Consider the following 60,948-nt stretch of genomic DNA (forward strand, 5'->3'; position numbering starts at 1 on the left):
TATCGACATTTTGAACCTTACTTGCTTCCATTATAAAATATAAATAAAAAAGAATGGAGGTACAAGAGGTGGAGTGGGAAGGATGCAAGAAGATTTGATTTCAAAGATGGTGTAAAAGTAAACCAGAGCATTTATTTTAAATGTTGACCATTGGCACGCCACAACATTTATTTCATATACCAAATTGATATATTTAAAATGGATACATACTTTGATATGCATTAGGGAAACTTTCACAAATTTCATAAATACGTTTAATGAAATTAAATTTAGGGTTGAAATAACTACGACCAACATACTGGGACAAGTGGATATTATATAGATTTTATTTATTAAAAAATTATTCTATATTTTTTATTTTTTATATGACAAAAGTTAATCAATTTAATCTTCAATTCTTAAGTTAATTATGTAAATAGTAAATATATATATAATAGATAGATAGATAGATTAAAACAAGGAAGTACAAATTTTCTCCTTTTTTTGAATTTTTTTAATCCATATCATTTTTGAAACTAGTAATTAGAAATTCTGTTTTTCTAGAAAAATCTTCCTAATCTCTCTCTCTCTCTCACGTTCCAATTACCTAAATAAGAGAGATTGTCCCCCACAACGTCCCAAAGCACATTCCCATCGTGTATTGGGAACATCTCTCAATGATGACATCATCATTTCTAGTATTATCACCGAGAGGTGTTCCCAATACATGGAGAGTTTCTCTCTTAAATTATCTCTAATTCTTATTTATTTTCTCCCCCACTTTTTATCTACATCTATCTAAATAAAGTTTGAATTAACAAATTTAAGAATTATTTAAATATTCTAACAAAATTATATAATAAATTTAAAATATTTATTAAAAAGACAAAAATAATTATAACCGATTTAATAATATTCATATTATTAATAATTGTATATTTTTACAAAAGATTTGGTCGGTCGATTTAAACTTAAAAAATTAAATTTAAACATTACGTTTAGATTATAAAAAATTACAATGGCATTATTAAAAAATATATTTAAAAATTAAATTTATGATATAAAATATTTTAACCTAAGAAATATTGGAATTTCCCCAATTTCCCGCATTAAAAAATATATTTAAAATATAAAATATTAATATATATATCTATGGTTGGGTCGTCCGATTTTAGTCAATTTACAAATAGCCAAAGCGAAACTGATCTAACCTAGTCGGGTTGGGAAATTGTTGAACCAAAGCCGACTGGAAATACTATAAATCGGATTGGTTAGTTTCATTAGTTTGATTAGTAATGGCAATGGGGCAGGGGCGGGGACGAGGAGCCTCTCCCCTTCCCCGTCCCCATGAAAATCCCCATCCCCGCTAACGGGGACAAAGTTATCCCCATCCCCGTCTCCACAGAGATCCCCACTCCTTGTGATTTTTTATAATGTCAACCATTATGTTTTTGTTTTTTTTTATTTTATTTAAAAAATAAAAATAAAATAATTAAAAATTACAATCCTATTAGAAAAGATTCAAACATATTCAATCATATTTTAAAAAATGTTAACATATAGACATATGTATACATATATACATATATAAATGTATTAGTGAGGATCCCATGGAGTGGGGATCGGAGTCCCCATGGGGTAGGGAGTGTTCTCTCCGTTTCTGCACCGTCTCCACCAATAGGGATAAAAATTTCCCCATCTTTGTCCTACAGGAAGAAAGTCATCCTCATCCCTGTCCCATTCGGGGTAGATCCCACGGGGATCAAAGAAATGAGGAAAATTGTCATCCCTAAGTTTGACAAACAACCCTATGTAAAATTAATTATTGTTATTTTTGTATTGTAAAAATTATTAAAAGTAGTATATAAAATATAAATGATTATTAACTATTATATAAAACAATTGTATACTCTTACATGTTTCTATTATTTATCTTTAACTTAATAACTCCCGTGCATCGCACGGGTCCCCGCTAATCTTAATTTAAAGAATGAATTTCTTAAACGCCTCTTGTGTTTTCTGACAAATACTTAAGCTTTAGCCTCCCCATGTTTTGACCCTTCAAAAAACCTCATTTCACCTTTCATAGAAAAATGCGAAGTACACCCCTTTCCATATGTCTCCTAATGGAAAATCCTGATCTAATGTTTTAAAATTTTGAAATTCCACTTTTTGCCCATGAGAAACTTTATTGGCATGAAATTTGATAAACTACCCTAAAAGATTATTAATGAGATGCCATCTCTCTTCGCCAAACTCACACTGAAGCAGATCTTTATGATAGACACAGAAGGCTCTTTAATTGATGCCTTATTTTGAAGACCAAGGTTTAAAATATCTGTATTGCATATTGTATTGGAAATCTTGGATACAAGTTTGTTTTTTAGCTAACAGAAGGGGCTACATAAGACAGGTGCTTTGCTTTGGATATATATGAGTGTGGTGGAAAAATATAGATATGTTTGAATATATTAGGAAAACTCTTACAAATCCCACAAATACATCATCGACAACACTAAATTTAAGGTGGAAATAATTAGGAATGAAAATCATTTAGAATATGTAATATATATATCCAAAGCAGTAGATATAGATGCTGAGGCAAGATTTTGCCCAACTTGGGCAGGAGAAAATTTTGGATGCATGGTTGTTTTTCCATGGCTGTAAGTGGAGTAGAAGGACTAGCAACAGTAATTGCAGGAACCTACACATTTTCCCTATCCTTTGGGCTAGAGAAGAAGAAATAACACTAGTAGGTGCACTGGGATGAGTAGAGAACACCAAGAAATGTGTAGTGGTAGTACTGTGTTTTCCTTCCCTTCAAGCAGTACAGTGATGATACTCTCCCCATAGTAGCAGTAGAAGCCAATGTGTCGTGTTTTACATTTTTCAAGCTCAACACCATTTCAACCTACTGGTAAATGCTATGATTCAAAACCTCTGGGAGTGGGGTGATGAAATGTTGTGGCATTTCATGATTGATTAAACCTAAAGTTCCTCTCCCATTCCACTACCTTAAGTAGTTCTTGACTGGTTGGATCCTTCAGACTGGTGGATTGCCAACACATGGGGGACACTGCGAGCATCTTTGACACCACTTGAGAGAATGCATTGAAGATAAAACTCATGTCTGCAGGTAGTGACAATTGAAGGGTCACTGTCATAGAATGCCTCAAGGCAAATACTGTAAGTTATGTCACAGGATTCCTGTATTCCCCCTACCATGAAAGCAGCAGCCAATATCTGACTCTTTGTCTTCTTAATCTCATCCATCACTGAAACATCAATTGGTATGCATAAATTGCCCTTAAATTTCAAGACAGAACTCAAACTCTAGAGAGAGTGAGGGATTGATGAGGGTATTGATGAGGGATTTGATGGCAGTTTGTCAGAACAAGCATTAGTGCTCAATTTAGTTTCACAGTGAGAATGAGTAGAAGGATGACTCCTCTTCTGATATCGATTCCACCACTCTTCCTAAAGGATGACTCCTCTTCAATCAACCATTCTTCAATGAACAAAGTCATTCTTGGAGGAGGAATTCCACTTACTTATTTGAGATGTGTTGATTCATATCTAAGTATGACAAAGGAATGGATGTGACACACGACGTAAACCATAGTTGAGCTTGATATTGTGCAAGCTACACGTTTATAAGAAAAGACCTAGAATCCACTAGGTTGATACTTTGGTAATGCACCAGAAAATAAGAGAAACTCTTTGAAGAAATTGTATTTGAAATTCATAGCTTGTAAACAAAGGCTTAAGGTCCCTTTTATAGGCCTTGAATTACAAACTTGCTCAAATTAGGAAACCAATTCCTAAAGAAACAAATAGGAAAGGTGACAATTCCACCTTTCCTAACTACTTTAAAAGAAAACAAACAAATAAGAACTCTACTAAGACTAGGAAACTCAAAAAAAGAAACAAATAAGAAAGTTGAGTGTTTGTGTAGGACTGTGTGTTTTCATCCTTTCATTCCTTTTTGGGAAGTTTCTTCTTATCCAATTGCTCCATGCAGTTATTTGCAAGCTGCTCCACATCATTCCCCTCCACTTGAAAGAAACTCGTCTCTGAGTTAATATTTGGATAAGATGGACCATTAGATGGAAAGTACTCGTACAAATGAGCAACATTGAAGGTTCCAAAGATATTCATGTCCTCAGGGAGACTAACAATATAAGCATTACTGTTGATTTTCCTTAAGATCCAATAAGGACCATACTTCTTCAGCTTCAATTTGTTGTAGCTACCAATAGGAAATCGCTCCTTATGCAAGAACACATCACCTGGTCTCCTACATCAAATACCTTCACTCGTCGTCGCTTTTCAGATGCTGCCTAGTACTTGGTGTTGGACTCTTCTAGCTTCTGCTTCACCTCTGCTATAGTAGCTTGGTGATGTTCAACCATGGCTTTAACATTAGGCAACTTTAATTACCAGATCTAGAACATGCTTGGGCTCCTTTGTGTAGACGATGGAGAATGGAGATCTCCCTATTAAACGATGAACAGTGTTGTTAAATGCAAATTCTGCTTAAGCCAAAGTGTTGTCCCACTGCTTAGGCTTGTCACCACATATGTTCCTAATGAAATTGCCTAGAGTTCTATTTACTATCTCAGCTTGTCCATTTGTGTGAGGATGTGTCGTACTACTGAAATTAAGTTTAGTATTGAATTACTTCCATTAAGTCAAATAGAAGTGAGCTGGAAGCTTATTGTCTCGATCTGAGGTGATGGACTTAGGCACTTCATGCAGGCGCACAATCTCTTGGAAGAATAATTTTGTCACATGCACTACATCATTAGTCTTGCAGCAAGGAATGAAATGCACCATCTTTGAAAACTAATCGACTACCATGAACACAAAATCTACTCCTCTATGAGTTCTGGGGAGTCCCAACACAAAGTCCATAGATAAATCCTCCCAAGGTTCTAACGGCATTGTCAAGGGCATGTAAAGACCTATGCTTTGAGATTGCCCCTTTGCGAATTGATAGACAGAATACTTTCTCACATAATTTCTAACATCCTTCTTCAGTTGAGGCCAACAATACCTTTCTTCCACACTACTAATTGTCTTGTCCCTACCAAGATGGCCACCCAAAACCTCCAGCATGTAATTCACGAATCACCTTATCCCATAAAGATGTTCTAGGGTGACACAACTTGTTTCCCTTGAACAAAACCATCTTGTACAAGAAAATCACCCATAGGCTGTCTAGTAGTATGTCTCTCCTATATGTTGCCAAAATCCTCATCAGTTTCATAAAGCTCCTTTAAGCACTTGAACCCAACAACTTCATTACTTACAATGATGAGCAGAGTGGAGTGTCTGCTCAACGCACTAGCTACACGGTTCGAAGTGCTAGATTTATGCTTAATAACATAATGAAACTGCTCTAAAAAGTTGCCCACTTGGCATGCATCTTGTTGAGGTGCCACTGATTTCTAAAATAATTCAGTGATTAGTGGTATGAATAGATCACAAACTCCCGTTGAATTAAATAATGCTCCCAATTCTTAAGAGCTCGAATAACTGTGTACAATTCTTGTTCATATATTGACCACTTCTTTCATGCCTTGTTTAATTTCTTACTGAAGTAGGCTATTGGTTTACCTTCTTGAGATAGAACACCACCATTCCAACCCCATTGGCATCATACTCTAGCTCGAAGACTTTGTCAAAGTCTAGTAAAGCTAGTATCGGTGTAGAAGATAACCTCTCCTTGATTTCAGTAAAGCTTCTTTCAGCCTCTTCTGTCCACTCGAGCTTCCCTTTCTTCAAACAGTTGGTGATGGGGGCCACAATGTTGTTGAAATTTCAGATGAATCTCTTGTAAAAAGTGGCCAAACCATGAAAGTTGCATACCTCAGTTATAGTCTTTAGAGATGGCCAATCTTGAATAGCCTAGATCTTTTGATCATCCACATGTATCCCATCAGCACCAACTATATAACCAAGGAACATCAATCTGCCGGTCATGAAGTGACACTTTTTCAAATTGACATAGAGCATGTTCTTCTGTAGTACCGTCAGTACTTCTCGTAGATGTTGTATATGCTCTCCTTCAGATTTGCTATGGATCAGAATATCATCAAAGTGGACCACTACAAACTTGCCGATAAAGGGTTGAGTACCTAATTCATCAACCGCATGAACGTGCTAGGAACATTAGATAGTTCGAAGGGCATCACCAACCACTCGTATAAACTTTCCTTAGTTTTGAACACCATTTTCCATTCATTGATAGGTTTGATACGAATCTGATGGTATCCACTCTTCAGGTCAATTTTGGAGAACATCTTGGATCCTCCCAACTGGTCCAACATATCATCCAATTGAGGGATGGGAGATCTGTATCGGATGGTGATCTTGTTGATGGCATGGCTTTCAACACACATCCTCTAGCTTCCATCATTCTTTGGTGTCAACAACGCAGGTATTGTACATGGATTGATGCTCTCTCAAATATGCCCTTTTTGTAGTAGTTCCTCCACTTTCTCTCTTAGGATCTTGCTTTCCTTTGGGCTCATCTGGTAATGTAGTAGATTTGGCAAGGCGGTACCAGGAATCAAATCAATCTAATGTTGGATGTCACGCATAGGATGTAGATGGTCTGGTTCCATAGTTAGGGCCTTGAACTCGTCCAATAGGGGTTGCACCAGCTCTGGAACTTCACGATTGGGCTCTGCCTCACCCTTAATCACCAAAGCAAACGTCTCCTTGGCCTCCTTGGTATCTACAAAAAGCTCAAGTTCCGACGGAAATATTGAAAGGAAAGACTCCACTTTAGAAACTTTGGGTGAGCCTCCCTTTGGTATAAGAGCAATCCTCTTGTTCTCCCATCTAAACAATACATATTCTATCTATTCATATGTGTAGAATCAACATCATATTGCCATGAACACCCCAACAACACATGACATGCATCCATATCTACTACATCGCACGAGATAGTGTCTATATAAAATTTACCCAAGGAGAGAGGAACCTTATAGATTTCTATCACCTTAATGGCAGGGCCCTTCTTGATTCACCTGATTTGATAAGGGGCCGGATGTGGTTCTGTTGTCAGCTACAAGTGATCAACTAGCACCTTGGATACATAATTCTCATAGCTATAGCTATCTATAATCAGGTCAAAGACCTTTTGATTGACCGAGCACTTGGACTAGAAGATCTTCTATCGCTATGAGATCTCCTCCTTTGATGTGCAGAGGATTCACTGCACCACACAAGTAACTAGTTCACCATCCTCTCTATTGACTATATCATTGAATTCACCTTCGTTCGGGTCTATGTCAAGATCATGGTTGTCTTCCTCCCGATCCTGCTCATTTATCATATGAAAAACACCCTTTTGTAGAGGACTATCACTAGATTTGTGGCCATACTCACCACACTTGTAGCAATGACCATTAGGCACTAGCTTGGCATAAGGGCTATTGTTGGTCCTACTAGTAGAAGCTCTAGCCTAGGGTTTCAAGCCATCTCCTGCTTGAGTCTTTCTAGGTTATGCTCCAAATGGCTAGGTCTGATTAGCAACCCGGGGTTGCTTATCCTTGGTGGTAGAAGACTTCTAGAGCTTTGCTTGCGTGCACTTATAATTCTCTATTTTGCTTGCTGATTGACGTGCTAACAACCTCTCCACTTTGAGTGCTAAATTGTGGGCTTCATCAATGGACCATATAGTTAGTATCCCCAATTTATCTTGTATGGCATACCTCAGGCCATTGGTGTATCTGACAGTCTATTGATCTTCTGTCTCTCTGAGATTGCAGCGGGTCTACATTCTCAGAAACTCCTTTGTGTATTCTGCCACCATTTGCTTGCCCTATACATAGTTTTGAAATTGTTGGAACAGAATTTGTTCATGATCTACAAGCAAAAATCTTCCTCATAACACTTTCTTCATCACGCGCCACTCTTGTATGGGACGCTTTCCTTGCAACGCCCTGTTCTCTTGATGGCACTGCCACCAAGGTCCTACCCCTCCTCTTAATCTATAAGCAGCAAGAAGAACTTTCTGATCATCTGCTATGGCCATGATGTTGAAGAATTTCTCTACCTCATACAACCAATCAAGGAAACCTTTAATGTCTAGACTCCCATTGAAAGTAGGAATCTCGGCTTTGATATTGTATTCCTCAACTCTTTGTGGCCTAACTTCTTCGTAAGGCTCTTCAAACTCTCCATCATCAGAATCATCCCCCTGGACTCGTTGTTGCCTACGAACATGAGCACATCTTTCTATAGGTTGATTTCTCTCACGAGCATTACCTCTATCATCACGTCTTCTATTGTCGAGGCCAAGACCTGTAAGTGTAATATGTATCTTCTCTAATAATTCGGCTGTGCAATTCAACTTTTCGTTTGTTCAACATTCTTGAGCCTCCAATACATCCCATAGAGCTTCTACTCCACATTCGTTAGAGTGAGCGTCTTCTCTGCGACCAGCCATCGAGATACTAAAGAGCTCTGATGAAACAAGTAGAATAACTTGCTTTAATACCAACTAACACAAGATAGAAACTGTGATTGAGCTTGATATCGTGCAAGCTATGCGTTGATAAGAAAAGACTTAGAATCCACTAGGTTGATACTCTAGTAATGCACCAGAAAATAAGAGAAACTCTGAAGAAATTGTATTTGAAATTCACTACCTATAAACAAAGGCTTAGGGTCTCTTTTATAGGCCTTGAATTACAAACTTACTCAAACTAGGAAACCAATTCTAAGGAAACAAATATGAAAGGAGACAATTCCTACACCTTTCCTAACTAATCTAAAAGAAAACAAACAAATAAGAACTCTACTAAGACTAGGAAACTAAAAAAAAAAAACAAATAAGAAAGTTGAGTGTTTCCGTATGACTACGTTTTCATCCTTTCATTCTTTTTTGGTCAATTTCTTCCTATCCAATTGCTCCATGTATTTATTTGTAAGCTGCTTCACATCACGATGACTCACAAACTATCACTACTTCATTATTACTTGATTGTCTCTTATTAGCAATACAATTTCTATGTCATCTTCAAAGTTTGATACATCAATGGAGTGACCATTACTAAGCAATGCAAGGTCCTCTCTTGAATGGACAGAAACTTTCAAACATCTCTAGCCTTTTTTCCACAAACGTGAATCAATAAACATGATAAAGATTCATTGGCCTGGCTGGGATCCGACAACATCATCCTCAACGGTGATTAGAAGGAAATGCTTGCAAGCTGCAAGAGCGACAAAGGAACTAGTCTCAGCAACTCTAGCTAGAGATGAACCAAGATAGCATATATAATATAATAATAGAAGGAGACTTCCTTTTCATGGTGGAAAGCATAAACAAGAAGCTCAACCCTCCTTGGAGAACATGTGAGGTTCTTTGTTCTCTAATTGTTAATGGTGTCACATAGGGTAGTATTCATGGATCATTTGGTTGGGAGCCTTTCGTTTTCAAATGGTGCAGAAAATGTATTCAGAGATCCTTCGCCATTATCGTCTAGTAAAGGACCTTCATTGATATGGGCTGTTATTTTGACTGTGCTCTTGAGTCTTGACTTGCAACACATTTCGTCATTGACCCTGATTGTAAAGGCCTTGCTTGACTACAGTGCTCATATACGTAGGTTGTTATTGATTCTTTATTGATGATGGTGTCTAGTTGGTTTTTAGTCTTGGGTTCTTTAAGCTTTGTGTTTATTTCTTGTATTAGAGCATGTTTAATGAAGAGTTGTCTTATTATGCGTTAAAAAAAAAGAAAAACATAAAAAAAAAGTCAATTATGTCTTATGCAAAGCAAAACAACTTACAAAGTAGATGGCTAGTTTGGAGCATGAAATAGATAGACGTTAGAGGTGCGATGTAGGTTGTGTCATGCTGGCACAACATGATCTTGTGGGTTGCCCGTATTATAGCGGGTTGTGCCTATCTGGCTTGAAATCCCTTCAAGGTCAAGCTCGGCACAATAACTTTAAAATGTTGTACAATTATTGAGTATATAAAAAAATATTGACTTTAGTATTTTCTTCAACTTCTCTTGTCATTCAATACTTTAATACCTACACTAAAACTAGACTTTAATGGAATTTAGACACCAAACAGATAATAGATCATGTGCCATGGTGGTAAGCATTGGATAATTTTTTTTTCATGTTCTTTCCACTAGGCTAAAATATCAAAATTATTTAATTCCTCAAAACAAAGGGAATATACTAAATTACTAAAAATAGCTTGTAAATAAAAATGAAGTTCAAGAAACAAACGTAATGATGAAGTGATAACTGATTGTTGCCTTTTATTTATTAATGACTAAACGTCATCTCTTCCCACTACTAGAACTATAATTGTGATTCATATAGTGGATCGAGGTTGTACAAGTTCTCCTATGTCTTAATAATTGTAATTAATATATACTATACATTTAAAATAATAAATTATTAATTTTATCTTTTTTAATATCATTTCTCATATTTTCATAATGACATTCAAGTAAAACATCTAAACTATTTTTTCTAATCCTAGGATTTAATATTACAATTAAGCAATATAAAGGTTCTTATTTTTTATATATTTTATATTTAATTTCTATTATATCAATAATTTTTAAAATTGTAAGTTATTTCTATTTTTTAAAAAACATTTACTAATTACAAATTACTCAATTTAAAAGAAATGGAATATTTTATCTTGTTGGGTTCTAAGAATATTTTGTTTACTTTGGATGGAAATGAAGATGGAGTCCACTAGTATTTTGTTGTCTATATTGACAAAATTGGAAGACTATCATTGTTTTTTTTTTTTTTTTTTTTTTTTTTTTTTTTTTTTTTTTTTTTGTAACCGACCCCCACCTAGGTTTTGGGGTCTAAGGGTTTACCTTACCTGAATTGACATGATGAATTGGCCTTGGTTCCCCTTGGTGGAACTGGTTTAAGAACCGAATTTGCCTTGAAATAAACCCCAAAATATGTATAAGGATGTGAATATTTAAAGCCAAGCACTTGTGGTTACAAAAGCTATGGTCTCATTTGAACATTGAGTTACTTATTTGTCATTTGTTTTTATTTTAATATTTGAATTTGTATAATAAATAATGTAAAAGGTAATGTTTATAAAAATTAAATTATAATAACAAATTTTGAACTATATATTATAATATATTATGATAATATGCATATTAAATTACTCAATTTAATCAATAAAGATAATATAAGTTTTAAACTATATATTATCATTATTGAAAAATCAAGTTTTTAAAGGACATGTTTCATTTTTTTGAAGGGGGAGAATAAAGAAAAAATAAGTTCCATGGGTAGAGCTAGAACTGACTAGACCATAATTGACCTTCATAGGTAGGTTCCAGTTCCAAAAATCTAAAAGCGACACCTACAAGGTAGGTTCCAGGTTCCAGGTTCTAGGTTTTTGGGGGGGTGGGGGGGAGGGGATTGTCCAATTTTCCTATGTTCTTTTACTAGTGAAGTATAGATCTTATAGAAACAATTTTTTATTTCCTGGGTAAATTTTTGACAACTTACTTGCGAAAGTTTTACCTAAGTTACTTATCTATGGAGGGGAAAAATTGACCAAACTGTATAAGATTAAGATGTCTTTAGCACAAAAAAAAAGGGGGATCCTTTAGGAAATTTACTCGTTAGCTTATTCGTTTAGCAAAAGATTATGAATAAATGTACTTAACTGGGTAACATTAGGGCTGCAACAAAAGTTGGGTTGGGTTGGGTCAGGTTGATACTCGGGTTAGAGTTAGGGTTGAAATTCATGAACCCAACTTTACTTTGGGTTGGGTTAGGGTTGACCCCTTAGGCAACCCAACCCAACCTGAACCTGACTTTATAGTACATGTCATATATAATAATATATGTTATATGTGATAATATAACATACGTTGATTTATTTAGATGCATGATATTTGCATAGGATTAATAACATTATTTTATGTTTTTTGAAAATTTTATTCTTCATCTCTTCTTTGTTGTTTGCTGTCCATAAAAGATCAATCATAAATCATAACTCATAATAAACTATAGTCATTTCTAACACTTATTTTTCTATATTTTGTACCAAAAGAACAAAAAAAAAAACCTCAACAAACAAATACTAATGAAACATAGGATTAATATATGTAGTGAAAGTTGAGTTAAGATTTAAAATCGAGAAACTCTATGAAGTTTTAAGGGATGGGAAGAAGGTTGGGTTGGGTCCAACCCAACCCGAAATTGACTCCGGATTGGGTTGGGTTAGGTTAGGGTTGAAGGAATTTAGTTAGGGTTAGGATTTGGTTGGATTAGGGTTGGGGGTTTAGAATTAGGATTGGGCTAGGGTTGGCCTCAACCCGACCTAACCTGGCCTGGCTTGCAGCCCTAGGTAACATTTTACTAAGTAGCACTTACTGAATTTATGTAGATAGAAAAACTTGTGGCCAAACAAACAGGGCCGTAGTTCATCTATAAGAAAAAAAAAAAGGAATGGAAATGGACTTTGTAATGAAGTAATGAATAACCAATCCAGCTTCAACTAGGAGCAACGGGCAAGGGCTTTTGTTTCAATCAGTGTTGTCAGATCGGATCCGACAAAAGCCTGGAATTCTCATTGGGTCACAATTTTGCAGGTTTAAGTGGCCGTTAATTTGTCAACACTGTGAGAACGGTCAATTGACGGAGACCTTGCTAGAAAGGTCATTGGGTCACCGGTTCCATTTGAGTCCAAATATGATAATATTGCTTTTAACAGAGAAGATAGGGATGTTCGTGGGTCGGGTTAAGTGACAAATCTGCCTTGACCCAACCCCTATTATAGCTGTTTGAAGCTAATGTTAATCAGGCTTCGGTTCGGTTAAACAGCCCCACACCAAACACAACCCGTAAGTAGAGTATTCTAGGGGCGGGTGGGTCAGGTTTGGTAATCTGGTCCAATCAATGGATCGGGTCTGATTCGGGATAGAGTGGACCAGTCCCGAACCAACAATCCAATCTTGCCCAGTTGTATAATATAACCTTAATAAACATAATTAATATAAATGTTTTACATTCTGATAAGACAAGTATTTTTAACCATAATCATCTTATATTACTGTCCATGAGATTTCCTTTTAGACAAAATAATACAAAATTTATAAGAAAACAAAAAATCCATTATATATTATCGGCCATAATCCTTTTGGAATAGCAAAACCTAATGGAAAATTAATTATTAATTGGGACACAAACCACAAAACTAAAACCAATATAATTGATTTAGTCGGTTTGGTTTTATTGAGCAAACCGGAACCATAACAGTCCATTTGGTTCATGGGATTAGAGTCTGGAATTATAATCGAAATGGCCAATCATTTGATTGAATGGTATTTCCTATTTGAGAGAATGGCCATTCCTTCTCCTTCCTTTTATGAATTTTAATTCTTCTTTTAATTTTAGGGAAAATTCCCAATTAGTATCCTGTACTTTGGGTCCAGTGCTAATTTGGTTCCTAAACTTTAAAATGTGATAATTTAGTATCCGAACTTAAAAAATGTCTCAATACAATACTTATCGTTAACCAACTATTAACCATCTGTTAAATATATTTGAAAAAGACACAAATGCCCCTTGAGTATCATCTAAATTTCATTATTAACTATCCAAACATTGAAAAAAAAATTAATAATCTTAAATCCTTGCCTCTTTTATTCAAGATGACCCAAATTTTGTTGAACAAAGAAGCAAGGATTTGGGGTTGTTAATTTTTTTATCAATGTTTGGATGGTTGATAAAGAAAATTAGTTGACACTCGAAAAGCATTTTGTGTATTTTTCAAATGCCACTTAACAACTAATTAACACCTAGTTAACGGTAGGTAATGTCGTATTGGATTGACATGTTTTGAAATTTTAAATACTAAATTGTCGTATTTTAAATTTCAATGACTATTCCAATTCTGATTAATTCTGATTATGAAAGATTCCAATTTCAATTCTGATGTACCTACTCTGAAAAGGGTCTCTCTTACGAAAAAAATATATTCCAACACCCTACAACATCATCGGACATTCTATATCATGCATGGGAAGTCTAACTTTAATGATGGATGTATGGTGTTGATCATGCTGATGGGTATCGAGACCAGATGTACTCCTCACACCTAGCGCCCCGCAAGCGCCTCACACGCACATCCTATCAGTATTTATTAGTTATTATTAGTTATTATTACAGGAGATGTTCTCGTGATGCACGGTGGATGTGCACGTGAGGCGCCCGCAGATTCCGCTTATCCAACTCCGAAAAAGAGGCACCAACAGGATAAACCGGTTACTCATGCCCATTATTAGGGAAAGGGGCCCACCACCTTGATGACGTGGATCAATTATCCCCTACAGTTGCGCTTGTCCCAAAATTAGAAAATTATCCGATTGCCCAAAGGCCTCTCTGACAGCAGACTACGATGCCACGTGGGATGGAGTAAACGGATAACGCAGAGACAAAAGCCTCGAGGCACCGAGTCCCTGACGGCAATTATTGCAGATTTGCAGCAAAAAAATCCATACTAACAGAAACAACCTACAAATAATCCTAATCTCTCTCTGTCTTTCTTTTTCGTTCCCACACGTTTCTACAACAGAGCTTCTCGACCTCACCTTCCGAGAAACGACTCAATTATTGTTTCTTTACGATTGATTTCTATTAGGGCTTTTATCCTCCCCCATCTCCTCTGCGGATTCGTGTGGGTTTTTAGTCGTTTGCCGCCTTCTTCTCGTTCTTATTTCATGAATTTCAGATCAGACTACCTCTTGGTTTCGTTCCTATTTGAGGTCTCTGTCTTCCGTTTTCCTCCGTTGTGGGCTGGTTAGTTGATTGCTTTTTCTAGTTGATTTCTCGGTGTTCCTCGGATTTTTGTTGTTATGTGGTATGTAAGGAATTTGGTGGGTATGTAAGGAATTGTAAGGATAGAAGAGGTTATGAGATTTAGACGTGAAACTGGTTTAAAGAAGATATGGAGCTTAAGGGGACCTTTGTCCCTCAATTTCGAGTCCCACTCCCTCGATTAACGCGGGTGCTTGTCAGAAGGACCAAACGGAGTCCGCTTATCTGCTTCGATAGAGCTTCGTCTTCATTCGGGTATGATTTTCTTTTTCCTTTTCTCTTTTCTTTTTAGTTAATTTCTTTTCCTTCTAATTCTGAACTATTTTTGCATAGCAGCTTAGACTAAGTATATTTGGCTGTTGATGTTGATTTATACTTATAATTTCGTGTTCTCAAGGATCAGCATAAACTGGTTGAAACACTACCATAATGCAGAGTACATAGACACAATGATGATTCACAAATAGAAATAGGTTTTTGTGTTACATTAAATTCAGGTAACCTTTTCCCGTTTGGATAGCTTAGAAATATCTCAACGCAAAATGGTTGACCACAGAAGACAGATGACCCTACCTTGGGGATATTCTAAGACAAAGTGTAGTTATCATGAAATAACATGTCTACCGCTCAACTAAATCTTATGTTCCTATCCATGCCTTTGTCCCTCTTTTTCCTCATCCTGGTTCACTATAGTAATCACTTTTTTTCTTTTTTTTTCCCTATAAAGATCTAAGTAGATTTTTTTTTTTTTTCGTCACAAGCCCCATTTCTCTGCACACTTTGTTTGTGTCATTGTTATATCTAAAAAAGCAGTTTTTCCTGTGTAATGTTTCTTAATTTTGTCAAAGATGCATTGCTACCATTGAGACTTTTATCTGTTAATGACATACGTGAAGCAGCTCTCCCTACTTCGATGATGAGGCTTGACTTACAATTACTCCTACCAATACCATTAGTTGTCCTTGCTCAAAAAGGACTCAAGGCTAGATGGGCAGGGATATTCTCATAATTATAAAAGATACTTATAACAAAGAATAGCTTTAGACAACTCTCAAAAGTTACTTAGATACCAATTTCCTCCTCCCTTTTCTCTCTTTCTCATGCATTAATACAATGCTGATACTTTTATCCGTCCAAAAATGGGCCGTACCTTATTCATGAGCTACACTTTGGCATTGTAAATTGAAAGATGCCAACCTTGTCTGAGAGGATACAATGACAATCTTTGACTGGAGAAATCATTAACAACTTTATTTCCTCTGATGAGCATCGTACAGAATTCTATAAAATGAATTAGCAGGTTACCTAATCAAGAGTTGTCCAGGGAGGTAACTATATATCATCTGTTTGCTCTCTCAGAGAAGGTTAGTTCAATTAGCATTGTATGTTCCAACCTAAGCCTGGCCAAACCTGATGTTAAAGCTAGGGTTAAGATTGGGGATTCAACAACTCGTGTTGGTCTAGGATTGACCTAAGCCCAACCTAATTCAGCCCAACTTGCCCCCCTAATCAACAATGATTTTACACGCATCAAGGTCACTCCTTGTCATTAATGATAGACCATGTTTACATTTACATTGATGCTCTATTTGGCATGGTTTTATATTGAAGCTCTTACTAACTCCCAAGACCCCAGATAGCTGGGATGAACATTGGGTAATCACCTTCATAAGGTTTCTTAATGCATCTAATGTGGTCATCATGGGATTTGGTATCCTGGAGACGTTCATATCTTGTTGGGCATCTAATTACTCTTTTCTTGAATTTGCACATGTAACATGTTAATCATTTCTTTTCATTTAGGAGGTGTTTGTCAGTGTCTTTGGTTATGTTTTAGACATTGGCAAACACCCTTTTAGTTAATACTGCAAGCCTTGCATATGCGGATATTTCGCCACATTTTTTAATGCTTTTTGGAACCCAAAGCTTTATATGGTAAGTTGGTAACTAAAGGGGTGTAAGGTATTACGAATTACACATTATACTGAAATGGTTTGTCTAGCAAGGATGTGCCATGTGTGCATGTTTTTTTTTTTTTTTTTTTTTTTCATTTCTAAGACAACATAGAGATCACTTTTACATGGAAATGTTTGTCAGTTTCAATGCAGTAACCCTAGAATTTTAATCAATCAGCACCCTAAAATGGCCAATTTTCATATTGATAGATATTCTACTTATTGTCCTATTTGGTTCTCTTTTGTGTGCTCCTTGCAGGGAGACATTTCCTTTGTCATACCGTAGATGGAAGCCTCTTGAAGTCCATTGCAATAACAGCTCCCAAAGTATCCAGCAGTCATCAGTTTCTAACAATGAAAGCTCAAGGCTGCCTGAACTCTCATTTGACCGTTTACAGCTGAGTGACCGGGAAATTTCTGGACTGCAAAAACGAGCCTTCAGTCGATTTATTTGTCGTGGAGCTGTATTGGATGAGGAATACTGGGTAGGTTCCTCTAGTTCTTATTTTTTATCTGTCAAATTATGTTTTCCATTCTTATCTATTTACCTAAGAGTGTTTTAGTCTGTTTCATGTTGTCTTGTATCATTTTGCATGACAGACAGCAGCTTGGCTGCGGGCTGAAGCGCATTGGGAATCTTTATCTTATATGAGGTCTGTTTCCTACATATAATTGGGATTTTCTAAGAAGCCACTATTTTTTGTGGGAAGGATGCTTTGTTGTAGTATTGTTTTTGGAACTTTCTTTTATTTTAGTTTCTGCAATTTCAAAGTAAATTATTAATGAAAGAAAATTAACTGCAGGCACGTGGACAACCACAAAAGGAAGTATGCTGAACAGGTGAGAATTACTGCATCAGTTACACAAGCTAGCTAAAATGATTGAAAATGTTTATGCGGATATGAGTTTGAATTTTTGTTTGGCTTCCAAACATTGGTATGCCAAGTAAATTCAAACATTTCCCTAAATTAATTGTCTAAAAAGTTTGTTAATCATTTTATACTATGAAGATTTTATAACTGGTATATAAAAAAAAAAATTTGAAACTTGCTTCCTATCTGAAATATTCTAGATCTTTGGATTTCGGTATGATTTAAGGGATTTTAACATTGGGAGGTGTATCGTGGTATTGTATACCTTTCTTTATATTGTTGCCTTTTCCTTTAATTTTGTCTTGAATATTTGAATAATTTTGCAGTATTTGCTTTAACCCGAAACAATTGGTCCTTTAAATCCACCACATGACAGCGAAAATTTGATGTCCATGCTGACCTTTGTAGCATCAGTTCTATAGATCTTAGGTTTATCTGGTTGGAGGGATTAGTTCTGGCAGTTAGTTTTTGTATTTTATTTTTTCCTTTTCTTTTTCTCTATTATAAAATAACCTAATAAAATCATTAATTGAGGTGTGGGCCTCATGTTCTTTTTCTTCTCAACCTTTTTTCTCCCTCCTTTGTTTTCATATTTCTGTCTTATTGTTAACCCTAGAGGAGAGCAGGTCCTCTCTCTCTTTCTCTCTCTCTCTCTCTCTCCCCCCCCCCTTCCCTCCTTCCCTCCCTCTTCTCCTCCTTCCATTCCTGTTAAATGTTTCTTTCTTTCTTTTTTCCTTTTTTTCTTTTTTTTTTTCTTTTCTATACATTCTTCCTCCTTTGTTGGACTTTCTTATAATGACCAATCTGAAATGAAGCCTTCAACCCGAAAGTTTTTTTTTTTTTTTTTACAATTTTGTAGCATACACATTTGGCATGTTCAAGCTCATATTGAAACATATTGAAAATGATGGCCAAGCTCATGTTCTTTTGTTGGGCTTATTGTTTTTGGCATATTAGATTTATTGTGAAGGGTGCTGAAGTGGCAGGTTGTGGTATTTTTGTGTTCATCATCTGCTGAACCATCTTCTTTGTGTCAGATGCTTACCCTGTTAATGCCTAGTGGGGGATGGTTAGAATGGTTCTTATTCATGAAATATGGTTCTTTAGTTTCTCATATTACCATTTTCTCCTAATTTTCTCTTCATTTTTTTGACAGTGTAGACTCTTAATAAGCCAATTTTACTCCCATTTAAAATTAAGATGAGTTGTTGCCTTTTAAACATTTCATGGTGAAGCAAGTAACACACGTTTCCACATAGCATGTGAATAAAAAAACATGTTGATCAATTATTTGAACATTATTATTTTTAATTAATTTTGAACTATGATTTGGGGGACACACCTGCTTGCATGAAGTGTGCCAACAGGGACATGGTTTTCAACATGTTCCAACATGAGCTTGGGCAGGTTAAATTTGTCTTCTATGAGAACTTCTAAAATAGTCTCGGGGATGGAGACCACGTTTCAGATGGGTCATTGTTCACAAAAAAGAAAATCTTACAATGGGAGAAAGAACCAGAGTAGAGAAAAAAAATGAGGCCCACACCTGACCCAAACATTTTATGAGGTTGAGCATAATAAAAACTTTGTTGTCCTCATATAGATAGTAAAATCCCTATTATATAATGGTAAAATGGAAGACCAGTATGAAGGCTCCTGCCAATGTGGGGGTCTGGGGAGGGACAGATGAACACAGCCTTGCCCCTGCACATACAGAGAGGCTGTTTTCCAAGATTTGAACCCTGGTCACCCAGGTGGCAATGGAGCAACCCAACCGTTGTGCCAAGGCCCATCCTCATTATATAATGGTAAAACATGTTCTTTTAACACTCCCCCTCAAGCAAAGTAGAGCTGTCAATGGGTTGGGTCTACTTGATAAAACCAAATTGACCAAATTGATTATGTTGATTCTGGTTCTGTGGTTTGTGTTCCGATTAATAATTGGGTCTGGACTAGTTCTTGCTGTTCATAACTGATTAAGGTCTGAACCATTTATATAGTAATAATGTATAAAAGTGTCCTGGTTTATCAACACTTGTTTTATCAACATATAAACAGTTTACTGTTTACTGTCATTTTTATTAAGGAGTAGAAATCTACTGAATTCAAAAATATGAACAGAAAAAGTAGTTTCTTGAAGAGAGAAGGAAGAGAGAAGGAGAAGAAGAGATCTTGAAAAGAAAATAGAGCAATAATCTGGCCGCCCCCTTCACTTATTATTTATACTAAAAATATAAGAGCAGTACAAAGACAACTATGCCCTTATAGGGTGGCATAACATAAAACAACATATATAAGACTCAAAAGCATAATAAAATTTGGATTCACATAACTATTGTGGTCCCCATCTCCTATTTAACAACTAACATAAAACATCTACTCATAAAACAACACAAAACCGATTAATCTTCAACACTCCCCCTCAAGTTGGGAGTAAATGTCACATATTCCTAACTTGCATAGATCATGTTCAAGCTTGTTCTTTGCCACCCCTTTAGTGAGAACATCAGCCAACTGCAACTTTGAAGAGACATAAGGCAAGCAGACTTCTCCAGTTGTTATCCTTTCTCTTATGAAGTGTCTATCGATTTCAATGTGTTTTCTCCTATCATGCTGAATTGGATTGTGGGCAATATTGATTGCAGCCTGATTGTCATAGTACAATATCATAAGTTCCTTTGCTTTCACCCCAATCTCACTCAAAAGAGATCTAACCCAAAGAAGTTCTGAGACACCATGGGCCATGGATCTATACTCAGCCTCTGCACTTGACCTTTCCACCTACAAAGGTACACACTCCTGATGTAGACCTCCTGTTATCTCAGCACCCTGCCCAGTCTACACCTTATAGGATTCTAGCTTCAGATTTTTATGATTTGAGAAAAGAATGCCTCTGCCAGGGTGCTTTTTCAGATATGCAAGTATTCTCTTAATAGCTTCCTAGTGCTGAACCCGAGGTGCATGCATGTACTGACTCACAACACTAACAACATAGGAAATATCTAGTCGTGTCATACACAAATATAGTAGTCGGCCCACCATTCTTTGATATTTCCCCACATCTTTTACCAGCTCATCCACAACATTAATTCTATGATTTGGATCAATAGGAGTGTCTGCTGGTTTGGTCCCCAGCTTCCCAGTCTTCCACAGTAGGTCAAGTACATACTTTCTCCGAGAGATGAAGATCCCATGCTTGGATCTTGCAACTTCAATCCCCAGGAAGTATTTGAGCTCACCAAGATCTTTGATCTCAAATTCTTGCTACAATGATTTTTTGAGATCATCAATCTCCTCTAGATCATTTTCTGTAACCACTATATCATCCACATGCACAATCAGAATTGTCACCAGAGCATCTCTCCTCTTTACAAAGAGGGTGTGATTAGACTGGGTTTGAGTGTACCAAAACGGATAAGTGCCCCTCTAAACCTGTCAAACCAAGCCCTAGGTGACTGTTTCAGGTCATATATTGATTTTTTGAGTTTGCACACCTTTCCTTTACCAACATTTTCATAAAAACCTGTTTGAATGTCCTTATATACCTCCTCTTGTAAATCACCATTGAGGAAAGCATTTTTAACATCAAGCTGAAACAAGGGCCATGAATAGGTGGCTGCCAGAGATAAAAGAATACGAACTGAACTCATCTTAGCTACCGATGCAAAGGTTTCCAGATAATCAACACCATAGGTCTGAGTATACCCTTTTACTACCAACCTTGCCTTGTACCTCTCTATCTTGCCATCGGCCCTGTACTTTACAGTGAATACCCATCTACATCCGATTGTCTCCTTGTTTGGAGGGAGATCAACTATTTCCCAAGCTTGGTTTTTAACCAAGGCTTCCATCTCTTCTTGCATGGCTGTTTTTCACTCAGGTTTGGAAAGAGCCTCAGTAACATTCTTGGGCATAGACACAGAATCCAGGGAAGAAATGCAATGGACTGTGCACTTTCTCTTCCCTTTGCAAAGTGCAATGGGAAGATCAAGGTCAGTGGGACATGTAAGACAGAAGATAAAGTAATATCATTGGTCACTCTAATTGTCCCCTTCCCAGCAATGGGAATATGTGAACGGTTTGCTGTAGAGACTCTGTCTCTACCAGAGCACAACTGATAGGAATTGAAAAGGGTAGGGACATTAGTCATGTGCTCAAATGCTCTTGAGTCTATAATCCAGGGAGGTTCCTCCTTACCTGAAGTGGATGCAAGATTTGCAGTTGCATATGAACTACCTGTATGTGCAAAAGAAGTGGTGTAGTTGGCTCTTGCACTCTGTTGTCCATTTGGAAGGCTAGAGCTAGTTGTATCTTTCTTACTCATAAGCTATCCAAACCTCTCCAGTTCTGTTCTCACTGTTGCTACTACAATGGATTCCCAATCAGTTTGAGAATGAGGGGCCGAAGAGTCTCCTGTAGTGACCACATTTGTATTTCCCTTTTTGTTCCTTATCCGGGCAGGCATAAGATTTGGAGCAGCTTCCAATAAGTATCCCTGGTATGCATAGGCTTCTTACAGTAATCACACGCCAAGTCCTTATCTTCCCTTCTAGCCTCACTACTCCCCCTGTCTCCATTCGACTTAGGTTTGGTTGTACTAACCATAGCCGACTGGTCAATCCCAGGCTATCTCAGCAAAGGCATAGGCTTGAGAGAGTGCCACACTCTCCCTAGAAGGAATATGCTGCCTAGCAATGTCAAATTCAAGGTTTAACCCTGCCAAGAACTCAAAAACCTTATTTTTCTCTACCAGTTTTTGATAGGTTGCTGCATCATTTACACTTTCCCATACCACAGATTCTAAGTGATCTATTTCTTGCTAAAGGGTTTTTAGCATGGAGAAATATATGGCAAGGGGTTTTCTCCCTGTTTTATACTTATCACCTTATTCCTTAATTAATAGGCTCTGGCTACATTTTTTTTCTAAGAGTAGGTTCCAATCACTCCATCCCAAATCTCCTTAGTAGTATTAGCCCATAGGAAAATTTTTCCAATATGAGGTAACATAGAATTACACAGCCAGGACATTACCATGTAATTCTCCTGCACCCATCGGGAAGAATCTGTATCAGGTTTCTTTTCCTCCCCAGTGATGCATCCTAATTTTCCACGGGCACCAATAGCCATCTTGGCTGATTGTGCCCACTTTAAATAATTTGTACCATCAAGTTTTACTGTAGTAATGATTCCAAACCCAAAAATATCACTACTACCTCCAACACCTAGTCCCATGGTATCGATGGATTTCACCTTAGTATTCCAACTCTCCATCTTACTTCAAACAGTTCAACAGTAAGAAAAAAAAAAAAAGATTGGAGATCTTCTAAAAGCAATTCAATATCACACACAGAAACCAACCATTCTGGAAGAAGGAAACCCTATCCAGAGAGAAATCTCTCTCCTCCCCACGCCTCTCAACATAGAGAAGAGTGAATCAGTCACTCCAGGAGGCTTAGAAAATTGCAGAAACTTAACCGCCCTCTTTAGAATAACAAAAGAAAACTAACAATACCTAGGCGCCCAAGATCAGATAAAAAACAAAGAGTCCAACTTTTCTGGGACTCTTCCCCGTACTCCAGTTCTTCCTAATTTTGATGCCGAACAGTAGATCACCTTCTTGATGACTAGATCCCACCAAAACATCCAAGAATCGGGCAATCTATAGCAGTTTGATCAACCCTTTGTTACTTCATGTAGTCGGCCGATCTAGGGCTGCATGAGAGTGCTTCAAGAGCCCTAGCCGAGGCTTTGATACCAAGTAGAAATCTGCTGAATTCAAAAATATGAACAAAAAAAGTAGTTTCTTGAAGAGAGAAGGAGAAGAAGAGAAGAAGAGATCTTGAAAAGAAAAGAGAGCAATAATCTGGCCACCCCCTTCACTTATTATTTATACTAAAAATATAAGAGCAGTACAAAGACAACTATGCCCTTATAGGGCGGCATAACATAAAACAGCATATATAAGACTCAAAAACATAATAAAAATTGGACTCACATAACTACTGTGGTCCCCACCTCCTAAAACAACACAAAACTGATTAATCTTCAAAATAAGGTTATGTTATCAAAAATGAATTTCCAAGTTATTATCATAGGTAATTATAGATGTAAAGTGTAATCAGGTCTAATTGGGTCAGACCTGATTAATGATTGGTTCAGTTCTGGGTCTATTTTATATAACAGATAAATAACTAGGTCGGGACTTGTCCACCCTGTTATAAACTAAATCCAACTCATTGACAGCTCTAAAGTGAAGGTGTCAATTGGTTCCATTTGTAAGGTCTCTAACTTGTTTTGGCAGATACTTGGGATAAAAAAGTCCCACCTTCACCAGGACTGGAGGTGGAATTAGTGGGTTTGGGGAATGGGCTACCTCCTGTTGTGTAGTGCCATGTTCAAAAAAAAAAAAGGCATTCCCATATATATCATCGTCAAGCAGACATAATAATTTTCTTCAGTATATTTGCCACTTTCTCAAATCGTCAAATAGGGTCGCAAATTTCCTTCAAGACCACTTTTTTCGTGGGTGAAATGTCTATGCACCTCTATGTGCTTTGTTTGGTCATGTTGAACAGGATTTTTTTTTTTTTTTGATAATTAGCAAATGCTTTATTAATTATAACTAGGAAGAATATACAAACTTCACATGCATCTTGTAGAGATAAGTGCATAGACACTACCATCTCTCCCCAAAAACTTCATTTTACAATGATCCCATAAAAGCTGATCTTTATTAACCCTTGTTTAGCTAATGCATTGGCCATGCTATTATCTGACCTTAGTACCCATTAGATTTTCACTTAAATATTTCACTTGATGACCTAGATTTTTGAATCTGAACCATGGGGTTTTTTTCTGTAAAAGTATCTTTCATTTCATTTGGCATTTTTGGCTAATTTGGTGTTCTTTGTGGTTCTCTCTCTCTCAGGAATTCTATGCTTTGAAACGCCGTTGTACTGGGCGGGATGGAAACTCACTGAAGTGTGTGTGCATTGTCACAGTATGTTATGCTTACTTTTGATTGCTTAACATAAGATGAAATTTTAACTTATTTCCTTCACTTTCTTCCTTGGAAGAGTTATGTAATAATGTCTTACCAATTCCTCAATTACTGCATGTTTCTTAAACTTGACCCTCCTACAACTACATTGTCAGTTTTGTAATCTAGCTTGGTTTGCATAAGGTGAATTAAGCGGTGTTACTTGGAAGGGACTGTGAGAACTGGAATTGGATTAATGCCCAGAAGTGTAATCTTGATAGTAAGTTTGACGAGAACATGGTTGAGGCCTTCCATCCCCAAAAAAGATAAATGTGGTGAAAAAATTTAATTCCATGATGATTGGGTAGAAACTTTGAAGGCACCAACTCTTTTATGAAATAGAGTTGGCTAGATCTTTGTTAGGAAGTCCTCCGATATTTTCCATTCTTGGAAATAGGATTTAGTAGGAAAACTTGTAATCTTGTATGGCCAAGGAAATCATAAGAAGGTGAAGTGCCCAAGCAACCTTTGGATTTGAGTCAAGTCCATTGAATACATTTGAGAAGCTTATGAGCTATTATTTTTGGGAAATTAGAAGTTTAGAACTCCATAAATACCAGCTGAAGATGAATACCTAGCTACATTACTTATTTGCTATCTATACCACAATAACATTTTAAATACAACAACTACTAATCTGGTTTGTGCAGCAACACTGACAAGGGCATGGCATGTACTACGCTACTGTTGCAAAGAGGATTCCCTTACTAAACAAAGTGTCATTCAATTGTGTAAAGACAAATTTAAGGCTGATACATTACAAGGTTTTGTCCATCTGCTTGAACTTTCCTTCCCCATTGTAGTGGAAAAAGAAAAAGACAAGAATGGAAATAAATCCCCTCCTTGCAAGCACATAAGCAGAGAAAACTATATATATATATATATCATTTTATTCTGTGCAGCATCTACAATCTCAAAGTGTGTGTGTCGTGGGGGGACAGGGTAAGAATAACCACATGCAAAATGGCAAGGAATAAGATTTTACAGGAAACTTCAAGTGTTGAAAGCAAAAATCATGGAATGGAACAAAGTTCGCTTTGGAAGATTGGAGGAGAAGAAGGAAAGAGTGATCAATCAAATTGAAGAAATTGATAAAAAAGAAGAATGTGAACCTTTATCTGAGGAGGAGAGAAGGGAAAGATTGAGATTGAAAAAAGAACTGAAAGAAATCTTATTGATGGAAGAAATAAGTTAGAGGCAAAAGTCTAGGGTTAAGTGGATTAGGGAGGGGGATGGGAACACAAAAGTTTTTCATGCGGTTGCTAATGGGAGAAGAAGAAAGAAATTTGTTTCAATGCTAGAATTGGAGAATGAGGTGGTTACCCAATAGGACATAGCAAAAGCTTTTGTGGATCACTTTCAATAAATTTATAGAAGGCCTTTAGATGGAAGATGGAATCTTGAGGGTTTAGATTGGTTTGAGGTACACAGTGGTTATTGGGAGATGCTGGATAGAAGGTTTGATTTGGAAGAGGTTAAGGAAATTGTTTTCTCAATGGTAGATTAAATGCTCTAGGAGACTAGGACCGGATGGATTCACTATGCCATTTTATCAAGATTGTTGGGATGTTCTCAAGGATGTTTTGTTCAAAGTTTTCAAGGAGTTTCATGATCATGGGAAAATTAATCCAGGTGTCAATGCAACTTTATTAGTCTTCATCCTCAAGAAGGCAAAGGCTTGCCATCCCAAAGATTTTATGCCTATTAGTTTAGTAACCAGCATTTACAAAATCATTGAAATGTCCTGTCCTTGAGAATTAAGAAGGTTCTCTCTATTATCTTCTAGTTCCAAGAGGCCTTTGTTCATGAAAGGCAAATTATTGATCAAATCCTTGTACCAAATGAATGTGTGGAAGATCAAAGAAGAATGGAGAGAAAAGGTATTGTGATTAAGTTGGATTTGGAGAAAGTTAATGATCTTGTAGATTCGAGTTTTTGATTGAAGTTATAAGGAAAAGCGTCTTTGGGGAGAGAGGGTGCAAATGGGTCAGAGGTTGCTTACAAACTTGCCATTATTTAGTGATTGTGAATGCAATTGTTAATGATTTCTTTGAGGCCAAGAGGAGCTTGAGGCAAGGTGGTCCATTATCCCCTTTTTTGTTTACTCTTGTGGTAGATGTGTTGAGCAGGCTTATCTTAAGAGTAGAAAGGTTGCAATTTTCAAGGGGTGGAGTATGGGTAGAGATAGAATCATAGTGGGCCATTTATAGTTTGCAGATGATATCATTATCTTTTATAATGGGGAAAACAAACAATGGTTTGAGAATTTAAGGTTGGTGGTGAAGTTATTTGAAAAGATTTCTATTGAAAGTTAATTAGGGGAAAAGCTTGGTTGCAGGACTTAATATATAGAAGGAAGAGCTGAGGGTGTGGGTGGCAGCATTAGGGTGTGTAGTGATTGGCTGTTGAAATATTTAGGGCTTCCCTTAGGTGCCAACCCTAATCCTTTAGTTTTTTGAGTCTTGTTTTGGAGAAAGTAGAAAACAGATTGGCAGCTTGGAAAAGAAATTACGTCTCTATTTTTAGGATGCCACAAGTGATAGAAGAATTGAGAAGGTGATGGGGGATTTCTTTTGGGAACCTAGGGATGGAAAGAAAGACCATTTGATTAGGTGGGAGATAGTGTGTAGGAGGAAAGGGTTGGGAATTGGCAATTGATAAGAAAAAATCGGCTCTTCTTTGGAAACGGCTTTGGAGGTTTCTGGTGGAAAATGAAAAGCTTTGGACTGAAGTTGTGATGAGTATTCAGTTATTCACAGGTCTCAGAGAATGGATGGGATGCTGGTATTCTGTGTAGAGCTGCCCTTTCTTCTCCTTGGAAGGCCATCCATAGATTTCTCCCTTTGTTTCTTTCTTATGTCAGATTTGACCTTTCCTTTTTCTCAATCAGCAAAGAAAGAAATTCATTTATTAATTAGAACAGAAATTTAGTACAATTTCTGGAAACAACCTCTTTGTATGTGCAGGAGTAATACATCTATCACTCCCCAGACCCTGCATTGGTGGGAACCTCATGCACTGGGCTGCCCTTCTTTGGTTGGAAAAATCCACCAGCCTTGGATACACCAGATTACAATTTTGCCTAGAATAAAGTGGCTCTATCAACTCTCTGTTTTGCTAATACATCTGCCATCCTGTTTGCAGGTCTTACCCAGTTGAACGAAGAATTAAATCTCTTTGCTAGGAGGTTAATTTCCCTGAAAACATGTCTATAGATCTGAGGTGCCGAATTGACTTGCTTGGTCCAAGAGATGACTAATTGCAGGTCCCCCTCAACTTCCAAATCTCTAACACCCAGCTGTTCTGCCAGTCTCAAGCCTTGGAACAGAGCCATTATTTCAGCGTTAACTAAATTTCCAATGCCAATTGGTCCTGAATACAAGGCCACCACTACTCCTTTGTGGTTTCTAAAGACTCCTCCTATACCTACCCTTCCTGGATTGCCCGTAGAGCTGCCATCAAAGTTAAGCTTTAGCCTATTTACAGCTGGAGGCAATGTTTTAAAAATCGAGCCGGAGGCCGAACCGTTTTTGCCTCCGGGTTGCGGGTCACCGGTTCAACCAGCCGGGTCAAACGGTTCAGATTGTGCCATGTTAGTGCATATATGTATTAAGTACACACACACACACACACACACACACACACATATATATATATATATATACATATACATATATATGTATAAATATGTTTCAGATATGTTATATGTATTATTCTATATTTAATTTATGTTTTTTAATTCAGTTTTTTATTTTTTTATTTATAAAAAATATTAAGAATTGTAATTTGAGGCCAAAAAAGGGGTTTTTTTTTTCGCGAAAATAGCGGGGCAAGGTGTCTATGGCCCCTTGGGACACAGATCTTGAAAAGTTACCCAAAAAAAATCACTCCAACCGTACATCAGAGTGCAAAGTTATGGCCTCCGAAATTTTTGCATGCATAGAGTGTGCAACCCGCGACCCGGTCACTGGGTCAAACAGGTCAACAGTTGAACCAGATGGGTCAAATGGTTCTTGACCAAGTCAACGGTTTTGACCGTCTGATGGGTCTTGACTGAATCGGACCCAGAATCCTGGCTGGGTGACGGTTTGAATGGTTCGACCGGCTGGGTCAATGAGGGGTTGAAAACATTGGCTGGAGGTTCCCAATCCATTCTCAAACTGTCTATTCGTTTCTGCCACTTTATCCAATGTTCTTATTATGTCCTTGGTTGAAATTATGGCTGAGGTTCCCAATCCAATCACTATTACTAATATGGGGTTACAGGGTGATCTGTCATTTTGTACTTGTGTAGAGGTATATAATTTTTTGAAATTATGGCTGAAGTTATTCTTGCTTATTTGATGTTTATACTCCAATTTTTTTTCCTCCCATTTTTGCCATCTTCTTCCTTTTATCCTTTGTTCTCTTTTCTAGAAGAAAACAAGAATTAGAGGCTAAAGTTATTCTTCAAACTCTTTTGTCTGGTGGGCTGTTAGTAAGCAAATGGCAAACCTGACTGGAATGATTATCATAAAACCGGCCAATTCTATGATTAGTTCAGGTTGCCAGAGTCAAGAATTGACAACCTATATTTGATTAGGGATATCAGGTTGCAATCTGGAAATAGTCAAATAAGTATTTTTGTTGATCACTATGTACAATCGAGACCACAGCTTCAGTATATTATCTGCTAATCTTTGTTGCGCTTTAGATACACCATAAGTTTGAGTTTTTACTAACTGCTTTTCTGCTTTTCAGGTTAAAAAGGAAGATAAAAATGTAAGACGCACTGTCTTGAGTAGTGTTGTGGGAACTCTGGATGTAAGCATACGGCAATTCTTTCGAGGAGAAACGTTTCCAGGGGTACATGCTTGAAACCACTTTTATTCAATATCTGTTGTTGATGACCTGTATGTTTGAGGGTGACATGATAGACTGAGATATGAGCCTCTAACAATGACATATTTACTTTCTTCCCTAACAATTTAGTGAAAATAGGAGAAATGTTATTATTGGATTGAAATTTTTTCTACTTTTCAATGTTGACCCTTATTTTTTTGTTAAGTTATAAACTTTTGTGATTATATATTGAGATCTTCCATGGCATACCATGGCTTATCTTCAGGAACTCAAAAGATCTATGCCGTTCCTTGCAAGTCATGAGGCCTATGATGCAAATAAATATGCTTACATTGCAAATGTTTGCGTGTCAAAATTTGCTCGGAGACAGGGGATTGCATCTAATATGCTTTACTTAGCTATTGATGTTGCAACTGTTGCAGGTAGCTTTTGTTCCCAGTCTGCAATCATCCTCATATGTGATATACTTAATGAATTTGTTAAGCCAATCTCACAACTTACCCCTTTCGTGGTCAACAGGCATGAAGCAACTATTTGTTCATGTAAATGCTGATAATAAACCTGCCCAAGAACTGTACAAAAAGACTGGTTTCGAGGTTTGATTCCAGTACTATTGTTTTGTTCCAAGACATAGTGTTAATATGTTCAACCTTGAAGCAGAACCAATCTTCTGTTGCATTTCTCTTTTGTCAATTTTATATGTAATACAAGAACCATTAGGAATGCTTTTATATGCCTGCTCGTATCATGTTTTTCTAATTGTACTTCTGTTGTTAAACACTGTTGAGAGTTATTGGGCTGTAGGGATATTGTGAGCCTTCGTTCTTTGACTTATTTTTATTTGTTATTGTTGGTTATTTGGATGATTATGTTATGGACCCTACTTGGGCCATTTTTATTTTCTTTTATTGCTGCTTCCTACTAGGGGCAGATTAGTCATTGTACATTAATAATAGTAATAATAATCAATTTGATTATATGGAGTAGGGAGTGCTAGACAGCCCACAGTTGATTCCTTCTCCCAACTTATTCTCCTCTTTCTTCTTGTTCTCCTCTGTCCTGAACTCTCTCTTCTTGTTTTTAGTAAATCAATTTCTGCTTATTTGAAAGAATAACTGTGGGTCTGGATCACATCTTGGTGTCCAAGCCAGTTCTCTTTTCTCTTCTTTCTAGAGACTACTCTACTAGAATCAGCAGGGTGTATGGTATTAAGTGGCTGATCACCATTTTTTGATGTTGCCTGGTTGGTAGAAGTGCTTGGAAAGTTTTTGGCTGCAGTCTGGAGGCTAAGAAGTTGTCCCTGAAGCCTTTGTCCAAAACCATATCCAACTAGAGAAACTTGACCTGATTCGAATTTAACACGAAAAAGGCAGTTTAGGGCTGGCTTTCACAGTTTTTTTTTTTTTGAATTGTTTTGAACCCATTTAGAGATCAACAGCAACTGGGAAGCCTTCAGTAAAGTCTGGTGGTAGTGGCTGCATCTTCTCTCTTTCTCCCCTGGGATTGGTGAAGCCCTAGTTTCTTGTTTATACTTAGACTGCTGGTTGATTCGAATTTAACACGAAAAAGGCAGTTTAGGGCTGGCTTTCACAGTTTTTTTTTTTTTTTTGAATTGTTTTGAACCCATTTAGAGATCAACAGCAACTGGGAAGCCTTCAATAAAGTCTGGTGGTAGTGGCTGCATCTTCTCTCTTTCTCCCCTGGGATTGGTGAAGCCCTAGTTTCTTGTTTATACTTAGACTGCTGGTCAAGCAGCTTGAGGTTATTGTACCATATCTTTTGTTTACAATGATATTTTGTTGATTTATTGGATTAATGGAGCAATTTGGAATTGATTTCAAGCAGAGATTGGAGTTTGGGAAAAAAGGAGAGATACCTCATTGTCTTATGTGATGAGCAAATATCACTTGGGATATTTCTATAAAACAGTTAAGGCCAGCAATGTTGTATTGAATATTTATGTACTAAGATTAGTCTAGAACAACCAATCCCTTTGTATGCCATTCAACTTGGGCCTATATCCAATGCTTTTTTTTTTTCAGTAAAAAAAAAGAATTCAATGTTTTTCTTAATTGTTGTCTTTCTCCCTCTTTAGCCAAAGAGGCAATTAAAGACTGATCTTAGGATCCAACTAAAACTTGCATTTATGACTTCATGTTATGTGCCAATAATCTTACTTCTGTTATTTGATGATGACATTTCCATGAACCATAATCTTGTTCCTCATCAAATTGATAGTTACTTGTGCATTTTTTGTCCACCTCTATGTTCATGTATCTCAAGGAATTCAATTTCAATTATTGTAATAGAGAGAGCAGCTCTGCTTGAACAGATTTTCCTTTCGTTAAAGGTCCTGAATATGTTATCAATGTGTTGCCATTGATAATTTCTAAAGTCTCCACCAATGTCTGAACTTCTAGGATTGTCTAGACCATAGCCATCAGCATTCAGTTTGATGTAATTAACAACGGGGAATACAATTCTGATTTTGGTTGCTCATGAACATGATGAAGATACAACTGTTTGCTAGTGCCTTGTGCTGTATTGAATATCTTGACAATATCCATTGTCTTGACAAAATAAGCTACTTAATGTGATCAGCTCAACCATAGCCTTCTTGATTTCCTTTAGTTTTTAAAAATCCTTGAATTTCTTTCTGCACACACAGACCACAGAATGACCACTCTAGCATATCTGCACAGAATCTTCTCCCTCTATCTAATAGAAGAAAAAGAGAAATGAATAAGCTATTAATATCTTCTAGTGCTGACCACTTGAAAGCAAAAAGGGGAAAGAAGTGCTTCCAAATACCATTTACAGAAGGGTAGGACACTAGTAAATTCGGAGCTTTTCTCAGTAATAAAGTAAATTCAAAGCTAGCATCACACAAGAAGCATTTCTGTGGAAGGCACCAGAGAAGCATTCTATTTTGTGAGACCTCTTAAGTATTGACTTTCAAGTGGATCACCTCCCAACAAAATGCTCTTGGGAGGGGTTGGACAAAACCAAATTGCTTTTACTGGAAACACAATAGGTAAATGGGGAGAGACAAAAAGGATTTCAAAGGAGGACGTGCAAGAAAAGAGATTGTGAGGTTCAGAAGTAGTCAAGGCTTATTACATTTTAGTTTCCCCTTCCTGATCTCATTCTTCTGTCATTTTGATGTTTCAATGGTACCTAAAGTACAGAGAGACCTAATAAGTACTTCCAATTTCAGATTGCCTATAGCTTTCGAAGGTCCTAGTGATTATAGCCTATAGCTTCTAAAGTATCCCCACAAAAATAGGGGCTTCAAAAAATTGCGTACTGGTTAGAGATGGGCTATAGTCCAAACATTATCCTGATTGGCATATCACAACTGGTTTTCTGATGGGAGTTTCACCTTTTCTTGTCATATAGCAATTTAGGGTTTTTAATATGGTACTGGTGTGGTTGCTGGTCAATGGGTCATCTAGGATGTATCCTGCTGGCCTGGCCAGACTACATTTGTTTGTTTTCATGGATTACTTTAAATTCAAATGTTGACTGTTCTTGTTTATTTAGGTTTTGTTTCCTAATAGATTCTTTTTTTTTTATTGACTGCAGATGGTAGAAGCTGCATCATGTCATTTGTCAAAAGATCAGAGACTTCTCATGTGTATGGAATTGTAGTTAGCTACTCGCAGATTCATCCCAATACTCGGGTTATATTTGTGAATATGTGTTGCTAAATGTAATTTTTGTACTTTTGTACCCAAATAGTCTTATGTTGTCTCAAGCAATATTTCTCTATCTTCTTTTTGTTACTTTGTGTTTGTGTAAACCAATATCTTGTTGGTTTCCTCTTATATGTTTGGACGAGAGTTCTTGAACTGTAAAAGAAGAGATTCCAAAAGATTGTAAACTAACATTGACATCTACTTAATTGATATCAGCTTGAAAAGCAGACTAGCAGAGTTTTATTTAATGAACTTAATTTTTTAATAAATATTTAATGAACTTATTTGACTTGCAACTGACCAAGGATTTAAATATCGATATGCTCCTTATTGGTATCGGCCTATGGCGGTATTTGAGTCGTATGTACTGCAGCGGTACAGATGCATATCAGCCAATATGCATTGGTACAGGCTGATACGCATCTATATGCTGTGTTTCTCCATAAAAAAACTACATGTTTGATGATTCAAACTCAGGTCACAAGAGCGCCCGATGCCTTAAACCTTAAATGTGTTTCTAAACCACTAAGCCACGTTCTTCTTATGACTACAATACATTAACATTTGGCTCTGCATGCAATTTAAACAATATGGATCTCACAGGCGGTGACACACTCATGGAGAAGATCAACTACAATAACGGTAACAGGGGCTTTGTCTCTGAGACCAAGCTGGGCCCTTCTTTCCTTTTGAGTTCCCCTACGCCTTTGCATGTTATGGATCTCCCTCGGCTCTCAGCTCCCCAGTTGAGTCGGTCATGGCCTCATGGGTTCCACTGAGATCGAGAGTGATGAGGATGGCTACTTGACTGGGTTAACTACTTAGATGGCTCATTCCATGCTGCGGGATGATGATAAATTTGCTGCCCCTGCTTGTGCTACCGACAACCATATGACATGGGCTATGGCGGGTTCCCCACAATCAATGTTCTGCGTAGTTGGAAGCTAGTTGGGTCACAGTGGGGGCTCCAGCCGTCGAAGTCCCAATAGCCCTTCACAGGCAGGTTTCTTCACCACCGTCCACACCATTGAATGGGAAAGAAGATGTGTGGGATATGCTTTTCGCTGTTGCAGGGCAGGTTGTGAGGATGAAGATGAACAATGAGATGCCCCAGAATCACCCAGCACGTGGACTCCTTGGTCCGCCCGAAAGCCCTCTCCTGTTCCTGGCATTATAAAATATTTTTAATGATGTCCTGAGGCTTAATTAGGGGCAATTTTATAATTTTATATGCTTATTTTCTGAATTAATGATTAAAGAGAGGTTTTTGTTGAATTCTTTAAAAGTTAAAAGGAGGATTTTGTTAAAGTAAAATTAAAGAGAAGGTTTTTATAATTGTCATAAGCTTCAGGGGGAGGTTTTTATATTTTACCCTATTATTTACAAAATAATAGTAGAATATAATCATATAATAATAGTACTATTAAAACCTTGGATATTACCCCCATCCCATATGGCGCAAATTCATCCGATCCAAGTGGTAGATATTCTGGTATTTAATGCCTCCAACGGGTGGTGATGGGCTATTAGCCGCTTTACCAGGAGAAAAGAGGAGATCCCAATTCAGACATCTGAGGGGAAAAAAAAATCAGACCACTGAGAGTTTTATTATCTATCAAACGGGGTTTTGAAGCACTAGTGTAGCTGTAGCATCTCTCATGGCTCTGGATATGGGTTTCTCTGTTTCTCCTCCCACTTTGGTTTTTCTGGATGCTTCTGCAAATGGGTTTTCTTCCAGAACGAGATTAGGTGGCAAACTGCCTCTACCGTCTTCATTAGTCCACAAATTTCCTAGTAAGTATTTCTTTTGTGTATTCTTCTTTCTTTCTTTCAACTTAAGTATAAAGGAAAGGAAGTTACTTATTGCTTTTCTTCTGGAATTTAAAGTTGCTATTCAAAGCCAAGTGAAACAGTAGTTCAGTTATAATGGATTTTCTTTTTTTGTTTTGAAGGAAATCTACCGACTCAATTAACGTCATGCTTGCCAACCATCCCCCCACCCCCTGAAAGAAAAAAAAAAGATAAAAAGAATGGGAAAAATCGAATTCTAATGTGGATATCGGGGGAGATTTCTTTCTTAAAAAGTGTTCCACCGTTTTCCTGAAACAAATTTCTTATTTTTATTTTATTATATTTGTGCTTCCTGAAGAAATAAATCCGGGTAACTTGTGCAGAATTAAAAGGAGAAGTGGTTATAGTTCTTACAGTACATGAGCTTCCATCAATGCTTATTTTAGTAACAGTTTAGATGCTACCCTAGCTTATAAACTCCAAGGATTAAAAGAAATTTCTTAGGTGCCCAGAATTTTGATAATTAGAAGCTTCAAATTGGTTAAGGAAACTTTTATAGACACTCCCCTTTTTTTCTGGAGTCACTTCCCTGAGTTTACTTCACTCCTTACATGAATGGACTAGTCATTCTGAGCATCCTGCTGATGCTGATAGACACATACCAGCACGGAACGAGCAAAATTGAACCCCACTTCCCTAAAAGTTTTTAAAATTTCTGTTTACCAAAATAAGAAATTTTGTCTTCTAAGTGTTTTGCCAGGTTTTTAAATTGTGTAATTTACTTTTTAAATCCCCATTATTTTAGTAGTTTTATAATGTTCCAAATTGATCTATTTTTTTCAATATATATATATATATATATTATTTTAGTAGTTTTATAACGTTCCAAATTGGTCTATTTTTTTCAATATATATATATATTTATATATATTTATTCCTGCAAGTGCATCTTTAAAGTTCTTATGCAAGTTTACATCAGTGGTAAAATATTTCTTCTAATTCTACATAGGCTTCATACTTTACTTTATTTTGAAAATGTATTATCTGTCAAATTTATGATGTGGATAAGCCACTAGAATTTAACTTGTACTGGATTTTGCAACATTAGACAAGGCATGCATCTTGAACCATGTATCATAGAAGGGTTGATTAGGATCTAAGGGATTAGAATTGAACTAATAGGCATGAATGGCGGTCATATTGGCTAAGCATGAAAAATGTAATTATTAGCTTAAGCATTTCTCTTCTACTTATATGGTTTAATTGGTTTTTATTTTCAAAAACCATCAACTTAATTTTTTTCCCCTTTAATCAATGATAAACACTTGGATTAGGGCGCAAAAGGCAATCTACCACAAGCCCATAACTTTGGTTTTTCCTAAGAAATCTAAAGCAAAAATGACATGAGTGGATATTGTATTTATGTGGCCTGTTTTTTGGTCATCCAAATTATTGTGATAAATTGGACAATTCGGATCATCCAATTGTCATTATAATTGGTGCAGAGGATTTCCTAGATAGGATTTATTAGTGGTAATATTAACTTATCCACCTCTACATTTATGCATAATTGAGTCTTGATAAAAGCTTGGGTCCATGGATATGCTCACCAAGCAAAACTCTCTTTGTTGTTTCTTTGGATTTTCTTTTATTTCTTTTGTCATTGCTTCTCTAAAATCCCAACTAGTAACATAGAGTGTATAGAGCAATTGCTTGCCACATGTTTTAGAGTATTAGTTCATGTTGTTGAACTCTAAGTTCCTTTCATTATAAAACTGCATTCGTCTTGATTCCTTCATAGTTAATTGGTATTTATAGGAGTTACTTCTCAGAATTCGTATCCAGTGGTACCTTCTCCCACTCTGACAAAAGGCACTATAAGCATCATATCAAGAAAGGTGTTCTCTACAAACCCAAGGAGCAGTGGATCATCAACTGATGGCAAAGAGGATGACATTAAAGCTTCTGATGACAACAAGGTAAGTATAAGCAATTAGGTCTGATGGTTCCATTGCTTTTGTGTTGTGTGTGCTCTGAAAGTCTGCTAATTATGCTTGTTGTCTGAAGTGGAAACTAATGTTTAATGCAGGGAAAGAGGATTTCTTTTCTGCATATCATTTTTTCAATCAGCTTCTGTTCTGTATATCATTGAGAAAACAGTTAATCTTCTTTGTAATGATAACATGCTACACTTATAATTTACTACCCACCATATTTTTCACATTGATTTGGTTCTGATGATACAAGGGAGACTTCATGATCTTTTTCAAATTTTCTGATCATTCATATGGTAAGAGCATAGCCAAAAGAACTTGAAGAGAAGAAAGTAGGAATATGTTAGAAATTATAGAAATCAATGTGACATCTATTTTGAGAGAAATCAATTAAGATACTAATATTAAGATCGTGTTTAATGTGCCATTTTTCCTAAAGGCTCAGTTTGGAAGGAGTACAAAGATAAATATGTACAGTGCAAATATATACAAAATAATACAAAATATAAGGTTTTGTACTCTGCATATTTGTATTTGTACTTCTTCCATACTGAGCCAAAAGAAAAAAATGAGGATAATGAATAATAGTCTACATTATCTATATGGGAGAAGTTGTTCTTGAGAGGTCTGGATACATCTAACCACTTCTTGTTCATTTTTGTATAATGTATTTGTATATATAATGCTGTTTTCGATTTCATTATCTGTATGAGGTTTTATCTTCGTATAATTTTAGACGGTTCCAAACTGCACAACTGCAGGAATACCTTGTATTTTGAATGATGTTGATATAAAACACCCATCTAGCCTTACTCCACCTAATTTGAGTCTGCTACATGTATTGAGATGCATTCATCCATTCTCTGTGGGTCTGCTAGTTCAGAGGTCCTTGATTCATTTCTCATACAACAATACTCATCTTCCCTTTGTCTTAAAGAGCCTTGGACTTGCCTCAGATCTTCTTTCTCATACTGCAAATGTATAAGTATCAACAGTGAAGAGTCCCATTATGACAACAGCATTGCTTTGACTGTAGGTACATATACATTGTTTTGAAAAAGAATTGCAAATTGTTGAAATAATAGGAGTAGAAGTGGGTGAACCCACAATTGCACAGTTTTCTTCTTTTACTTCTATTCAGCAACCTTCTTTTCTTCTTGGATTGTTTTTCTGGTATTATATTATACAAGTAATGGTTCCAATTGGTTTCTAAAATTTTAAAAATTAAATCCCTTGAACAATTTTCAAGGTAGATGAGCAAAAGAAGAGCATCCTTGTAACCCTACTAAACAGCAAAGGTATATGGAGCTTTTACACTGAAAAGGTTGCTCCTTAAATTCATTCGGTAAACAGGGAGACACTTCAAGAGAAACTTCTCCCCAAGAGATCTTTTGAGGAGGCTGAATTCTTCCCAAGAAGAATGAAAAGGTGATTCCTTCAATAAGCCCCTATCCATGTCATTGGTTTGGTCACACACATAGAAGACATTTGACAGCAGCCCTAAGAAGAAGCAATTTATTGCAACTTGCAAGTTGAAGGGGCTAGAAGGGGTATGGGTAGGCTCAAAATGACATGGATCGAAGTACAAAGAAATTATTCATGTAGCTGACCCATATGGTTGGGATAAGGCTTGGATGATTATGATTTCACAGGTGTATCTTTGGAGCAATCTGCTCCATCTTATCAAGGATCACCATCTACACAAGGAAAGTGACCTTATAGGGAATATGCAGAGACAAGATCCCTTTTCCAAGGGAAAGCATCTTCTTTTTTTGTTTTTATGTTTTTAGCAACAACTACACTTAGTAGGATTAGGGTCTACCTCTATCTATATACTTTTTTCTCTTAATGGAGTTTAATGTTTAATTCAATGTAGCAAGAGATGATGGGTGTCAGCTTCAACAGATCTTTAATTTTCTTAATTCTCAAAGAAAACTATAAAATTAAGATGAAGTCTCAAGCATGGTCACCACTATGAATTTATTACATCCTTTGTAAGTTCACACCGGTAATCTCTAGTGTTAAATCAAAGTGATCAAAGAATGCATGTGAGTGTAGATTGGCCTCAGTGCTCACACTGTTTGCAGTCCCTTGCAGTCTTGGATTGGGAATATCTCCGTACTTGTATGCTTTTTTTCATGGGGAGATATTTCCAATGCAAAGCTGCAAGGGGCTGTGCGAACGGTGTGAGCATGGTCTTGTGAGCACTGAAGCTGATTTCATGTAGGTGTCCTATATATTTCCTTTTATGACACTGCTCGCTTTCTTTCTATTTATAGTTATTAATAAATGTGTCATAAATATTTTCTAGCTCTCAGACTTAAACACACATTTTCATGCTTGCAACCTATATATATTGCGTATCCATAACCATCCAACTCTTATGTAGAGGGCTATATAGAACTTGGGCCACCAGACATCCTGACATTATAGAACTCATCTTGGTAGTTGTATCAACAGCTGGTAATAGCCTTCTTTTATATCGGTAGTTATGTCTAGGCTTTCATCTTATGTCAAGCAAGTGCATATGCACTAAAGACAGAGATGCTACCAAGAGAAATAAGTTGCATTAGAGGATTAGTGGTTGTTTAAGACATAAATGGAATTCTTATGAGGGTGTCATGTGTTAAGTTAAACATAGGGAATCTTAAATTTTGGAGTTCTCTCAGTACTCATTTCTTTTGGGTTGCAATATCATTGATTTGGACATAAGTAGTCATATCTGAGTTTTCTGAATGACAGGTACCATTTGGATACACAAGGAAGGATGTTTTATTGATTGGGTTTGGAGTTACTGTGTTTGGTATTGCCTTGAAAAGTGGCTTGGAGGTACCTCAGCTCACTTCATTTATCCATGCAGCCTAACATCATCTAAGATGTGTTTTCTCCTTTATTAGTTCATAAATTATCTATTCATGGATTTGAATTTGTATTTTGTTATCTCTAAGACATTATTTGATAAATAACAATATATTCACTAGAATCAACTCTTAACTGCCCCAAAAGGAGGACAGCCAAAAGAATACAATTCCAACAATTTGAATGAATAACAAATTAACTCCTGGCCCTGGTAAGCCCCATTCCAAATGATCCCTTACAGCCCCTGTTCTTTCTAAGGAGTCAGCCAAGATATTTGCACTCCTGTCAACCCAATTGAATGAGCTGTTCAAAGTGTTACCTAGGATTAGTGCCTTCCAACCAAACGTCTGAATCTCCAAGGGACCTCTCCTTGTTTCTTCATCCACAGAATTATAGTTTGACGGGTCACATTCCACTTAACATTCTTCATACCTTTGTATCTAAGACTTTTGGATGGATGATATTGATATTTGCATTAGTGTTGCATGGATTCTCCTAAGTGGATGAAATGTCTATGTCAGACACATGTCAGATTCTGACTCTTCAAGGGTTCTTGATGGACACTTAAACATAGCGTTTTCTTTTATATATTTGTGAATTTTACATAATGAATAACTAATATGCATAATTAATGCCATTTTTAGGAACATTATTAAGTAACAAAGACAAGATTCGAAATCCTTTTATAGGTATATAATAATAGGATTTGAAAAAATAAGGACTACTTGAATGGTTAATACCTTTTACATAAAGGTGTCCAGAAGCCTTTGTTTATTCTTTTTGCTGAGTCAGACTCTGTGACATGCATTAGATTCTGGTTCCTATGTTCATGTCCATGCAACACTGGGTTGCATGGGAGGACTTCATATTTCTTAAGATCTATACCTAAGAATCTAACTAGGGGTGTCAACAGTATCCAATAATCCAATTCTGAATTCGAGATTTGACATTAATTGAATCTAATTTGGATAATTCAAATATCATAATTGGTTGAATTTGAATATTGACGGTATCCTATTCATGTTTAACAAATTGAATCAAATTCGGCTATAATCTAGTTCAATTTGATAAATATACAAATTTGACCGATTATACAATTCATATATATAATATATAAAATATTTAACATTTTAGGTAATTCATATATATAATATTTAAAAATATAAATATTTATAGATTTATATACTATATAGATAAATATTTATATTAAATATATATTAACTGCCTGAAATAATTAACGGTTTAATTTGAATACTAATTTTAAACATCCATCAGATATTGAGTCGAATTTGGATATTGCTTGATTTGATTCTAACCATGTTCAGGGGAAGTAACAAGCTTTCTACCTGTAATTGTAATTTATTTGGAACTCCAAATCATATGGCATTATATTATTTTTGCCCTCTTGCTTCTTATTTTTCAATTTCTTTTATTTTAGAATTCAAACAAAAGGATCATGAAACTTCATTTGAATATCTGATGTCTATAATGGATATGGTATGGTTGATTACACAATTCTTTAGGAGTTGCGTAGCGCATGGCGTGGTCCTGATAGTCTGTCTTTTTCTTTGTGCAGTTTTTTGGATTTGATCCTTTACAAGCTGGGAATGTAGTTCAACTGGTGATGGTCTTGGGGTTAACAGTTGGATGGATTTCTACATATATCTTTAGAGTCTCAAACAAGGAAATGACGTATGCCCAGCAGCTACGTGATTATGAAAACAAAGTCATGGAGGTTTGCAACTTCTGCTTAAAATTTTCTTTTCTGATTATGCACTCTCTTTAATTACCAATATGGTTGATGCTTTTCTAATTACCTGTCCAAATTAAAAAATATGATTTTCTGCACTTGAAATCTCAAATCCTTAATTATAACATCTTCATTGAATGGGATAATGGTGGATTTAGAAACGCAGGCAAATTAAGTGGGGTGTGCAGAGAGTGAATCACCAATATCCTATTAGTCTGTTACCTTTTTTTCCTGGATGTTCACATTTTCTGGTAGTCTTATCGAATGGCATATAGCAGAATACTATGACGGTCTTAGTTTATTCATATTATTTGTTTATATAGTTATCTCTTCTCCATACAATTAATGTTGGTGCTGAACCGTATTCATCCCATTCATGCTTCATTGTTGGTAGAAGATAGTTTTAGATTGGATTTCAGTGAAAGCTGTCCTGTCGAGGGAAGTTTTGGTAAGTGAATGGTGGTGGTACTTGGAGTAGTTATTACTCCTGGATCTATTGGCGGTCCAGAATGACCTTGTGAAGGTGTAAGTTGTATCAAGATTGTATCTGCTCTGACAGAAGTTGGTATGCCATCTTAATGTTCTGCTTGATCAATATCATCTGTCTCGGTATTCTACTTGACTGATCATTGACTCTCTCTCTCTCAAGACTCAAGTAAAGGTTCATTCTTGCAGAAGCGGTTAGAGGGACTAACTGAAGCAGAGCTTGAAGCATTACTTGAGCAAGTAGAGGAAGAAAAGCGACGACTTGCTAGTGGCGAGCAGGTTAATTAAAGCCGCTTGAACTGTTGTCGAATCAAACTTTTTACCCCATAAAAGATTACAAGTATGTGAAGAGAGGAGAGCTGAGGTTTTGTACAGAATGGTGTTACCTTGTTAGAACAAGATCCCAGAGTGGCTTCACTTTTAATACAGCCGCAAAAATGCCAGGAAATGGTTCTTCATTTTTCAATTTTCTTTTAGTTTTTGCCAAGGCATACAGATTACAGTAATTCAGCAGATCTGCCAGATCATGCAGAAAGTGGGTGCAGCAATGTCAAGGTCAAGGAGTCTGAGACCACCTGTAGAGTTGCAAAAGCTTTGCATATGTAGAAGTTGCCACCATATGCATCAATTGGACTCTCCTCGCCTGCCTCCAAAAATTGTTTTTAACTCGTATTACTGGTAATAAGTGGGAGATGCATCTTTGCTTCAAATCTTTAATCAAACAATGCAGAAATTGAGAGGAATTCGAGTAAATGTGTTTCGACTATGATGCCAGAAAAACATGATACCGGAAAAACTTATTAGTCTATCCTCACATAACGATGTTTTCGTCCCGTCACCGGCTCAGATAAGTTTGAAACTGTTGGTCATAATTTCAGTATGGATTAATCTCAAATCTGTTTTTTTTTTAATTTTTTTTTAGGGTAAAAGACTTAAACCTCCGTTCAAATTTCTCCTAAATACTTAAGACTTAAATTCAGGGGTGGGTGTAATTCAATTCGAATCGAATCAGGTAATATCTGAATCCGATTAAAAAAATTGACACCTGAATTTGATTCGATATTTGATGGATATTAAAATGAATATTCGAATTCAAATTCGATTCGATCTGAATTTGACCAATTAATTATTTTAGGTAATTAATAAATATATAAAATAAATATTTTATTTATATAAAGTATATAAATATATAAATTATTTATATAAGTTAATTATTTTATTGTATAAATTATATAAAACATTTAAATATTTCATATATTATATATAAGAATTAAATAGTTAGTTGAATTTGGATATTTATTGTATGGATTCAGGTCATATCCGGATTCGAATCCGATTAGCTATTCAATACGAATAAAATATTCTAATTTGATCGATTAGATATTCGAATTATCCAAATTTAATTTGATTATGTCGAATCTCGAATTCAAAATCGGATTTTTGAATATTGTTGACACCCCTATTTAAACCTCTCGCTTCCCTCATTTTGGATTAAAAAATCTCTTTTTATCATTGTTAAATCATTAAAATTTAAAACAATGGAATTGCTACAAAGTGTCCCTTTTATTTCAAATTTTCGTCCCATTTCAAGCAACAATAGTTGAAACCAGGCAACTCTACCACCCTATTCATACTAGTTTCAAGTATATATCGATCAGGATTTGTTGCAATTTTCAACACTTCCATTTCCTTGAGAAGATAAAAGATAAGGGCTCGTTTGACATGTCTTTTTGTGCAGTCTTTCAGTTGTTTACAAGTTGGGAATTCCCATTTGACTCGTGGAAGATCTAGCCACCAAAAGACAGTGTGCCGAAAAGACGTGAGAAGCCCATTTCAGGCTGATTTCAGGAAGCTTCCCATGTTTTTCGCATTTTAATCTCGCGCGGAAAGACGTGGGCAGACGCACGGAAAGATGCGTGTCTATCAAACTGTCTTTGGGCTGCCCAGATCTTATGTCAAAAGCTTAATGTGTTTTTGACTATCAGAGCTACAAGAAGATCTTCTCCAAAAGATGCGCCAAATGGGCCCTAAGTAATTAATGCTCATTTAACTCAATTGGAGTTTTATTTTGGTTATAGCTCAATTTGACTTTAAACCATTAAGCTTAGATTATCAAATATAGGGGTGTCAATAGTATTCCAAAATTCAATTTTGAATTCGAGCTTCAACATAATCGAATCAAATTTGGATAATTCGAATATTTAGTTGATCGAATTCAGATATGACCTGATTCGATTTGATAAATATCCGAATTCAATCAATTATTTAATTTTTATATATAATATATGAAATATTTAAATGTTTTATATAATTTATATAATATAATAATTAAATTATATAAATAATTTATATACTTTATATAAATAAAATATTTATTTTATATATTTATTAATTACCTAAAATAATTAATTGGCCAAATTCGAATCGAATCGAATCGAATATTCAAATATTTAATCAAATTTGAATGTTAATTTTCAATATCCATCGAATATTGAATTGAATTCAGATATTGAATTTTCTAATCAGATTCCAATTCGAATATTACCTGATTCTGTTCGAATTTGATCTATTTACACCCCTAGTTAAATATGCTAATTCATTTGATTTTCACAATCCGTTGACAGATGATAGGTTTGGCATTAACAATTTAATATTTGTTTTCTTATGTTTATGGGAAATGTTATAATCTTATATTGTACATGTTTTTCTTTTTTCTATTTTTTTTTTGTGTGAAAAATGGAAAACAACCAAAACAAAAGAAACAAACCACCGAAAAACTCTCCATCATCTAGCGATCTAACTAACCAACTGGAGCTGAGCTTCACTCTGCACGAAAACCTAATCTTTACAAGTTTAACGGTCCAATTGTAAAACACCCAAATTCCACTTTTGCAAAGTTCTACAGATTGAATCTCATTTGCATGGTCAAATCTTGCAGCGGTTTCAGAATTTATCGAAAATATTAGAAAATAAGAACATCAGATTTGTTTTTATATTTTTTCTTGCTTCACATGAAAAGGGCCAAAATAGGTTTTTGAAAAACTTTAACATTATATATATATGCAAATCTTAACAGATTACTAACGGAGGGGAGGTCTTTGTTAAATAATATCATCTAATAGGGGAGACTTTAATCCATTTTGTAATGAGACGAGAAGTTACAGTATTTATGTGAAAATTCAAGGGAGGTTTAAGTCTTTTTCTATTATTAAAACCATTGCTAGCTTGGTCAGTTATCTGTTGAATTGAACGAGACAACGTATAATTAGACATATATGTTTTATTATTTTCATAAACTTTCTGCAGTTTTCTTTTGTTTTTTAGTAACGCCTATATGTGTAGAATATAATCATAAATGACCCACATGAATTAACATGGTTGGAACTACTGAATTGCCATTGCACCTGGATGGAAAAATGGGTTGGCATCTGGTAGATTAATCATCAAAACTCATGAATTTGTGTTCTTGAAAAAACATTTCTTTTTGGAGTGAAAGTGGTGAACTGAAGAATATATTTTCTTATGAAAATGTCTCCCCCACGAAATGAAAAGGTATTGTTGAAAGCGCTAGAATTCATGCATCTAAGTCGGTGGTAATGTCAGTAGAGTTGCAATTTTTATTGGATTGAATTTGAATACAGCTAATGTTGTGTTTATGTTTGAATACTATTGATACTTCTACTTGCACCATTTTAGATTGGTTAATACAAATTTTTGTGAAATTGTCTTATCGCATTACATCAGATAACCATTTTCGCTAAAAAATATAGGCATAATGATTTGGGTATTGGCATTTATATTTGAAACATCAAATTTGATGTTTTTTGAATAAACAACAACGGAACCAAATATTGTAATGATAACTCAAAAGTATTTGTGATAAAAAATATATATTTTCATAAAATTTGTATTAACTGACCGAGGTGGAAATGGTACCAAATACAACCTAAGTCTTCAATAGCAAGTAATGTCTCTTGTTGATTTAGTTAGCAGGACGAGGCTTGGAGCACATCTTAGCAATGCAATTTCTAGTAGCTTCTATCTTGTAAAATTCTTCATTAGGGTGAAGTTGGGGAGTGCTTAACAATAAGTGCTTATTAGAATAAGTACTTATTTTGTGCCGGGAGCATACCAGTAAGCGATAAGTCCAAATAAGTGTTTATTTGAGAAGCCCAAAATTTGTGCTTATTTTTGAGTGTTTAATTGGGGGGAGGGGAGTGGCTGATGTGGATGACAAGGGATTCAGACATGGGGTAGATTGTTGGGATGCATGTGTGAATGGATGTGTCCCACATTGAAAAGGAAAAAGAAAGGCATGGAACTTATACAAGTTTGACCACAACCTAATAGCTTAATCTTCTGATTAAAGTTGGTATCCAATTCTTATTTGTAAGTCTTAAGTGTGCATATAACCTTCCGATTTTGGTGTCTCATGGGTCAGCTAGAACTAATGAGCCAGCTAGGCATAAGTTCTAAGGAGTGCATGTGGTGACTCCCATGGCTTTGTTAATGGTTGGTAAGTCATTTGCAAAATTGCAAGAGCATTTGGTGATAGTTGGCAGTCGGTGGTTGAGTGTGGGCTACAAGTGATTTTAAGAAAGAACATTTGGTGTGGTGTGTGTCAAACTTGATGATATGTTAGTGGTTTTTATTTAGAAGAGAGTTCTCGATGTGGATAACAAGAAACTCACACATGGGGTTTGATTATTACGATGCACATCTAAGTTGGTAATACCCCACATTGGAAAGGGAAAAGAGAGTCATGCAACTTAAATACAAGGTTAGCCCACAACCTAAGTGGCTTAATCGGTGGTTTACAACTCTTGCATGTAAGTGCTATACATGCATATGAGTTCCTTAGTTATATCGACTACCTTTACTTCCTAACATTGGTATCAAAAGTAATGGTTAAATTGGGTACAAGTTTTGATGGATGCACATGGGGGAAATTGTTGGGATGTACGTGTCACGTTAGAAAGGGAAAACAAAGGTATTGGACTTATATACAAGACTGGGGGATGTACGTGTCATGTATTGGACTTATATACATGGGGGAAATTGTTGGGTTAAAGGTAGTGTCCAAGTCTAATATGTATTTATTATGCACATCTATGAGCCCCTCAATTTTGTTGATTCTCTTCACTTCCTAAAAGTGATATTAATGAAAAAATTGATTTCTTTGAATATTTTAAACTCAAAAGAACGCAATTTGTTGTTCAAGATGGAATTATAAAGGTTTAAATGGGTGCAATTAATGTTACATTGGAAAAGAAAATTTAGGAATTTGTATGTATTCATTAGCAACACCATTGCAGGGGAAATTTTCAAAAGATTTGAATCCAAAAGTTTTAATTACAAGGTTTGGACATACGATTAATCATGTTATGATCAATGCAAGCAAGCAAGCTTTGATTGTTGACAAACAACTTTTAGAATGTAGAATTTGAGTGAGTATTGGTGCATTCAACTAAAGTGATTTTGTATATTTGAAGTTGGGATCATAACTTGTTTGCTAATGACTAAGAGCTTTGTTTTGGAGAGGTAAGTCTTTCTTAGACTTGATTAATGTTTAACATTGTTGCTTTGTAGGAGAAAACAAAAGAAGAATCATTCATGGCTTAGTAATATTTAAGTCAAGGTGGAGATTGTTGGGGATGTATCTTGGATAGCACACTAACCAATTAAGAAAGAAAGGAAAAAGTGGAAGTAACTGTTTGGGTTATGATTTTTTTGGAAATTGACTATTGTTTAATATATATATATAGAGAGAGAGAGAGAGAATTTGGGGTGTTTAGTGAGGGTTATTTTGATAGTTGATCTTTGGAAAATCTTGGTGAACAAAGTATTTTGGCTTTTGGTGTTTTCTCTTGGTTTTGATTTTGAGTTCTTGTGAGAAATGTAGTAAGGTCAAAAGGGTGTTTTTCTTGTTGGCAAGAGGAATAATCTTTGGCTTCTCTAGTTTTTGTCCTTTTTATAATCTCCTATTAGGATTTTTTAGTAAATTGATTTTGATTCATTTTTACGTGTGGAGTAGGCAGTTTATTGAACCACATAAAAAACCTTTGTACTTTATTTATCTTTTCTGCTAAGGACCAAATATGGTTGGCACCTTATAGCTATAGCACTGTTTTCAAAATCGGACCGGACCGGACTGTTGGACCAGAAAAACTGAGAACCGGTTATTTGACCGGTTCCGTTTTTCTCTAAAACCACTTTTTCCCTCAAAACCGTTGATTTTGGTCAGCAAATCGCTGAACCGACTGGTTAACCGTTCGAACAGTTTTGACCGTTTTTCAATTTTTTAATTTTTTAAAATTTTTTTTGTCAGAACAGATCAGCCATTCGGGTCAAACAGTCAAACCGTTTGAACTGATAACCGGATCCCTGACCAGTTCGATCACCGGTTCATTTTTAAAAATCATGCCTTATAGCTTTTGGATAGAAGGGGGTCCCTCTCCCCATGCTATCGAACCTGTTGTGCACAATAAAAGAACATCTCACCATCATTTTTAGATTATCATGGTTTATTGATCCCACTTTACCTTCTTACCTCTTTCTGACCACTAGTGATTACTTATGCTTTCTTTTCACGTTGGAGGTTGATTGGCTGATCTCCTACTTGTGGTTAGTAATTTTCTCTGAATGACATGCAAAAAGTGACTATATATTTCACATAGGTGGACATAAGAACACTTTGTCACAGAAAATTTCAACTTTGTCTCTTGTTTAAGCTAGCACAATCAATGCATGTCCACATGGGATGCCACTAGCATCCCATACACCTAGCATGTGCATGACCTTGCATCCATCAACACCACCCATAGTATAATATTCATACATACCATACCTTATCACTTTAATAGAAAATATGGACAATTAAGATTACATGTACACACATGGACAATCAAGATTATAGTCTCTAAATGGACAATCAAGAGTGAAACTAGCTTTCCTTTGTTTCACTCTTCACAACACTATAAGCAATGGGTAGTATTCCATTATCCCCATCAAAGCTAACAATTGATAAAACCATGCTTCCAATTGCATCAATCTTCATGTGACACCCATACATCCAACCTAAGAATCTTCCTAAATCCTTTTAAGGATCCATGTTTAGGACCTTCCAAACAAATGAAGATCTGTTTAAATGTGTTAATTATGCATGTCTTCTAACTCTAGTGGAGCATGTACCTTGACAACAGTACCTGGGTTGCTAGTCATCATAATTGTGCAACATTTAGGCAACAGTTGTACAATTGTACATCATCCTACCACACATCGGGAATATCTCCCAGCACATGTATGCTAAATTCAGAGGGAGATGTTCCCAATATATGGCTGAAGAGTGTGCAAGTTTTTGCTTGCAGGAAATCCCGCATGATATTTGTAAGATGGGCATTAATAAATGAGATTACTTGTTCTGGAGCATAAGACAAGAAGTGGAAACGTTGTAGTCATTCATAGTTATTCTAATCTGTAAATATAGCTTTCATGCCCAATAATTACGAATGTCTTTCGTAACATATAACACAACTTTCAAATTTTTAATTTTACGACATTAAGTGCAGTAACAAAAAGTATATCTTTCCAGAATAACGACCTCAGTACACTGAATCATGCTCCTGCTGGGATTAAGTTACTTGTATCGATCTCAGTTCTCAAACCCAGATATTCTTGCAAGTTGCAAATGAAGGAGAGGGAGCATAAGACGAGAAAGCACACCAACAAGGTTATTTTGGGGCACCAAGAGACCAAACGGAAACAGTAAAGGCTGAATAGTTTCATCTGCAGTCTTTGAGTTCCACGAGAACCAAATCAAATCAATGGTAAAATCATTCCAAAGATCTGAAAAACTTTGCTAGTTTCTCTGAGACAGATAACTGGCTTTCATGACTCGGTTCTGCATCATCGTCACCATAATCATAGTCATCATCATCTTCAAAAACCAGATGAGTCCCATATTTCTTCAGTTGAAGACCTCCAATGAATGGTGGATCACGCATTTTTACTTGTATCCTATCACCATCCTCTAGCAGAGAAACCAGAGGATTGCAATCAGGATAGCGACACAGGTAAATTTGATCTTCATGTGTCTTTGGAATTCCTTGTAAGTTCAATGCAGTATTGAATATTGAACGAGGACCAGGCTCTCTAAGGATACTTGCTATAACATCTGGTATTACAATCTCTGCTTCTCTGAAATCATCTTGCAACTGTTGGTCCAGAGAGATAACAACACAAATAATCACATTCCTGATCTTACGGTTTCTGCGGCTTGAGAAATTCAGGCTTTCTTGAACAAACCAATGTGGGATATCACTTCCAGGAAGACTCAAATTGCGTATATGCCTCAGAGCAACCTGTGATGATCAAGAAACATAATATTTTTTACATGTTCACGAATGTTGCAGTTCATATGCATATTTTGCAATGTGGCCACTGGCCAGACCATCCATTCAGGATCAACCATGTCTGTTCACTCTCAAATTCACATGAGTCTCAGAACCGATCTAACTTTGGAGTTTTTCCTGAATCTAGAGTTTCAATATTTTAATTTGAAAAGTATCCCAAAACAATGAGCAGTAGCTCATTGATTAGAGGGCAACAGAAATATGTGTGGCCAAAAGGGATCCCAACCATCTTCACTAATCAACCTAACCGGAAAACCCACTCCTGAAATTTAGATATATGGGGAGCTAGTCAGGTCACCTAGCAAGGAAATCTAGATTACCACAGGTTGCCATGGTTTTGGACTCCATATGTTCCTCTAGCTGTCGCCTAATTGGGTTGAATGGGATGATCACTTTCAGTTTAAACCCCTTTATCACATCGCTAAAATAAATCTTTCATTAGGTATTTTTCAAAGGGAACTGGTATGCTAGTCAAGATCATTGGAGAAGTCCCTAAACAACCCAGAAATCATCCATCTGGCAAATTAGTTTGGAGTTAAAGGGGTTTAATTTGTGTGCTCCTCTTCCTACCTTATATTCCTTATATTTATGGAACAAATTCAAATTTCAGTCAAGTATACACTTTTATGTGCACGTTTTATAGTAAAAACTATAAACTTTAAGCAGCTACATCAATCAACTGGAAAAGTCACCAATAAAAAAAGTAAGGTATAGACTGATGTAGACAGTGAGATTGGATACCATGATCAACACAACTCAAACAAGCAAGATAGTGAGCAATCAAGTTTTAGAGAGGGAGTACCTTTGAAAGCCTTCTTTTCACAACTGAACAGCATGCTGTGCAACCGCTCATATAAAGCCACTTCAAGGACTTCAAGGATTCTAAACCTGGAACATCAATTACTTTGTTGCAATTTGTTAGGTCCAGATGCGCCAAATTCTTCAAGTTTGACAGATCGGATATACTCTCCAATGCAGTACAATTTGCAATATTAACATGAAGCAAACTTGATGGAAGTGGTGGGAGGGACTTGAGCTCCACACAATGAGACAAGATAAGACTTCTGAGAAGAGAAAGGCCCCTCAGACTTGATGGAAGTCTGCAGATATTGTTGCGTCCTATATCTAAAGTTTCTAATGATGATAGCTTCTCAAAATCATTAGGGATTTCACCAGACAATCCACAAGAATGAGCATTCAGCTCATATAGAAAAGAGAGATTTGAAAAAGAGGTTGGAAGAACAAAGAACTTGTTCTGTTGGGCAGTTAGAATAGTTTGCTCTGAATATTCTGCAATGATGTTTTGTGGCTTTTGAAGATGAAGACGTTTTGTTATTCTCAATACCCCTAGGCTTGAGAGATTCCCAAAACTTCTTGGCAAATCTGTTATATCAGTTCCCTCCATTAGCAAGGTGTGCAGATTCTTTAAGTTCCCAATGGAACTTGGCAAACTTCTGAGACGTTTACACTTGTTTATGTTCAATATCTTAAGTTTCTCCAATTGCCCAATGGACTCTGGCAACTCAGTTATGATGACATCATTAAGGATTAAGGTAGTTAGACTTGAGATATTAACAATTGAATCTGGTAAACATCTCAGTGAATTACAAAACCGCATTTCCAGGTTCTCAAGCATGTTCAACTTTCCAATCTCATCTGGTAGACCTTTGATTGATGTGTAGTCTAGGTGAAGCTCACTTAAAGATATTAATCTTCCAATCGAATTGGGCAAATTGCTAAGAGATTCACAATGGAAAAGTGATAAGAGCTTCAGATGGGATAACAAGCCAATGGAATCAGGGAGTTCTCTAATTGAAGTGCTGGAAAGAAAAAGACTCAGCAATGACTCCATATTTCCAATGGAATCAGGGAGTATAGTTATCAATTTACAACCAGCTAAATTTAGTTTCTCTAGACTCTTTAAAGAGCCAATGGAAATTGGTATTTCTTTAAAAGAAGAAGAGCCATCCAGATAGAGTTCTCTTAGAGAAACCAGTTTTCCTATGGAAGTAGGTAGTTGGGTCAGTGACAGGCATCGTCTTAGACTGAACGTTTCAAGTTTGGTGAGGCAGGATATTGAATCAGGTAGCTTCTCTATAGCAGTTCCATCAACAAGAAGCTCAGTTAAAGACGTCAGGCTCCTGAGGTCTGTAGGTAATTCTTTCAGATTGGAGCAACCAGAGAGGATCAGCTTTTCAAGTTTTCTCAATCCAGAAACATCAGTTGGAAATTCCATAAGATTACGACAGTCTTTCAGGTTCAAGATACGCAACATACTTAGATCCCCAATTGATTTGTGAACATAAATCAGTTCAGTGCAACGCTCCAGAATGAGTTTTTCCAGGTTGGGGTGCCAAACAAAATCAGGTGTAGCAATTAGATTATAGCAACCATATAGATTCATTACCTTCAGCTTCTTAGCCATCTGTCCAATAAAAGTTACGTTAGTGCAGAAAAAACAAATATGGGGTTACACCAGGTTTATGCAATCTGGGTTCACTTGGCAAATTCACTATATCAAAGAAAGCAATTTTAAGTTAAGGTTGTGATGTAATAAAGTGAAAGTTTACCTTGTACTGTCCACCCATCCATCTTGATTTCCATACATGTCTGATTTTGCTCTCGGACAGATCAAGGACAGAAAGTTTTGGAGTACTAAAGTCAGAGGGAAAAGCATCCAAAGGACATCCTTTCCATTCTAACCATCTCAGTTCAGAAGGGATAAGTTTAAAACTTCCTTCCATGTTAGCATGATTTATTTGAAGCAGCCTTAGATTAATCATTGGTTCGAACGAATCAGTGCGAAGTTTCACCTCTTTCTCCTCTGCTTCAAAACTGAATGTATTCTTGAATTTTTCCTTCAACCATGAAATAGGACGTCCACGATTTATGATTTTAGAATATCCTTCAGAGCTTAATATCCTCTTTATTTTCTTCTCTCCAGTGTCAAGGATGATGCCCTCAATTTTTCTTGTTCCCTAGTGTGAAACATGCAATAAGTACATAAATTAAAGGAAAAGAATCATATTCCACATCTACTCCCATTCTTGTTATGGTTTTCTTAACATTAATAGTTAGAATTTTAGAAAATTGATTTGCACAGGAGAAAGAGAAGATATATACCTTATTTGCAATGTCCAAAACAGACATTACTTCGTCTTGATCCCACAATCTGCTACGCTTACCAGGATCTTCAACGCATTCCTGTTGAACAATGTTTTGTCCCATGCCTCTAATCTGGTCATGCATCCATAAGGTATTTCCATCAATGATCCTTATGAGAGACTTTTTTTCTAGTTCTGTGATTGCTGTCTCAGCATGGAATCCACAGCCCTTCAATATATCAATAGCATTCTCTCTACTCATGTCCATGCTACAAAAGAAACATGCAATGTCAAGAAATATGCGCTTACATTCTTCATCCAATGCATCATAACTGATCTTTAACAACTCCTTGATTTCATATGGAGGAATCTTTCTCAACTTCTCCAGTGCATCTTCCCAGTACTTTTTTACTTTGTTACCAAGCAAAAGAGAACCAAAAACTTCTAATGCCAAAGGTAATCCTCCTGTGAGTGATGCAATTTCCTTTGAGAAACTCATGAAAGTTTCTGGAGTTTTCTCCCTCCCAAAGGCATGATAACTGAAGAGTTGGAGTGGCTCAGTCCCGCTTAATACTTTAACATCATAGAATACATTTGCAATGTCCTCTAATACTTGTCTATCTCTTGTGGTTATAATGATTCTACTTCCATCACAAAACCAATCTCTCCCACCAACTAAAGCCTCAAGTACTCTAGCATCATCAACATCATCTAGAACAACCAGAACGGGCCTTCCGTGAATTCTTTGTTTGATAATATTGATACCCTTACTGATGTCATCCACTGGCGGTGCATCAGTAGGGAAAAGATCACGAAGAAGCTTCTTTTGAAGCGAAACTAAATTGCAGCCCCCCCTTGAAGCTTCTCTGACATTAAAAATGAAGCTGTGGTGCTTAAATTGAGAGACCATCTTATTGTAAACAGCCTTAGCAAGGGTAGTCTTGCCTATCCCACCCATTCCAATAAGTCCCAGAACTCGGACATCATTGGATTTAACATCTAACACTCTCATCACCTCTTCTACACGAGAACTGATGCCAACCGGATACTTTGCCACACCTAATGGAGTATTACTTGAAACAGTCGAAATCTTTTTAACTAAAGCTTGTATCAACTCTGACTCATCATTCCTGCCAGTAAACATCAAAAGATGGTTAAGAATATGAAATTGATTAGTATTTATAGTAATTTAGCAACTTAACTCTCATATATAGTTCTGCTTATAGTGAATTCTTAAGGCTCAATTAGGAAAGAGTACAAATACAAATTTGTAAAATGCAAAACCTTGTATTTTGTATTATTTTCTATGTATTTGCACCATACATATTTGTATTTGTACTCTTTTCAGTTTGGGAAGAGTATAAATACAAATATGTACAGTCCAAATACAAGGTTTAAAAATATAAAAAACAAGGTTTTGCACTGTACATATTTGTATTTTAGGCTACGTTTGGAAACGATGCAAATGGAGTGTAAATCCTGGTTCAGGGTAAATTTGCACTAGATCTTGTTCACTTTTGCTTGTGTTTGGCAACATTACATTTTTGCATTGACAAATGACAAATCAATACATATTTACATTGATAATAAGATATAAAAGTACATCAATAAAAAAGAAGTAAATTTGCATTCAAGTGGGCTTTTGATAAAAAAAAAAGCATATGCTTTATTGGAATTCATTTTTGCATCCATTACAGCTAAAAGTCTGTTTGGTAAGAAGCTAAATTTGTCAATGCAAAACTAATCCAACTTTACAATTTATATGAACCGTTTTACACTCTACATATTTGCATCATTTCCAAACGTAGCCTTATACTCTTTCAAAACTGACCCTAACTTACTTTTTATAGTGAAAAAGCAGATCTAATAACTAGAAGCCAAAGAAGAGGATAATTTAGAATAGAGCTATCAAACTTAAAGCTCTAACTAGGGGTAGATCAAAGGCATCAAGGAAACTGAACAAGAATTAATTGAAACAGGGGTAGAGACAAGGTGGGATAGGTAAGTAGGTAACCTATCAAGAACGAAAATGGTAGAAATGCACCTACTACCATAGCCAATGAATAACACAAAAAAGAATAATAAAACAAAAAGAATAACTATGACTATAAACAAATTAATTGCTTTTAGGAGCCCAATTTGATAGCCTAGATTTTTTGTGTTGATTTGGTACCCTTTATTTTTCGGATGGCATAGATTTGTTGAATCTTAGTAACTCAAGTGGGTCTTTGAGACTAATGCTCTGGTCTTGAAAGATCGTTGTGATGGTCCAGGATTAGTTTGGTATATATTTTACATGGCTTGTAATTTCTTTTTTAATTTTGTACTTCATTTATTTTCAATGAACAAAATAAGTGTGTATATCATTTACTATATCACTTCTATGGCCTAGGTTGAGGATGCCAAATTTGTCTCCTTCCAAACCCATCCAATGAGTAGTACAACTAATATAATGTCACTATATGAACAATTAAGTTGTTTTAGTGAAGTTCGATCAGTCTTACGTTAAACATGACCCTAAACCGGATTAAGATTTACCTAAACCCGACCTGAGAGGGAAGGCTCTAACTCTCAAGGAGGGTTTATCACTTAACCTAATTTACTGACAACCATAGCCTAGGTTTCTAATTTCTTGAAACCATTGCACATCACTTGGATTTCAAAGATTAGTTGACAAATGTTGAGGCATTGAGTTCTATGGTTTGGATTGTTGGATGACATTTGGTTCATCATTAGATCATCGAAAGTAAATTATTTCATAAGTTCTTATCATGAATTTTAAGTCTTAGGGACCATTAGATAATTATGGCTCAATTTGTTTTTTAGGCTCTATTGAGTTTATTGGATGGGAAGGAAAAATATGGAATATTTATCCCTTCTCATGTTTGGTTGTGAGTTGTCATGAGATGGGATGGGAAAAAAAGGTGGAATTATAGTTCCAATTCTTGGGATGTAGAATCCCACCATTTTGATGAAAAACAAGTGGGTATGGAGGGGAAACTTGTTTAACAAAAAAAAAAAAGAAACACCTTCCTTATAATGTAGTATTTCTAAGAGCTAATATAAGACAATGATCCATTAATAAATTACTACTAATTTAATAGTATATTAATAAAATCATTGAATTAAAAATAATTAATAAGTAACTAACAAAAATATTAATCAATTAAAATGATTTAATAATTAATATTTTGGAATAAAATATTAAAATTATTAATAAAGTTGTAAGTATTAATAAAATAAAATATTAATACTAAATATAAACTAATAAAATTACAATATTAATTAATTCTCATAATTAATTAACTAATTAATGAACAAATAAATAATTATTTTATTAATAACATAATTAATACAAAATAAAATAAATAATTCATAAATGAAAAATAATTTAACAATTAATTAATAATTAATATTAAAATATTAAAATTAACAATCAAGTCATGGTTATTATTAATAATAAAATATAAACATATAAAATTTAATTTTTTAATTAATGAAATTAATTAAAAAACTAAATATTGATTTAAAATAATTAAGAATTAATAATAGAATAATAAAAAATAAAAAGTTATTATTAAATAATTAGTAATTAATTAACGAAATAATTATTTTATTATTAATTTAATTAATGCTTAAAAAAATAATAAAAAAATTTTTAAATAACTAAAAATAATAATCGATAAAAAAAACTATTAATTAATACATAATAAATAATAAATATTAATTATTATTTAATAATTAACTAACAAACTTTCTATATTAATTAATTAATTATTAATTGTTATTAGGGTTGATTGGTTGTAAATTTATCTGATATGATGTCTTTTGGGTATCATAGTCGAGCCCTTAATTTTTTCGTAAAGTTACACAAATGGGACCCTTAACCCGCCAATCCTGGTGGCAGCGTGATTTAATCCGAAGCCTTCGCTACCAGTCAAAGATCCCGCCAATTGAAACACCATCATTTTTTTCCCACTTTTCATTAGTCGGTGAAGTATTTTTGTTAAAAAGCTAATTATGAGAAGCGAACCAACCAAATGTCCCTCAAGTAATATTACATATTTGTGATCGTGTGGTCTTCTAGAACCTAAAGTAGGCAAGGGCATTTAATGGATATTTGATGCATGTTTGTGATTGTGTGAACATAAAGTAGGCAAGGGCAACCGGCTGGACTGGTTGACCCGGGAACCAGTCTGGGTCCAGTTTTGGACCCAAAACTGTACGACCCGGGTTTGAATCAAACAGGTAGACCACGTTTGACACAGGAACCGGTGGCGATAATAATTCCGTTTCTGGTCAGGTTTTGAAAACCATGTATAGTTCAACACTCAACTTCCATCGAGCCCAATGCAGGTTAGAATTTTTGGGTATATTTTGGCAAAAGAGCACACAGCAACAATTAATTCTTCTCAATCGAGTTTTATCCAAGAAAATAATTTTGTATCAAATCCTGAATTAAAAAAAAAAAAAAAAAAAAAGAGAAAAATGTTAACCAGGTGACAGTTCAAACAGTTCCACCATCCACCATCCACCATCCAATAGCAGTTAGCAAGATTCTTCTAAAAACTTGCTAGAACAGTGACGAGAATGCTGAAAAAGCAAACGATGCGAAGGTTTATATTTACTAGTTCTTTTTTTTTTCGTCAATTTCACTTTTATTCATATAATGAAAATTAACAAGAAAACACAGTTACTAATTAATCCTGTGTTTGGTTTGAAGGGATTCCTTTCCCTACCTTTTTTTTTCAAACCAAACCCAACCAAGGAAAGAGTAGAAAAAAAGAGTTAAGGAAATACCAGGTTCTGGAATCCCAGCCGGCGGTTCCACCAGCTTTCGTCATAGCTTCTCTCCATATCAAGACCTTTTCCACTCCAAAACGTTTCTCCAGTTTCTCGAAGTCGTCTTTGAAGGGGCCCTTCTGTTGTCGTACATCGGAGGGATCTACTTCATAAAACACCGGAAGTATCGTCCGCCGGCACTCCACGATCTTCGCCAGCTCTTCCAAGCACCACCTGGACGACGCGTACTTCTTCGATATCACTACGATCGATGCTGACGAATCCTCTATCGCCGTCAGTAGGCTCGGCGCGATCTCCTCTCCTCTCTGCAATCCATCGTCGTCCATGAACGTTCGGATATTTTCCCGTACGAGCTCGTCGAAGAGGTTCATAGTGAAACCATGGCGAGTGTCCTCGCCTCTGAAACTCAGGAACACGTCCCACCGGAAAACGATGGGCGGAGGACCCTGCAGGTATACATCCTCTTCCATTTCCACTCCTCTCTCTCCTGGTCTGGCGGTCTCCGCTCCTTTTCAATCTCTGCTTCAATTCTCTTGCCACCATTTCTTTATAGGGATAGGTAGACTGCAGTCCCCCTCAAAATCTGAAACTATTATAGCCCCTATAAATCGCATTCTGACCGTAGATTTGACATCGATTCACGGTCAGAATTCATTCCGGTGGGCTCAGATTTCTGGATCGGAATTTTTGAAGTGGATTGAACAATAAAGAATTCGAGATTTGACTTTTTTATCCGTTAAGAAAACCGGACGACTTTTCTCTCTCCAGCTTTTTACATTGCTGAAACCTCTCCTGAATTTTAATAATTGCAATTACCTATCCTTAACATTATCATCAATGTGTGACTGTAATGGGAGTGAAGATCACATCTGCCCCCACAGAATGCGCCCCAAAAATGATTCACACGTATATTTCATCTCAGCGTGCATTGAGAATATTTATCATTTTTGGGATGCTGTTAGGGGCGCAAATAGATCGGATCATGATCTAATTCGATCCTATTTTCTCAAATTCAGATATCCCCCTTTTGGATTTTTAGATTATATTAGTTCAGATAATAGGATTCAATTGAAAATCAAATCAAATTCAGATCATCCAAAAGAATCTGATCCAATATATTATTTATTTTTTTATTTTTTATAAATATGTTTATATTGCATTTTTGTAAAATTTTATATTATTTATTTTTATTAAAAAAACGTGTATATATATATGATGAATATAGTTGAAAAAATACTTGTCTTTTTCTGTTTTTCTTTACATAAACTGTTTTATTTTCTTTTCCTTCTAATAGTTTATTAATTTTTTTTTAAAAAAATTAAATCATATCAGATTAGATTAAAATATCCGACATCCTTAATTAATGGATTCGGTTGGATTTAAATCAATGCTTATGAGATCCGGTTGGATCACATCCTATCCATTTGCATCCCTAGTTAGACTGAAATTTGTCGGATTCAAATATCCTTCTATTAGATTTTTGGATTGGATTCAGATCCCCCTTATATACCCCATTTTGTGTAAAATATATATGACAAAAATGGTAGGAATAAGTGCTTGTGCTTTTTTTTTTTTGTATAGACTATTTTATTTTTTTCTTCTATTAATAATTTGTTAAATATTATATATCTGTGAGTAATTAAATTGGAACCTAGCAGATTTGGATATTCAACATCCTTAATGAATTTGAATACGGCTTAAACTTTACAAGATCTGTCGAATCATCAAGTTGGGCCTGATATAAAATTTATATTATCGAATCAGATTCAAATATACACCAATTTGAATTTAATCTAATCCATTTACATCCATACAATAGATAATATGTTTTAATATGAGTATAATATAATATTTCCATAACATGTAAGACATTATAATACACCAATTCTCGAATAACAACTGTAAGACATTATAGATAATATTTTATATAAAGTGATTATAAAAATAAATGTTAATTCTATACATAAAATAATATGTTATAATATAAATAAATAGATTTGCAGATAAAATGTCGGTGGGGTGGGCAAATTCGAGAATGAGGATTGAGGATAGTGTTGGGATTTTCCGGCCTGTTAGGAGGCGGGATTAAATTCTTAGTTTCATTTCCATAATAAGGTCTGAATTGAGATATATCACAATATAATATATATCTCATCCACATATAAATCTAAGTAGCTCAAGCCACACCATAGAAGATATTTTCATTTTTGTAAGGTTCTAAAGTCGATCAAGACTAAGATATTTTATAGAAATTAAATACTCACCGAATGTCCGCAACACATAATAGAGTCTGGTGTGGGGTTGTTTCAACTTTCAAGTTTCAATCATGTGATAGAGGGTATAGTGGATTGAAATAGTCCACTTTTATTAATATATTGATGTAGTCCGCTTAAAGTGGATGAAGTGAATTCCAACAATACATGAAAAAGTAGTCCATTGAATCGAATTAGCATATCGCTATTAGAGTAGTTGATTTCTCTTATTTTTCTAGGTCATTGTTTATGATTGACTTGGAA

General features: G+C 35.7%; 3 protein-coding genes and 1 pseudogene across 3 annotated transcripts; 2 read left to right on the forward strand and 2 right to left on the reverse strand.

Moving 5' to 3' along the window:
• Nucleotides 1-2,528: 2,528 nt before the first annotated feature.
• On the reverse strand, nucleotides 2,529-3,261 carry LOC148790261 (E3 ubiquitin-protein ligase RHF2A pseudogene; annotated as a pseudogene).
• Nucleotides 3,262-14,510: 11,249 nt separating this feature from the next.
• LOC104593585 (GCN5-related N-acetyltransferase 6, chloroplastic-like) lies at nucleotides 14,511-33,461 on the forward strand. Its single transcript, XM_010253492.3, has 9 exons — nucleotides 14,511-15,083; nucleotides 17,043-17,268; nucleotides 17,384-17,436; nucleotides 17,587-17,623; nucleotides 24,584-24,655; nucleotides 29,435-29,539; nucleotides 29,802-29,958; nucleotides 30,056-30,132; nucleotides 33,122-33,461. The coding sequence occupies exons 1-9, from the start codon at nucleotides 14,959-14,961 to the stop codon at nucleotides 33,185-33,187; spliced, it is 918 nt and encodes a 305-aa protein (XP_010251794.1). The 5' UTR covers nucleotides 14,511-14,958; the 3' UTR covers nucleotides 33,188-33,461.
• A 1,288-nt stretch (nucleotides 33,462-34,749) lies between these two features.
• Nucleotides 34,750-42,580, forward strand: LOC104593584 (uncharacterized). Its single transcript, XM_010253490.3, has 5 exons — nucleotides 34,750-35,028; nucleotides 36,844-37,004; nucleotides 39,762-39,848; nucleotides 41,455-41,613; nucleotides 42,304-42,580. The coding sequence occupies exons 1-5, from the start codon at nucleotides 34,893-34,895 to the stop codon at nucleotides 42,400-42,402; spliced, it is 642 nt and encodes a 213-aa protein (XP_010251792.1). The 5' UTR covers nucleotides 34,750-34,892; the 3' UTR covers nucleotides 42,403-42,580.
• A 6,970-nt stretch (nucleotides 42,581-49,550) lies between these two features.
• On the reverse strand, nucleotides 49,551-59,199 carry LOC104593583 (uncharacterized). Its single transcript, XM_010253489.3, has 5 exons — nucleotides 58,430-59,199; nucleotides 53,649-54,759; nucleotides 53,096-53,503; nucleotides 51,328-52,950; nucleotides 49,551-50,474 (listed from the first exon to the last, which is right to left on the reverse strand). Exons 1-5 carry the CDS (start codon nucleotides 58,900-58,902, stop codon nucleotides 49,947-49,949), a joined length of 4,143 nt encoding a protein of 1,380 aa, XP_010251791.1. The 5' UTR covers nucleotides 58,903-59,199; the 3' UTR covers nucleotides 49,551-49,946.
• Between the last annotated feature and the right edge of the window lie 1,749 nt (nucleotides 59,200-60,948).

The sequence above is a fragment of the Nelumbo nucifera genome, chromosome 7, assembly GCF_055504915.1.
Source record: "Nelumbo nucifera cultivar China Antique chromosome 7, China Antique-T2T, whole genome shotgun sequence".
NCBI lineage: Eukaryota > Viridiplantae > Streptophyta > Magnoliopsida > Proteales > Nelumbonaceae > Nelumbo > Nelumbo nucifera.

Bases quoted from the DNA above. Each gene is read 5' to 3' on its own strand.
- LOC104593585 (XM_010253492.3), top strand. From the start codon at position 14,959: ATGGAGCTTAAGGGGACCTTTGTCCCTCAATTTCGAGTCCCACTCCCT. The intron at 17,624-24,583 runs GTGAGAATTACT...TCTCTCTCTCAG, and splicing joins AAAGGAAGTATGCTGAACAG to GAATTCTATGCTTTGAAACG. The intron at 29,540-29,801 runs GTACATGCTTGA...GCTTATCTTCAG, and splicing joins GAGGAGAAACGTTTCCAGGG to GAACTCAAAAGATCTATGCC.
- LOC104593584 (XM_010253490.3), top strand. From the start codon at position 34,893: ATGGCTCTGGATATGGGTTTCTCTGTTTCTCCTCCCACTTTGGTTTTT. The intron at 35,029-36,843 runs GTAAGTATTTCT...TGGTATTTATAG, and splicing joins ATTAGTCCACAAATTTCCTA to GAGTTACTTCTCAGAATTCG. The intron at 37,005-39,761 runs GTAAGTATAAGC...TCTGAATGACAG, and splicing joins AAGCTTCTGATGACAACAAG to GTACCATTTGGATACACAAG.
- LOC104593583 (XM_010253489.3), bottom strand. From the start codon at position 58,902: ATGGAAGAGGATGTATACCTGCAGGGTCCTCCGCCCATCGTTTTCCGG. The intron at 53,504-53,648 runs GTATATATCTTC...GTTTCACACTAG, and splicing joins TTTTGGACATTGCAAATAAG to GGAACAAGAAAAATTGAGGG. The intron at 50,475-51,327 runs GTACTCCCTCTC...TGATCATCACAG, and splicing joins TGAAAAGAAGGCTTTCAAAG to GTTGCTCTGAGGCATATACG.